This window comes from Colletotrichum acutatum, assembly GCF_030867785.1.
Source record: "Colletotrichum acutatum strain CBS 112980 chromosome Unknown BDZ83scaffold_61, whole genome shotgun sequence".
Classification (NCBI taxonomy): domain Eukaryota; kingdom Fungi; phylum Ascomycota; class Sordariomycetes; order Glomerellales; family Glomerellaceae; genus Colletotrichum; species Colletotrichum acutatum.
Window position 1 is genome coordinate 1 of NW_026849055.1, and position 54,791 is coordinate 54,791.

The 54,791-nt window shown below is 53.8% G+C and overlaps 19 protein-coding genes across 19 annotated transcripts; 8 read left to right on the plus strand and 11 right to left on the minus strand.

Moving 5' to 3' along the window:
* Nucleotides 1-1,391, plus strand: BDZ83DRAFT_580143 (zinc carboxypeptidase; the record flags this gene model as incomplete). The annotated part of the gene is made up of 2 exons (XM_060505316.1): nucleotides 1-301; nucleotides 357-1,391. Coding segments are annotated over 2 exons (1,336 nt in total), but the record flags the coding sequence as incomplete, so codon positions are not given.
* Nucleotides 1,392-1,567: 176 nt separating this feature from the next.
* BDZ83DRAFT_382186 (MAPEG family protein) lies at nucleotides 1,568-2,719 on the minus strand. Its single transcript, XM_060502714.1, has 4 exons — nucleotides 2,502-2,719; nucleotides 2,243-2,400; nucleotides 1,929-2,103; nucleotides 1,568-1,829 (listed from the first exon to the last, which is right to left on the minus strand). Exons 1-4 carry the CDS (start codon nucleotides 2,534-2,536, stop codon nucleotides 1,745-1,747), a joined length of 453 nt encoding a protein of 150 aa, XP_060363753.1. The 5' UTR covers nucleotides 2,537-2,719; the 3' UTR covers nucleotides 1,568-1,744.
* Nucleotides 2,720-3,379: 660 nt separating this feature from the next.
* BDZ83DRAFT_382166 (uncharacterized protein) lies at nucleotides 3,380-5,798 on the minus strand. Its single transcript, XM_060502713.1, has 3 exons — nucleotides 4,698-5,798; nucleotides 4,455-4,634; nucleotides 3,380-4,401 (listed from the first exon to the last, which is right to left on the minus strand). Exons 1-3 carry the CDS (start codon nucleotides 5,560-5,562, stop codon nucleotides 3,644-3,646), a joined length of 1,803 nt encoding a protein of 600 aa, XP_060363754.1. The 5' UTR covers nucleotides 5,563-5,798; the 3' UTR covers nucleotides 3,380-3,643.
* A 177-nt stretch (nucleotides 5,799-5,975) lies between these two features.
* On the minus strand, nucleotides 5,976-7,958 carry BDZ83DRAFT_625317 (TFIIE alpha subunit). Its single transcript, XM_060508491.1, has 4 exons — nucleotides 7,850-7,958; nucleotides 7,469-7,801; nucleotides 7,322-7,417; nucleotides 5,976-7,260 (listed from the first exon to the last, which is right to left on the minus strand). The coding sequence occupies exons 2-4, from the start codon at nucleotides 7,573-7,575 to the stop codon at nucleotides 6,234-6,236; spliced, it is 1,230 nt and encodes a 409-aa protein (XP_060363755.1). The 5' UTR covers nucleotides 7,576-7,801; nucleotides 7,850-7,958; the 3' UTR covers nucleotides 5,976-6,233.
* A 6,563-nt stretch (nucleotides 7,959-14,521) lies between these two features.
* BDZ83DRAFT_580165 (F-box protein) lies at nucleotides 14,522-16,204 on the plus strand (the record flags this gene model as incomplete). The annotated part of the gene is made up of 1 exon (XM_060505318.1): nucleotides 14,522-16,204. The coding sequence occupies one exon, from the start codon at nucleotides 14,522-14,524 to the stop codon at nucleotides 16,202-16,204; it is 1,683 nt and encodes a 560-aa protein (XP_060363756.1).
* Nucleotides 16,205-17,118: 914 nt separating this feature from the next.
* BDZ83DRAFT_580105 (WD domain-containing protein) lies at nucleotides 17,119-19,064 on the minus strand (the record flags this gene model as incomplete). Its single annotated transcript, XM_060505314.1, has 3 exons — nucleotides 17,119-18,485; nucleotides 18,538-18,665; nucleotides 18,724-19,064. The coding sequence occupies 3 exons, from the start codon at nucleotides 19,062-19,064 to the stop codon at nucleotides 17,119-17,121; spliced, it is 1,836 nt and encodes a 611-aa protein (XP_060363757.1).
* Nucleotides 19,065-21,919: 2,855 nt separating this feature from the next.
* BDZ83DRAFT_652785 (uncharacterized protein) lies at nucleotides 21,920-24,503 on the minus strand (the record flags this gene model as incomplete). The annotated part of the gene is made up of 6 exons (XM_060510554.1): nucleotides 21,920-22,042; nucleotides 22,517-22,618; nucleotides 23,225-23,262; nucleotides 23,865-24,034; nucleotides 24,204-24,265; nucleotides 24,396-24,503. The coding sequence occupies 6 exons, from the start codon at nucleotides 24,501-24,503 to the stop codon at nucleotides 21,920-21,922; spliced, it is 603 nt and encodes a 200-aa protein (XP_060363758.1).
* Nucleotides 24,504-25,681: 1,178 nt separating this feature from the next.
* BDZ83DRAFT_753214 (uncharacterized protein) lies at nucleotides 25,682-28,178 on the plus strand (the record flags this gene model as incomplete). The annotated part of the gene is made up of 3 exons (XM_060514325.1): nucleotides 25,682-26,007; nucleotides 26,071-26,846; nucleotides 26,908-28,178. 3 exons carry the CDS (start codon nucleotides 25,682-25,684, stop codon nucleotides 28,176-28,178), a joined length of 2,373 nt encoding a protein of 790 aa, XP_060363759.1.
* Nucleotides 28,179-29,107: 929 nt separating this feature from the next.
* BDZ83DRAFT_753215 (uncharacterized protein) lies at nucleotides 29,108-30,335 on the minus strand (the record flags this gene model as incomplete). Its single annotated transcript, XM_060514326.1, has 2 exons — nucleotides 29,108-29,569; nucleotides 29,664-30,335. The coding sequence occupies 2 exons, from the start codon at nucleotides 30,333-30,335 to the stop codon at nucleotides 29,108-29,110; spliced, it is 1,134 nt and encodes a 377-aa protein (XP_060363760.1).
* Nucleotides 30,336-31,657: 1,322 nt separating this feature from the next.
* BDZ83DRAFT_580086 (acetyltransferase) lies at nucleotides 31,658-32,285 on the plus strand (the record flags this gene model as incomplete). Its single annotated transcript, XM_060505312.1, has 2 exons — nucleotides 31,658-31,826; nucleotides 31,882-32,285. 2 exons carry the CDS (start codon nucleotides 31,658-31,660, stop codon nucleotides 32,283-32,285), a joined length of 573 nt encoding a protein of 190 aa, XP_060363761.1.
* A 74-nt stretch (nucleotides 32,286-32,359) lies between these two features.
* Nucleotides 32,360-33,182, minus strand: BDZ83DRAFT_753217 (short-chain dehydrogenase; the record flags this gene model as incomplete). The annotated part of the gene is made up of 2 exons (XM_060514327.1): nucleotides 32,360-32,670; nucleotides 32,735-33,182. 2 exons carry the CDS (start codon nucleotides 33,180-33,182, stop codon nucleotides 32,360-32,362), a joined length of 759 nt encoding a protein of 252 aa, XP_060363762.1.
* A 1,422-nt stretch (nucleotides 33,183-34,604) lies between these two features.
* BDZ83DRAFT_753218 (uncharacterized protein) lies at nucleotides 34,605-37,297 on the plus strand (the record flags this gene model as incomplete). Its single annotated transcript, XM_060514328.1, has 4 exons — nucleotides 34,605-34,769; nucleotides 34,837-34,928; nucleotides 34,980-36,958; nucleotides 37,035-37,297. 4 exons carry the CDS (start codon nucleotides 34,605-34,607, stop codon nucleotides 37,295-37,297), a joined length of 2,499 nt encoding a protein of 832 aa, XP_060363763.1.
* A 1,770-nt stretch (nucleotides 37,298-39,067) lies between these two features.
* On the plus strand, nucleotides 39,068-39,795 carry BDZ83DRAFT_580189 (uncharacterized protein; the record flags this gene model as incomplete). The annotated part of the gene is made up of 3 exons (XM_060505324.1): nucleotides 39,068-39,119; nucleotides 39,189-39,312; nucleotides 39,396-39,795. The coding sequence occupies 3 exons, from the start codon at nucleotides 39,068-39,070 to the stop codon at nucleotides 39,793-39,795; spliced, it is 576 nt and encodes a 191-aa protein (XP_060363764.1).
* BDZ83DRAFT_382494 (uncharacterized protein) lies at nucleotides 39,639-40,686 on the minus strand. Its single transcript, XM_060502716.1, has one exon. The coding sequence runs from the start codon at nucleotides 40,374-40,376 to the stop codon at nucleotides 39,792-39,794; it is 585 nt and encodes a 194-aa protein (XP_060363765.1). The 5' UTR covers nucleotides 40,377-40,686; the 3' UTR covers nucleotides 39,639-39,791.
* A 1,358-nt stretch (nucleotides 40,687-42,044) lies between these two features.
* Nucleotides 42,045-45,251, minus strand: BDZ83DRAFT_625378 (secretory pathway protein Sec39). The gene is made up of 3 exons (XM_060508492.1): nucleotides 43,541-45,251; nucleotides 43,334-43,490; nucleotides 42,045-43,283 (listed from the first exon to the last, which is right to left on the minus strand). Exons 1-3 carry the CDS (start codon nucleotides 45,018-45,020, stop codon nucleotides 42,131-42,133), a joined length of 2,790 nt encoding a protein of 929 aa, XP_060363766.1. The 5' UTR covers nucleotides 45,021-45,251; the 3' UTR covers nucleotides 42,045-42,130.
* A 311-nt stretch (nucleotides 45,252-45,562) lies between these two features.
* BDZ83DRAFT_753221 (NADH:ubiquinone oxidoreductase 11.5kD subunit) lies at nucleotides 45,563-46,033 on the plus strand (the record flags this gene model as incomplete). The annotated part of the gene is made up of 3 exons (XM_060514329.1): nucleotides 45,563-45,590; nucleotides 45,647-45,786; nucleotides 45,887-46,033. The coding sequence occupies 3 exons, from the start codon at nucleotides 45,563-45,565 to the stop codon at nucleotides 46,031-46,033; spliced, it is 315 nt and encodes a 104-aa protein (XP_060363767.1).
* Nucleotides 46,034-47,122: 1,089 nt separating this feature from the next.
* On the plus strand, nucleotides 47,123-48,473 carry BDZ83DRAFT_720432 (uncharacterized protein; the record flags this gene model as incomplete). Its single annotated transcript, XM_060512271.1, has 5 exons — nucleotides 47,123-47,412; nucleotides 47,471-47,540; nucleotides 47,586-48,086; nucleotides 48,114-48,218; nucleotides 48,246-48,473. 5 exons carry the CDS (start codon nucleotides 47,123-47,125, stop codon nucleotides 48,471-48,473), a joined length of 1,194 nt encoding a protein of 397 aa, XP_060363768.1.
* Nucleotides 48,474-49,344: 871 nt separating this feature from the next.
* BDZ83DRAFT_580226 (NADH-cytochrome b-5 reductase) lies at nucleotides 49,345-50,551 on the minus strand (the record flags this gene model as incomplete). Its single annotated transcript, XM_060505329.1, has 4 exons — nucleotides 49,345-49,690; nucleotides 49,727-50,157; nucleotides 50,324-50,416; nucleotides 50,483-50,551. The coding sequence occupies 4 exons, from the start codon at nucleotides 50,549-50,551 to the stop codon at nucleotides 49,345-49,347; spliced, it is 939 nt and encodes a 312-aa protein (XP_060363769.1).
* Nucleotides 50,552-50,881: 330 nt separating this feature from the next.
* On the minus strand, nucleotides 50,882-54,057 carry BDZ83DRAFT_382655 (adaptin N terminal region-domain-containing protein). The gene is made up of 5 exons (XM_060502717.1): nucleotides 53,764-54,057; nucleotides 53,578-53,701; nucleotides 53,323-53,511; nucleotides 51,163-53,269; nucleotides 50,882-51,101 (listed from the first exon to the last, which is right to left on the minus strand). The coding sequence occupies exons 1-5, from the start codon at nucleotides 54,005-54,007 to the stop codon at nucleotides 51,015-51,017; spliced, it is 2,751 nt and encodes a 916-aa protein (XP_060363770.1). The 5' UTR covers nucleotides 54,008-54,057; the 3' UTR covers nucleotides 50,882-51,014.
* Nucleotides 54,058-54,791: the final 734 nt, after the last annotated feature.

Genomic DNA, 54,791 nt, shown 5'->3' on the forward strand with positions numbered 1-54,791 from the left:
AGAGACTGCCTTTGCCGCCGCCGCCGCCCGAACCTTTCTAGACATTTGGGCCTTCAACCATGAATTTGTCGATGTTCGGATTCGTCAAGACAATGTTCGATCGCTGCTCGGGCTTCTGCCCGACTCTCTGAAATCAGCCTACTCGACGTTGATATCAGATGTAGCAGCCGCTGTCTACGACACATATCCGGCCGTCGATGTCCCAGCCCAGACTTACCGCATCCCCAATGGTCGCGCAAACCTCAAGAACGCGCAAAACGGGAACGAGAACTATTTCTTCCAGGATTACCAGAGGCTTGATGTATGTGACCTCACGCCTGTGCAAGCACCGCGGAGTTCGAGCTAATACGTTCTAGACAATCGTCCAATGGATGCGCTTGACCGAAGCTATGTTCCCAGCCATCACCGAAGTTATAACCATTGGGCAATCCTCTGAACAACGAGATATTCTCGGTCTCAAAGTTGGTATGAAGACCCGAGCGCCGGGCAGCGAAAAGCGGAAGACAGTCGTTGTGGCGGGAGGAATGCATGCAAGAGAGTGGATTTCCACGACAACTACCAACTATGTCGCTTGGTCATTCATTACGGCCTTCGGCAGGGAACCTATGATCACCAAGCTGCTGGAGCACTTCGATTTTGTCTTCATCCCGGCAGTCAACCCCGACGGCATCGAGTACACCTGGACCACAGACCGGCTATGGCGAAAGTCTCGTCAGGAGACGGGCATGTCTTGGTGCCACGGTTTCGACCTCGACCACGCCTTTGGCTATGAATGGGGCGACTACTCCGAAAACGACCCTTGCTCTGAGAGCTATGGCGGCAAACAGCCATGGCAAGCGGCCGAAGCCAGAGCTGTAGCACTCTGGGCGAGGAATGCGTCCTTGGAGGACACCGAATTTATTGGTCTCATTGACCTGCACTCCTATTCTCAACAGGTGCTATTCCCCTTCGCATACTCCTGCGATGTGGACCCGCCCAATGTCGAGAACCTCGAAGAGCTCGCGGCTGGGCTTGCCAAGGCCATTCGTCTGTCTAACGGAGAGCTGTACTCGGTCACATCGGCGTGCGAAGGAGCCGTCGCAGGACGAGGCTCTGCACCAGACGCTAAGCGTCTCGAGACGGGCGGTGGATCGGCCATTGACTGGTTCTACCATGAACTGCACGCGCATTACAGTTACCAGATCAAGCTGAGGGACACCGGCAGCTACGGCTTCCTTCTCCCAAGGGAAAACATCATTCCCGTCGGCGAAGAAATATTCAGCGCGATGAAGTACTTCGGAGACTACCTCCTTGGCAATAACGGAATCGAAAAGTCCGTGGGAGCCTCGACACCAACACCCGACGAACCGGATCGCAGTTTGGAGCTTCGACGACTCAGAAAGCGCAGATAGTTAGGCAGTCAAAGGATGGACTCTGAGTCTTGATTTTCCGGCTTCCTCTGTTGCCTGGCTCTTCTTGGGAAAAGTAAGCCGAGGGGTAGTAAGAGAGCAAGATAAAATTAGTGGCGGGTAACAGCAACCGGGATGTACGACACGGAGTTACGGCGATGGTGGGAATTTGTTCAGGTATAATAGTCACGGTTGTACGCAGCGATTATTAAAGCAATGGGTCGGTTCACTAGGACTTTACTGTGGGACATGATAGTCGTCTATCCCCAACATTCTTTGTATGATTTTACAGCGGCTCGTAAAGCAAGAGATTGGATCGTAATCCACAAACAGCGTACCGAGGTGCGAAGCCCCCTTTACCAATTCATAATCATGGCGAGAGCGGTGTATGTGGACGTGAACTTGAGGGCGGTGTCGAAGAGGAAGGAACCAATGGAGCCACTGTGCATTCGCATAGGAGTTAGTAAGGAGTTTCTGGGATGCGGAGATAAATCTCGAGAGGAAGAGGCAGAGAGAAGAAGTCTTGGGACAAGAACGCACCGAGTCCGGCCCTTGGGGCCAGCGCCGCTTGTGTAGCCAAAGGCGTAGAGGATACGGGACAGGGTCCAGCCGGCGCCCAGGACGGCGCTGGCGACGGGGAAGCGCAGGCCGGAGATGAGGAGGGCGCCGAGGAAGGAGGGCTGGTTCTCGGTGAAGTTTGCGTGGGCGCGTTGTGCTGGGACCATGGTGTGACGTTAGCGATTCCGGCTTTCTTTGTTTTGTTTGGGTCTTGATATCCTGAGCTGTGTGCGCCTCTGCTTTAATAGAAAGGGGGCAGAGGGGCAGAGGGGCAGAAGTGTGAGAGGAAATCGTACCGCAGTTGAACTGGTATGCCTTGGGGTCCTTGTCGGCCTGCTCGTTGGAGGCGTAGGGGGCCGGGTAGACTAGGCCGCTGGCCTTGCGGTACTTGCTCGTCAGGAGGACGTGGGTGGTGTTGATGAAGAAGGTTGAGGCGGCGACGAGGAGGACGTAGCTGTTGGGGAGGGATTTGATTAGCTACTCGAGCTTCAATGGCATATAGTTCTGGCTGTGGAGGGGGGGGGGGGCTAGAGAGGGAGAGCTTGCGATACGTACCCGTACTCGTCAGGGACCTGGAGAGTGAGAGGCATGATGGCGATAGGGATATTGAAGGGAGAGGTGATTAGGATGAGCTTGCTGGATTACTGATCTGGGTGTTCGTGCAATTGATCAAAGTAAGATTTGGCGGGATGCAACTTGGTTGTGTGTATAGAAGTGACAGGCAAACGGCAACGCAATGACCATAGTCTTTATAATTACTGATCTGCGACCTGAAAGCTACGTAATGAACGTGTCCTTGCCTGGGGGGTCGTATCCGTACAGCTCGAGACGCCAGACGTTTTGGTCCGGGCTTTCTTTCTCCATGTCCAGGTCCAAAAGAACTGAGGTGGTCTCCGCACCGCTCTCTGGTCTGGGCTACCTGTTCGTACCCCTAGCTGCCTTGCGGTCTTGGGCAGACTATTGTGCCGTGGCACCGAGCCTGACCTGTTTTCCGTGTAGGCGGATACAAATGCGCGTACGTCGTGGTTGGGCGTAACCCTTGGAAGATGAAAGAATAGGACCACCGGGGCATCTCAGGGGTGGAGGACGGCCACATTTTGAGCCCGATTGCCGATGATGGCTAAGATTGACCAATCACTGTCTGTCCGGCTAGCTGTGAGCGGGGCCGTTTTGACGTCCTGCTGTGCGGACTTTGAGGCGGACTTTGGACTCACCTTAGTAATTGCCTGCTCGAGGAAGCAAGAACATTAGAATCCTCCGCAAAATACAGAATCATTGTATTGCCTTGGAGATTTCGAGGTCAAACGCGTGAAAAGGGAAGTGAGGTTATTCCCACAATGATACTGCCATAGATTGAACCCTGCGCTGTTGTCCAGACGTAAGTTCCGTGTAAGTGATTAAGGTTGGCAGCATTTTGGGACTTTTGCACGTTTGGCAGCTCCTCTGTCCCAATAGGATGTTGACGGGGAGTTAGCACGCCATTTTAGTACCGGCTTCGCCATGTGATCTGCCCCTAGGATCTCTGGGGTCGATGTTATCTATCCGTACCCAGGTCTTTCACCACGAGCTCGCCAAGGACTCGGGAGGCACACAATCTGCAGCCACTTCCGAAGGCACCGGTGACGGTAGATAAGGTTCCAAGGTGTCGGGTTGACCGTTCCTGGGTTCGTTTGATGTTTTTCAGATTCTGTAACGATTCAGCCGGTGCACCTGTCTTCGGGAGGAACCCAGTCGAGGCCCAGGCCCTGGAATACCCTCCTCTCGGCTGTCAACATGTCCGGGGCCCGCCCTAGATCGCTGCTCTCCAGGTCAACCCAGCTGCCGTCGAGCCGGCTCCGAATGCCACTGCTGTCAAACTTGTAGCTCTTCTGTTTCTTGCAATACCGGCGCAGGTCTCGCTGAAAAGTCGTCTCTCCGCTCCAGCCCAGTATAGCGCATCCAGCCGTCTTCCAAGGACTGATGATGATGTCTACCCGCCGATGTGGCTTCTCTTGTGGTCCTTTCTCACCCTTCTCCGGTTCCTGCCAAACCACGAGCGCTTTGTCGAGTGAATCGAAACCGCTTCCCCTGAACTCGTTACCCTTCCAGCTGACAGGCTGCTGGCCCCGCTCGCTATTGTGCTTACTCAACACGAGCGTGTGCGTTATATGCCCAGTCTTTTCCAGGCTCATCACCAGTTTGTCGACAAAGTTCAAAGTCACAGACTCGTCTGGGTGGCTCATCACCACGTCGACGTCCCCACTACCTTGCTTGCCACGCCGGTAGCCGCCGACAATGACAAGCTGAAAATCCAGGTGAATACTGCGGGCGTGAGCCAAGATCGTGTCGGCGATAGACTCGACTTCAGTTCGAGGAATCTTAAGCTTGAACTCGTCATAGTATTTGACGCCAATCTGCTGCACGCGACTGAGGCTTGCCCAACCATGTTCGACAACATCGTCTAAGTCTCGCCATCCTGTAGGTGCCGGTCAGCAGGATGCTCTTTCTCGGGAAGGCAGTTACACATGCCTCTGCCGTAGAAATCACGAGCCGTGGCATCACCGACTCCCCAAATATCGTAGAATGTTTGTATGACCGCAAACTTGGGGTTGGCCTGGGCTTCACTCGCCTCGGGAAGCCTGCCGGTTTCCTTCCACTCGTGCCACAGCTCGGCGATCTTAGCGCCGCAACCAGGTAGCCTCGCAACTTCTACATGTTCGTCAACATATGCTAGGCATTGATCGAAGTTCCTCTCAGCAAACGTCGACTCACCTTGCGGGCTGGCTATCTCGTGAGGATATGCCGATATCGTAGCTATCGAGGTTGAATACGCCCTTACTCCTATTTGGTCGCCTCCTAATCTTCGTATGGTTCTGATCGTCTTGAGCCCATCAACGAATGCAGCATTCGGAGGATCAACTGGCGTAGATCTCTGGCAAGCATATGTTGTTCTGAGATACTGTGGAACAGGCGGCAGCTTCAGTGTTGAGGCGTTTTCCGATGTTGTCTGTCTGACCAATGAAGGCACTGACCGGTGCATCCCGGTAGGAGATTGCGCCTTCTTCTTCTGCGGCAAAAGGCTGCCCTGTGTTTGAGACGCACTGTCGGCGACAGCGCGGGACAATATGTCGCTTCCCCTAATAGTGACAGGCGCGCGATCTTCCTCCTTCTTAATGCCCACGTAGAGAACATAGTCATGAAGCGGAAGAACCCTGCCCTGCGCAAACGAGTCCTGGAGCCACGCCAGCTTCACGACTTTGACAGTGTTCGCATTGCCAGAGGACTTCTCGGGAGCTGGCCATGTTCCGGCGAGCTGTGACGTATCTAATCCGAACCTCTGTCCATCTTCCGTGTATACGGTGGAGTCGCTGTCACTCCCAGAAGATGCCCTTTTGCGCTTCCGAGGCGTGACGAGATGCGCATCTGCGACAGCTGCTACATCTACCGGATCTGTCTGTACTTTCTTCCGCCTGAGTTCGAAAAGAGCTCTTTCTCGTTTGAAGATATTCCCGACAATGATCTCGGCCTCGCGGATGTCGTATGTTAGGCTCGGAATTCTGCCCTCGAGCTCATGTAGTTGATCCGCCTCTAGGTGAGTGGGAAGGAGATAGATCGAGGGAAAGTCGAGAACCGTCATAGCCCCTAGCCAGAGTCGGCGCGTGAGTCGCTGCACAGGACAAGTCTGGTTGTGCGAGGAGGCCGGTCTTTTGAATGGTCATGAGTGATATGAGTGCATTGTAAGTCGTCCAGAGGTTGTCATTCGTGCGATGTTGAAGTTGGTAGCCGAATGTGGATGAGAGTACTCCCCCACTATCCTTGACTGGTTCTTCTGCCGAAACGGCTGGTGGGTTTGCTTTGCACTTGCAATGCGACTGAAGCTTGTCGCGGGGTTGATGTGGAGGGAAGATAAAATACTTTCCGGATGTTGCGCGCTGTCGGCGATTTGTTCAACTCAAGGCGCTGACATCATCGTCCCTGCACCATATGATTTAGTCACCAAATGACTTCTCAGATACATTTCTGGATTGGTCTTTTTGACCCAAGAAAGAACGCCCCGTTCGTGCTACCCGTTCGTGCTACCCGTTCGTGCTCCATTTCCTAGGCACTCTATGTGTTTCCCACTTGTGTATCCTATTCTTACAACAACGGGATGCTTCCATGGGCCTGAAGGATGGGAATTCGGGATGCAAGGGCAGGCAATACCGACCACCTCCGTCAAATCCTCAGCCACTCCTCTCATGATGCGGAGTCTCTTCGAGCCATTTCTTCATCAAGACACTTTGATGCTTTGATGTCTTCCTCGCACCCCTAGACATCCTCAAACTCCATGTCTTCGTCGCTCTCGCCGTCATCCCCGTCCGCTGGCGCTTCCACCTTGACCTTCTTGACTGCTCTTCCTTCTGATTCTGGTGAGGGCTCAGCTTTAATAGCCGGCGCCGGGGTTGCGATGCTCGGTGTGACATCTTCGAAGGCGTCGTCATCCTCATCATCATCGTCATCCTCCTCCTCCTCCTCCATTGCTCGCGCTGCCTCAGCCTCTTGCTCAGCCTTAAGTCGAGCGAAGTAGTCATCCAGCTCTGCATGTTCCGCATTATCTGCTGACTTTGACAAAGCCCCCTTGTCATCCACCTCCTCAACCTTGGTGGCGGGCATTGGGTTGGCCTCGGCAGAAAAGGACTCGCCCGTGACCGTACTGTTAGACATCCACGAAGGAAGTGCATTTTGCTGTGCGACCTTCTCCTTACGGGCCTTCTCCGCTGCCTTCTCAGCCTCTGAAGGCCCGTCCGCTGTCGAGATGCTGACTGACATAGACTTGGGCCCGACATTATCGAGACCCTTAACTGATGTTGGCTGCAGGGATGAAACAGGGATGGTGGTTACGCTCTGGTAACTGGCGTCGCGGACAACTGGCAAGGCTTTACTGATCGCAATATCGAAGGTGTTATCTGGAACAATCATCTCGTCTATGCGCGGTAACAATTCGGTGATGAACTTGAACTGGTTATTTAGTCGTGTCGACTGCTCGTGGCCTGTGGAGTTGCGCTCGAGATCGTGCGTAAGCGGGCCATTGCACCGGTGACAGACAAAGCCTGTAGGGCCAACGTTGTCTAGCACCTCCATTTGCGTCCATTCTGATTTACACCGTCCGCAAAAGTATTCCTTGCGTTCGCTGGCCGGCACCGTGGTGCCTTGGATTTGCTTGTCGACTGTGTACACACGCCATTTGATGGCGTCAATTGTTTGGCGGTAGTCAATGTAGTAGTAGGTTCGGTTGACAGGACGCGGCTTCGCCTCGGGATTCTTGGGATCTTCTCGATATTCCAGTCTCGTGTACCTAAGTAGTCATCGTTGTCAGTCTCTGGCATCGCAGGAGGGAGCTCAGGCGCAAGGCTTACACAGCTAGAAACCGGTCTTCTCTAAGCTTTCCACACGCCTTGTGGAGATCCTTTGTGTTCGTTGCCATCAGATACGCCAAGTCATCGTCTCGGAGACTGTCACAAATTAGCGAATGTCGTGCTGTAAAGCAGGAGCGGCAGACGCACGCAGAGTGAATGATCAAGGCATCGATGATCAAAATGAAGCGCGTTTCGTAGAAGGCGCGCATGACAGACTTGACGAGAGTCTTTGCGAGATCCAAAGGCTGCGCCATGTTGTCGACTGAATAACCAACAACGCTGGGAAATATCGAGTAATGATGCTTGCTTTGAGGTTTGGTGATGCCGAGAGAACGTTTGCTTGGCGAGCTCAGGAAGTGAAGTCCATGGCAGGGTGGGCTTTCAGCAGCAGCGGCTTGCACTTGCGCATGCGCTTGCGATCAGCAGGAGGGGACCTGTCTTTACTGCGGTTCGATCGGAGGCAGAACTTTCGAAGTGGTCAGCCTAAGGACATTGTCTTGCGAAAAGCAGAGGTGGGGTTGCGCCGTCTTTCACAACTGCGTAGTCGAATTGCACTTTGTCTTTGGAGAAATGATCTAGGCAGCACGCAGATGCTCTGGGGCAGGCTTAGCCGCAGGTTGCAAAGCAAGGTAGCTCTTGCCTACCTACGGTACCTAGCTTCTTTTAGTGTATTCGTAAGGTAAGTACCTTACCCCGTACCTTGCAGGTCTTGCAGGCATCCACTTTGAGCACAGCGCACTTTCGCGGTACAGTACCGCGGTGCCTCACAGAGTTATCTACGAAGTAGGTACAAAACACGCCACAGCATTACAAACGTAATGTCTCAAGTCTGAAGTAGGACCTTCATAGATTTGAACCAAATAGCGATTCGCTCTCATATGGTCAACGTGCCGTACCAGTTGTTGATAAGGATGCCGTCTGTCTGTCATTCACTCAGAAAGGCAGGCAATGCGGAAGGGATCACTTAGAACACGGCAATGCGGACCATTTGATTTCCAGCCAAATCAGCAGGAAGAATAGACGCTAGAATAAGAGAAACCATGCATTGACATGAAGTTCAACGTTCCACCGGCCGTGTGACAGTCCAAACTCCATTTACGGCCCTGCCGGTTCTCAGCGTGGCCGCGAAGCTACCTTTGAACCGCCTGAGCAAACTGGGATTTGGGATGTGAAGCAGCTCCGGAGAGCTGACTTACACTCTCCTACCCCAAATCAAAATTACTGAAAAGCCCCAAGAACACAGAGCTGGTATCGTAACTCGTCCCTCTACTTCCCGCACCGGGGCCCCCGGAGAACCCACATTGCATCACCGAAATGTACCAGGTTCTTCCTCTCCTTTGTATATGCCTCAAAACCCCTACCGTCTCCAGCCTTATGTATACTTTCGAAGCTGTTGCCTGGTCAGTGATGTTCATAATTGCTTGTGGGGGAGAACTTACATCAAGAGTCAGCGCTCTAGAACTATTGACTTCTTGATCGCGATAAACGCCGACCAAGCTCTCACTGTCTTGGAACAAACCGGTCTTGAGACTGATGACAATGAACTGCATGCCGGGTCCAGCATGCTCACGTATGTACTTCTTGATCTTGTCGACATTGGCGTTGTCTAGCGCAGCGTCGACCTCATCCAATACGAAGAACGGACTTGGCTGGTAGCTGTGAATCGCAAATAGCAGAGCGAGAGCAGCCATTGTCTTTTCTCCTCCGGAGAGATGTTCCATGTCTCTGAATCGCTTCAGCGGTGGCATGGCGTGATACTTGATACCCGAAAGGTAGGGCGTGTCTGTATCTTCTTCAATATCGAGGTACGCTTGGCCACCAAGAGGGTATGCCTCTGATCGAGTCAGATCCTTGTACACGTGCGAGATCTGTTCTTGGATGTGCGTAAAAGCCTTGTTGAATAGCTCATAGCGCTGAGCCTTGACGTGGTTGAACGCATCGCGGGCCGCCTTAAGAGCCGCTCTGGAGTCTTCGAATTCCTTCTCCGTGTTCTTCAGCCTCGACTCAACGCTCTCGAGTCTCTCAATCGCCCTCATGTTGGGGTTGAGCTTCTCGAGTTCTGAGGCCAGAGATGCAATCTTATCCTGCAGCTTCTCCTCGACACTAGCGTCGTCAGACTGCATTGAGTGTCAGCAAATTCTCACATGGCTTCGTTATCAAATGTTTACTTACCGTCTTCATCTCCTCGTCTAGAGCGTCGTAGTCAATCTCGATGCCGTGGTTCTCGAGAGCAGCCGTCATCATGTCTTCATCGTCCACCTCCTCATCGACGTCCATGGCATCGGCATCTTGCCGCAACATATTGTCTTCATTTGGCAAGTTGTCAAGCGAGCCCTCGAGTAAAGGTACCTGGATCTGGTCAAGTTTGCACCGCCTGAGCAAAGCGAACTTGCCCGCGCTGTTCTTCTGCACCACAGTCTCGAGAGCATTGATTTCCTTTTGCCTGGCGTCGATTTCCTTGCTTCGCTTGTGTACTTCAGCCTTGGCTTGGGAGACCTTTTGGCTCTTCTCCTCCAACTTGCCGCGGTACTCCTCGAGTGTCTCGCTAAGCGCATCGAGCTCGTCGGAAATTTCGTGACTGGAATCCTCAATGTCCGACTTCTCCCGCTGATAAGTCTGCAGGTCGCGCTCAGCCCCTTTAAGAGTTTCTTGCAGCTTCTTCAGACGTTTCTCCAGGTTGCTGTGCATGTCACGTGCCAAGGTGAGTTGACTTTGGAATCTAGACTTTTGCACCTCGAACTTGGTCCGCTCTTCGTCGGCTTCCCGTTGCATATCGCGGTGTTCTGTCTCGTAAGCCCGGATGTCGCTGAAACCGAGCCTCCTGCAGAAGTTTACGAAAACCTCATCCTCCACTTGTGCAATGGCGTCCGAGAATTCCTTGACGGTCCGTTTCGTTGCTTCGAGTTCCGTCTTCTTCTCCTCGTACTTGGGATCGAGCTCGTCAAGCTGCCTCTCTTCGTTGTCCCTTTCTCTCTTCTTTGAGTTGTAGTTCTTTTCCAAGTGCGCCAGCTCAGCCTTGGCAGCCGCCAGACGGGGTTCCAGGCCATGGATCTCAATCTGAAGAGACTCCTCGGCAGCGCTGCGCCGGCCAGACTTTGGAAGCTTCTCGATTTCCTCCTTGTATTTGGCTGCCATCTTCTTCAGAGGCTCCAAGTCGGTGTTCTCGAAACGCCTCTTTCCACCCTTGTCCTGAGGACCACGGCCACCAGTCATCATACCCGTCTTGTGGATGACCAAGCCGTCCAGAGTGACCGTTTTGACAGGGATACGCTTCTCGTACGAGATGATCTTTGCGATCTTCTCGTTATCACACACTACAGAGCTACCACAGGCGTAGGCCATGGCGCGTTCGTAGGCGGCATCAAAGTCGATGGTGTCAATAGTCAACCGGGCTCCCGAGATGCCCTTAATAGCCGAGTTCACCGCGTTGACCTTGATATTGTCGAGAGGAATGAAGGTCATAGGCGGGAAGCGTTGGTCTTTGAGGTACTGGACACACTCGTGGCCAGTCTTCTCCGTGTCGACAATGACTGAATCGAAATCGCGGCCCAGTGCAATACCGACAGCCTCGTCGAATTTCTTCTGTTTGGGTTTGCAGAGATCACCGATCCTTCCCTTGACACCAGGATAGAGTCGCTTCAGGTTGTTGACCATTTCTTTCATCCTGGCTTCCCTGTCATTTTGTCTGCGTCCATCATCAGCCTCACGAAGTTGCTTGGCCACAGTCTCAAGCTTTTCTTCCAATTCTGTGCGTCTTTGGCTGGTTCTAACACGCTCGGACTGAATTTGATGGTATTGCTTCTTTTTCGTGTCGATTTCCTGGGACAATGCCTTGATGTTGCCCTCAGTTGATGACTTGCGCTCACCGAGAGTCTCTAATTCACCCTCGTATTTCTCCAGAGCGGCCGAAAGGGTGTCAACCTTGCCCTTGAGGGTATTGACGGTGACCTCATCAGTCTTTTGTTGGCGGATCAGATTATCGAGCTTGCCTTGGTTGCCAGCGACCTTTTGTACAACCTGTGAGCGAAGTAAGTTGTACTCTTTGCGGTCGTCGTCACTGAGCTCCTTGCCCAGCTTCTTCATTCGTTCTTTGAGTTGCTTCTCGAAGTGTTGCTGGGCTTTCTCGGTTGTCTTCAGTCGGGCCTCGTCTTCCTTGATGACCTCGGCCTGCTTGTCACGCTCTTTGCGCACTGGCTCCATTCGCGAGCGACCCTGTTCAATGTTGCGGGTCTTTTCCTCAATCTTTGCGTCGATGGGGATGAGCCTGTGCTCCAATTCGTCGAACTCGCGCTTCTTAGCGTTAATGGCCTTTTCCACTCCGTTGACATCCTTTGCCGCCGCTTGCTGCTCTTTCTGGGCAACTTCGAGTTTCCGTCTGAAGGATTCGACGTTGCGCTGGAACTCCTGCAAGTTCTGTTGGTGATCGTGAATTTGCTCAGTAGATTCATCCATGCCACGTTGAAAATGATAGAGCTTCCACAGAGCATGTTTGACGATGGCTTCGTCTCTCTCGTCCGTCTTCTTCTGGAAGTTGTCTGCCTCCTTCTTCTGTTCCTGATATTGCTTGATCTCGGAGTTGATGCCGCGTCTCCGGTGAAGCTGAAAGCTTTGGTTCTCGGCAGCTTGCTCAGCTTCGGTCTGCAATCGTTCGTATTCGGCCTTATACTCGAGACTTCCGGAGATTTGTTCGATCAGTCTCGTGAGGTCTTGCGGTGACTGCGCGGCAATGGCTTCAACATCTCCTTGGAAGACGAGGAAATTTCTAGCCTTAATCAGGATGTTCTCGGATTCGAGCGCTTCGTTGTACTGCTGGGCTGTGACGACGCGATCGTTGATGCGGTACTCGCTAGATCCCTGGTTCGTGATGGAGCGCTTCCACTTTTGCTCGTCACCAGCATCGTCTTCGTATACAGCCATGACCCATGCAGTCTTCGGGTCGGTCCTCGAGGCTTTTTGCGACAACTCGTCTCCGTCGCCGTTCGAGTGACCATTGCTGCCATTCGCTTCAGCAGAGCCATCGTCGTTGATTTTCGAGGTTTTCAGCACGCGACCACGGTAGACCAGGTCCTTCAGGTGGGCTGATCGAAGATGCGACGACTTGATACCAAGCACGAAGGATATCGCGTCCATGCTGTCGGAAGATGCACATTAATTGCAAGTCAAGGCAGCATAGGCAACTAGGCGAACTTACGAGTTTGACTTGCCGGATCCATTGGGTCCAATGATGGAAGTGAAGTAGGAGTCACCAAACAAGAGGATATGATGGCCCTTGTAGGACTTGAAGTCTATGGGGTGACATGGTCAGCGCGAGAGTGGCATGGAAATGATGCTGGACGTGGACATACTGAAAAGCTCTAGGCGGATGAGCTTTCCCATCTTGTGGACGGGTTGTCGCTAGGCACGCGACGATGATTGATACTGGTTGTAAGGTTGTAGTGGGCTTGGGTCGCGGCTGGTCGCAAACGCGATGAGGCGCGCAAGACGAGGGGAAAAATGATCGAGGCAGATGCCCAAGGCCTGGAAAGCGGTACTAGATTGGCTGGGCTGTAGGCAGAGACTACGTTATGCAGCAGTAGTCTAGTCGAGTGTTGAGGGCCTCGAGCTGGCCTGGCGCATCGCGAAGAAGCACTCGGAAGGGATGGTATCTTGTCTGTCGACAGCGAGGTCGCGGTGGTTGAGTCTACTTGGGTTTCCCCACGCGCGTATGAGTGCTGCTGCTGCACCTTGACGCGACTGGCAAATAATTACGGGCCACACACTGAGGCTGCTGACCCGATACGCGCTGGTAGGAGCGCAAGCCACTCTGGGCGGTAGGTACATAACAAGTAGTGGCTCGACCTCTCACGTGACCCACTTGAGACTGTATCTGGGTTCTAAGCTATCCGTGGGTACCTTTCTTTACTTCGTGCCTACCTAGTCACCCAATGTGCTAGTATACCTACCTATGGTAGGCGGGTACGCACCAAGTATTTGTATCTAGGTAGCAGTACCCTGGAGACGTCAGCTGCAGCCAAACCCCCACCGGGACTCTTCTGGTTCCAACCAACCAGAGAAGCAGCCAGCAACACCTGCACATTTTACGGGCAGTCACTGAAGTACGGAGCATGGAGTCGAGATTTTAGAGGACTACCTACGTGCCTACCTACCATCAGCAAAAGCTCGGTACTTTACCTTGAAGTCGCGTCCACTTGTCTGTCTTTCCCGTCCCCACTTGTCCTCAAATCCAAGTGCCGTTGTGCTCAGTGCATCCTGGCCTGGTCAGAGACACATATGCAGTACGAATACACTACATACCCATTGATTTCCATCCCTTCAGCAGGATAACTTGACCCCTCGAATCTTGGCTACCTACCGCCACGAAAGCAATAGGAACGCTAAACTAAACATGACAGTCAGGGTCAGATCCTGCTTCAACGCGTGAAATCGCCTGGTGCGAGACCGTCCCGTTCTTGACGCTGGAGTGCGCGATGCGGATCACCCGATAAGCTTTAGATGGCGGAGCTCTTATGCCCTGTGACGTATCACGGAGCGACCCCTGTTGGAAATGTTGGTCCAGCTCCCCGTCGCCAGGCAAGAAATACATCTGCAGCTGCAGCCAGTCAAAGTCTTGCGACATCAACAGTGGCGGTCAATCAGTCAACACGTGTAATTCATCGCCAGCATCCTCAACGTGTTCCAGACCTACCTTAATCTTTTCCACCCTCCTCAACCCTCCTACGCCTTGTCATTTGTGTCCACCCCGCCCTCCCGTATCCGAGTCACGCTGTCAAACTACCGCACAGCTTGTCACCATCGTCAACCTAGCACCTACTAGTCGAAGCCAGCGCTACCTTATCCCGTGCCCTTGCTGCTTGTCCAAACCTTTCTTCTACAAGACATCTTCCATCAGCACCAAACCTGTTCCTGTATCTGCCTCGGCCAAGCTGTGTCTATCAGGTTCATTGTCGAAGCACCTGCTCCAAGCCTCGAGGATCTTGGAATTCATGGCTTGACCCTGGTGAACTCCTCAAATACGTGAGCTCCCCCTTGTTTCCTGTAGTTCTCTCATTCCAATTCTACAAGCGCGCACTTCTCCATCATGGGCCGGCAAATTCACCCGCAAAGACTGACATGTGGCTCAACGTTATCGTAGACCACCGACAGAAATCTAACACAACCAAACGGAGACTTCATCCGGACCGTCTCAGATACCTGCCGAAGATGGAAGAATCAAAGCCAGTAGATTTACCTGGCGCCAAAGGCGATGATATCCAAACGGATAGCGAGGCTGCTTTCACGCCCGACCACACCGAGACACAATCCGCCCTGAGCGGCTCTCCTCCCGACCACGACGGTCTTCATACCCCGACCCTCGGTCCTGTGAACTCGGGTAGCCCCAAGCTTTCGAGACACGGGTCTTTCTCCGGCAGCAGTTCCTACCAAGAGGACTGGGACGTTTTCCCGCCCCTCGACCGCATCTCCGTACTCGATCTTCTCGACAACTTTGCTCTCCCACAGCAGCTGGAGAAGCTGCAAAAGGGGTTCTCTGCCCAGACGCAAAAGGTCCGCAAGTCCAGGGATGCATTCAAGAACAAGAGCCAGCACGCGCGTGAGCGCATGGTTGACGAGTGGCGGCGACGCGTTCCTACCGCCGACGAGCAGCTGGAAAGATACAGGAAGCGGATGCGCACCAGCGTCGACAAGCTGGGAAAGCAATGGAATGACACTAGGGTGGTTACGATGCGCGAGAAGGTCTCATTCATCTTTGGCGTCATGAACATCTTCGTCAGCGGTCTGCTCATGGGCGGATGGCCCGAGTACTTTCACTTGTGGTACACTATCCAAGTGCTGTACTTCATGCCCATTCGATACTTCACCTACCATCGCCGAGGATACCACTACTTCCTGGCCGATCTCTGCTATTTCGTCAACCTGCTACTCGTTCTCAGCATCTGGATCTTCCCTGGCTCGAGACGACTTTTCCTAGCCACCTACTGTCTCGCATTCGGCAATAACGCTGTAGCGATCATCATGTGGAGGAACTCGCTCGTCTTCCACAGTTTCGACAAGGTTACTTCGTTATTCATCCATATTATGCCTTGCGCTACGCTCCACTGCATAGTCCATCTGTGGCCGGCAGATCTTCAGGCCAGTCGTCTAGCTGCCATCTGGGCTCTGAAGCACTCCCCTGCTGGCTCGAGCGGAGGCTACGGGAATATCGTCTCTATGCTTGCCTGGAGCTCCGTTCCATACGCTATCTGGCAGCTTTCCTACTACTTCTTCATTACTGTTCGTCGGCGTGACAAGATTGCTGCCGGTCGACCGACATCCTTCACTTGGCTGCGCAAGTCATACTCCAAGACCTGGATCGGCAAGGTCGTTCTCTCTTTGCCCGATGCTCTGCAAGAATCGGCCTTCATGCTGATTCAGTACTCGTACGCGGTACTCACCATGCTTCCCTGCCCCCTGTGGTTTATGAGCAGGTATGCCTCGGCGGCATTCCTCTCCATTGTCTTCACCTGGAGCGTATACAACGGAGCAACATACTACATCGACGTCTTTGGCACACGCTTCCAAAAGGAGCTCGAAGCACTGAGGGCCGAGGTCAAGCAGTGGCAGAACACACCCGAAATGGGCGGCCAGTCGCCCCTGATGACGCCGAACCCCGAAGGATCCGCGCCGAGTGAGCTGCACCTCGCAAACAGCCAAGACGGGGCAAGTGGTAATCTCAACTCTGCCTACAAGCACGAGAACACGGTGATGGAAGAGAGCATAAAGGCTGGTGTGCAATCCGATCAGATTCCGCTGCTGAGCGAAGAGCTCTCGGCCCAGGGGGTAGCCAGTGGAATTGATGGGGGTGCTAGAGATGTGGCAAAGGAGAGAAAGGCAGCGGGGGCATCTTGAGTTGTCACGTTAAGGAGGAAGGCTCCCTGAGAGCTGGGAGCTATTGACCTGTTATGACCCCTTGAATTTTGGTTCTAAGCGCGAAACGATCATCATGTCACTGCGAGGAGTATGTGGTCTGCCTGTTTTGTCCCATCAAATCGATATCCATTGAATACTCGTGAACTCTTGCTCGTCAATTACTTGTCGTCGTGCTACTTGGTTTGGCCCCGAACAGCGAGGCCAAGTTATGGTCTCCCTTTGGCCCTCTGGGTAGACAGATCTCCCTCCAGTACTCCTAGCGGGATTGTGATATGACAGTCTCATGGACCTTGCACCTCGGAACCTATCACCGATATGTCGAGAACATGATGTGAGCATGAATGGTCTTGTCATTTACGCTTGGCCGAGGAGGGGTTGCCCATATCACCCAACCCCTCAGCCAATACTGTTTGATAGATGCTATTTGAGCGCTTGGGCCTATGGATGGATAAAGATGAGTTCGGCATCTCCCTTTCGTTGAGCAAGCCCCCAACCTTCCACGTGTCCCATGTTCTCAAGCCGTTTGAGCTGAGCTGTGTTGTTTGTTTGGCCGTTTCCTCTCATAAACCATCCGCTGTAAAGCCAGATAATAAGAAGGCTTTGTTAAATCACATTCCCCCCAAAAACATAAAAACCCGAGAAACAACAATGTCCTGTAAGCCCCCACCCCCAATCTGAATGACGCCCATTCCATGCACATGATGCAACCGGTAGCTGGGTATTTACGTTTCCTCTTGCCCATCAACATTTCCCAAGAAACAGAATTCGAGTGCTCGCTCCATATTCCCGCCTGCCACCAGTCCTGTCCGAAGCCGTTATTAACCTCCCCTCGAGCCAAATGAAAAGGGAGATGATGGTATAATGTCGTATGCAGAGCCTACTGCTCCAATCTTCTACCGGATGACGCCCCAGTCAGAGAGTCGCCCTCCGTCGCTATCCTCTCTAGCTCCAGGTCGTCGTCCAAATGCGTTCCAGAATCGTAGTGTCTCATCTCCTGCACCGGTCACAACGGTTCTGCCGTCCGGGCTCATAGCCAGGTAAAGCACACGATACGTGTGTCCAGTGAGACTGACCACCTGCGTCATGGAAGGGTATTTCCAGACGACAATCTGGTTTTGACTATAACCGTGTGTCGAGACAATCTCATTGGAGTTTTTGGACCAGGCAATATTGCAGACCTGGCTGCCAGTGTCGATCTCGTTGATGACAGATCCGCGGACTGTATCGTGGAAAATGATGCGTCGATCAGCCGTACCACCACCTGAAGCCAACAGTCCCCGTTGATGGGGTGACCAGGCAATGGCCTTGACAGCCGCCGTGTGGTCCGAAAACTTCCACAACGGTGTCTCGGAAAGCTTGTCCCACACCATGAGCTTGTTGTCGTTGCCACCGCTGGCAAGCTGGCCATCTTCGCAGTTCCACTTAAGACCGCAAACCTCCTGCTTATGGCCGACGAGCTTTCGAAGCCACTGGTCGGGGGCCCGGACGTCGCGGTGGTAGATCAGACGATCACGAGAACCAGATGTTAGGATGTGAGTGTTCCAAGCCAGGGAGCCCACTCGTGCCGTATGGCCTGTCATCGTTCGCAGTCGCCTTGTCTTTTCAGCGTCCCAGATTTGGACGAGGCCCTTGCCGGTCCCGATAGCAATGTGAGTTCCTTTCTGAATCCATGACACGCTCGTTACCGTATCGTCCTCGAGCGTACACAGCTTGTTGACGCGACTTGTCTGAGCATTCCACATGTAAACACTGGACCCGAGCCCAACTCCTAGCACATTGGCACTGCCCCAATCTACCAAGTTGAGATAGAAATCATCTGCCAAATCAGGCGCGTCGAGAACTTTGTAAGGCACTTTGCTGACCGCCCTCGGTTGCCTCCGCGGGCTAAGCAGCATCTGTTGACTGTTGAAGCGAACTGGCGAAAGGCTGTAGATCTCGGAACGAGTGTCGAGATTGGGACCATGCCGGCTTTGCGGTGTCCTTGACGGCGTTAGATGGCCCGCATTGCTTAGGTTCCGCGGCGACATGTAGGAGAACAGATTCTTGTGGGGAGTGGATGGCGTGAGAGAGGATGGAAGAGAGTTGGTGGAGGCGTTGTTTGGCGGCGTCCGAGACCTCGTTGAATCTCGAATATTGGCTGAGTGCGATGCAGTGGATAAAGTATGCTCAGGAGACATAGTTGGCGGTGTTGCCTGTGGTATTGAGCCTTCGAAGAGCTCTGCGCGGAGCAGCGTCGAAAATGTCCGGTTTGCTTCCTCAGCTAAGAACGGTCAGATTTGTCTTCTGCGTGTGAAGAGGCGTAAATGGCTTACTCTTTTGAAAGTGTAGTTCTCCATGAGGAGTACGCTTCTTTTGTTTGGACGGTGTCGCTGGAGAGCCGTCTTCGTGTAGCAAGTTGAAGCTGGCTTGGAGGTCCTGGCCAGTTCGTGTCGGAATAAATCTGGCAGAAGAGACTTAGTAAATAGTCCTTGGCAATAGTCACGGCGATGTGCATCTACCTGTCGCCATTGATTCTCTGGCGCTTCCGGTGTGGGCTAGCACCAGGTGTGCTTTCCCTCTGTGACCGGTGGTGCATCTCACGTAGCAAAGCACTGTCGACGGCGTCGGGGTCGAAAGCACTGGACCGAGCTGATTCACTAGGTCTTCTGCTGTGTTGAGTCTTGCGCTGGTTTGTATTTTCCAAATATTGACGGTTCTCGAGGAGACCTCTGTCGGAAGGAGGGGGGGGTGTTGCGAAGCGAGTGGGTGTCGCGGTTGCGGAATTGCTTGCATCAGCTACTGGTCTTTTGATGGAACCAGAAGCGCCGAGAGCAGCTGAAGAATCGGTCGGAAGAGGCATCTTGACTTTCTTGCGACATACAACGGAGACAGTCCGTGAGGGTTGCGCGAAGAGGCTGAAGTCTAGCGAAGGCGGCTGGGACGAGCGTCGTCGGGGGATGTGGCGGGGAATGATAGAGCACACCGGGCAAGCACCGACACCAGTGCGGGCCTCAGAGAGCGGTGGTGTTGTCGTCGCAGTCGCGACGAAAGCTATTGAAATGATGCGCTCGCAGTATTCGGAGAATGATGTCGTTGCTCGAATTGTCGGCGAGTCGTTTTGATCGGTCGGCGCGGCATACGAATCACCACCTTATCCCTGACGGCGGTGTTCAAATCGTTGTCGTTCGCATGCTTTTCCCTCAGGCGGTCGCAAGATCTTGGGCGCCGGCGGCAAGATGCTGGGATTAATGGCGCAAAACGGGTCGAAAAAATAATTAGTCGAGAGAGAAGAACGAGAAGACAGCAAGATGGGCGTCGACGGGTGATGAAAGGCTGTCGAACGTTGGATTGAGTGCAGATTCGAGATGTCTGAGGCCACGGGGTGCAGGCTGGAGTCGCAAGAAGCGGCAAGAGCCAGCGGCGGGAGGAAGGTACGGTGATGAGTGGTTGGGCGGGTAGGAAGGTGCAAGGCAATGGAGGTACCAGGTGAGGTAGGTAGGTGCGGCAAGGTCAGTATGTACTCCGTACCTCAAGGCGACTAGCACCGCGGTGGTGAAGTGCAGCGGTTCTAATCGTGACGGGAAGGGGTTCAGCGGCCAGTAAGGTGCAACCCGTCCAATACTGGTTATGGTCTATCACCCAACCTCACTCAGGCAAGCATGCCAGGGCAGAACGGGTTGTTGTCGGGGCGGGGGGAGGGGACTCTCACTCAGAGGATGAAAACCACGAAACTCAAGGGCGTCGAGGAGGTTGAACTGGGGGAGTCGCGGCAAAGGGAGAGACGCTTATCTTGTTAGGGCTTTAGCGTCGACGGCAGAGCAACAAGAACAACAGCGGTGGTCCCTTCGGCCGCTGTCTGGGTAAGGTACGCGGGCACGCAGCATGCAGCACGCACTTCCATCTAGGCACCTTACGTGCTTACCTGAGTTGGGTCCTGTTTGGTGGTTTCCAGAGGTACCTTGGAGGTGCACTTTGGCCCTTGGACGCGACTGGCGAGGGAAGAGAAAGGGCGTCTGGCGTGACTGGCGTCAGTAGGTCCCGCACGGCAGGGTGGGGAGGGAGGGGGACAATAACATTGACCGACATCCCAAGGGGGAATCGGGACGGGGAGACAAGACTGGGGGTGGGATGGCGAACAACAACAACAACAAACAGCCCGTCCCCGTCGCTTGCCGTTCAAGGGTCAGCGCGATCCAATGTTAGAACTTAGCACAGAGTTGATGTTTCTTTCCTCACCTCTTCTTACAACGCCCGAGCAAGCAACATGAGGCAGAACAAACAATCAAAAGTAGCATACAGAGTACCTAGGCTTTAGTTATTGACTTTTGCTTCCAGTATTCGTCCAGGAAACCATATCAATAGTTGCTCAACCCTGGCTTGCTTGCTCATTATAGTTCTATTACGTGCAGATCCCACAACAACACTTCGCCATCACAATATTATGTTATTTCGACTCGTGCGCCTTTCTGGCCTCTCACTTATATAAGGCACCTCACTATAAGTTAAGGAATACCTTAGGTAGGGACTTGCTGAAAGAAAGCTACAGTAAGATTGACCATAGTGTCAAGATTGTCAATTACCTTATGAGAGATGGAAGCAATTGCTTCTTGGAATTGTGCACGCAATCTACGCTTGCGAGTTCCCTAGGATGAAGATCATCATTCCACGTGCTTCTTCGAGATGCAGACCACGCTGAGCTATCGAGACTTAGGTAGACTTCAATAAGAGTGTTTATTGAGATTGGGAAACGCCCTCACACCCACCCACACTCAGAGACAGAAGAAGCTATGCAAGGCACAGATGGGACGGTACGGGACGAGACAAGACCAAAATGGGATGGCAGCCGCGATGAAACGCCCCTTGTTGTCCATGTGGAAGTAAGTTGGCGTCAGGTTTGGGTTGTTTGTGTGTATGGACAAAACCATGTCTTCACGCTTTCCCCTCTTCCATCGCGCTTCCATACTACACGGGAAGAGCATTGTCGCGTCGCCAGTCTTGTCCAAAAATAAAGGCCGCGTTGCATTCCAGCTAGGACGATTCCCGCCTCCCTTGCGCAAAGAGGGGGCTGGGAGAATTGTTTTTGTTTGTGTGTTTTTTTTCCTTTCTGGTCAACCTAGGTTTCAATGGTCCAAATTCGGGCCATTGAGCACCTGCCGCACCTAGCCTTCTAGCACCTTCGGGAACTCGCAGCCAGTTGACACGTGCTGGGCGCTTTGTTTTGGCCCCTTGGGTGGAGACCTCCAGCGGTACACCAGGACAAAGCTAAGAAGGCCAGCCTCCGCGGTATCACAGAAGCCAACCGATGGAATTTCGTAAACAATAGTACTGACCGTTAACTATCCATTCACCAAAAGACAACAACAGTATTATCATCGACCGTGTTTTACTGATAGGATGAGAGACTGAGCGTAGATGAGATCCAGGAGACTCACCCTCGATGCTGATTGATTTTTAGTTGCGGACATGACGCTCAAATGCTCAAGCTAAGGGCCCTTACCTTACGTCATTCAATGCTCATACAGGACGATGATAAACAATAGCGGGTAGCAGTAGCCACGCGATGCAACGCGTTTCTTCGCGTAAAGCACTCTCGCGCTCCCAAAAAGGGGTCGCACAACGTGTTACTGGACAGTTTGGATATGATGATGCGCACTGCCACGTTTCACTGTATAGTGCCAGTCTATATTAGATAAGCAGGCATGTGCTGCTAAGGACTCATCTCCAATGCTTATGTAAGGTCTCAGCTGCACTGAGCTTTCGTCCGGATAGACTGGCAGCGACGCTCTCCAAATCCCACCCAAATGCAAGAACCTTGAGATGATCTACGGATACGGATGCCTAGCAATTCATGTCATCTACGGATAATCCCTTCCAGCCATGCAGCCTTCCTTCATGCACAACACTCAATAACCCAGCACCAAAATTTTCGCTACTTGACGATCCATACGCCGTAGCACACACGGCGCACCTTCGCCCCCCACGCCCCTGCAGAAGAGCTGATCAGGAGATGGCCTGGCATTAGGTATCCTCAGACTGATACACAGGATACATAGCCTTTTCGGGACAGAAAGAAGCTCTTCGAGTGCCTCCCGCCAATCTTCCCAATTTGACATGCGGCTTTTGACTCGTTGGCCACATGCAATGATCCAAGTCCAACAAGCAGATCCCTCTCAATCCCCAGTTTCCATGCGGGTACCTGGCATATTTGCTCGACCGAACTCTCGGAACCCCATCAGCCGTTCACAGCTCGTATGAAGCTAATTTGCTATTTGTAAGGCAGGTCCCCGGTGGAAATCAGCTCTCCCCGCTTACACGAGCTGTCAGGGTCAAACGCGAGACGGCAAGTACAGAGTACAGACTACTGATACAGATAGAGTTTGCTCGAGGCTCTTGGATCAACGGCTTTCGCCTTGTCTACAAAGCCATTCCCGGTACAATTACAGAAGGGGTCCAAAGAACGTGGGAAACTAAACAACCTCCGGTTCCCGTCTTTTTCGCATCCTTGTCCGAGAAACCAACAGCGCTTTGGCCATTACACCTGGTAGCCCTTGAGCCCCTTCGTCAGGAGGCAATGCTATGTATTGCTGGCTGTATCCGTCAACAACCAGAGAGGACGTGTGATCTTCGCCCATTATACGCTAGAACAGATTCAGCTCGCATTTTGGGAGTGGACTTGCCTTGACAGACAGCGTCATCCCTGATTGCCATGATGACCAGGTACACCCGCCACTCAACACTAATCCGCACCGCAATACTTCGTACCGTCCACATACCGGTACTCCGCCTTCCAAGGTTCGCAAGGCCACGAGCCGGCAATGCTTCGTTCCGGACGCATTTTGGTGGGACGTCGACGGTGGCATACTGGCACTACTGAGAAAACGCTTCCCGTCACAGTTTTGATCTCCTCCAGACTCCATCACTCATGCAGCCCAGTCTCCGAAGCTCCGGTAGCTGATTTGCTCTTCCCTCATGCCGTCGGCAACGTGAGCTTTGTTCCGCTCTGCCGCGTGGGTGTCTTACTTCGGGACCTTGGCGATCCATCTCGCCGCGTGCTCTTTCTATGTAATACAATTGAACCATCCGCAGATCATCGACGAGATATGACCTGTTATGTTGGAAACCAGTTGCTCGATGCGAGAAGTGATAGCCCTACGAATACCGAGGAGTCAACCCTCATGATACCGAAACCCCACGTGCGCCAGTAGCTCAGTGGCGGGACCTCAAACAGCATTGATTGACAAAGACGCGGGCAAACTCCCGGTATAACATCAGGGAGACAATCCATCTGTTCGCGATTAACGAGAGATCGCGATACCGGCAACACAGATTCACGACTCAGGTAACGCATTCCGGTTGTTCTCGACCGTTTGTAATTACTTTGTGGTAGCGAATTAATCGTATGGGAGATTCGAAATCATCTCCAGTCCATCTTCGAAAATGATATAGTCCGACCGCCGATTCAGGCTTCAGATCGCAGCTCCGAGGATCGAGGGGATCGAAGAAAGCACGGGCATCGAAGAAATGCAGCCTGGCTCCTTTCCCACGGTAAGCTCTACCATGCTCCAAGGTATCGGTCCCAAACATTGGAGCGAGCGATATGACGCGAAAGTTGATTAGGAGATAGTCCCATATACTAGCTCGACTGTCAAATGGCACTCACCAGGCCGTGAGCGCCGCCCTTTTGCCCGATTAGGATACTGGTCGAGGTCCGGGTCCTGGGCCGCAGTGGGGCCGGGGCCGAATTGGTCCAAGTCTCGAAGCGTGGGATTCATGGGGGTCCTGGACTCCTGGAGGTCCCTCGACACATCCTTGCTGGGGCCCGCCTCGAGACTGGAGAAAGCCAAGAGAGTCCGAGTCTGCAACTTCTTCGCTCCCACGGTTCGCTGAAGAAATCTCGATTCTCAACCCCCAGCACCCCCGTCTTTGCCAATTGAGGTAGCACAGACAGTGTTGCTTTCTTCCATCTTCACGCCCAATCCTACACTATCTAGCTACGTACTGTGGAAATGTGGTCAACAAGACTGCCATGGTCAACCTGCAGGACACACGACGCCCTGAATTCTACAGAAGACCCCAGGCAACTCTCTTGCCGAAGTTTCGTCTTGCCCTTTCCTCGACCATTGCTGTTGCGGTGAACATGGTGAAATCCCACCACTGGAAGGCCACCTCTTGCAGCAAGAGGTACAAGTACCTTAGCATCTTTCACGGCCACTGCCTGAGTCAAGATGCCAGCAGAAGAGGCAAGCGTAGCAGGGGAGTAAACGGACACGGAAACAGAGAATGGTGTGTACTGGTACATTGTCGAAAGGAGATAACCATATTGCATATGCACTCTGGTCACTCTACTACCTCCCGAAACTAACCTAATGCTAGGAAGCTGGTTGTGCTTCCCCGTCAAAGCCCGTCTATGATCTATCTCCTGGCTTGACATCGCCGTCTATCAATCTCTTACTCAGCATGGCTAATGGCAGGCCTGACGTCTTCATTGGTAACACTGCAGAGCGCGCGAATCATTTTGCAAGTGCCGATTTGGGTCGGAACATTCATGTCGCCCCCCTTTAGCCTTCTCTTGACATATCAGGATGGCCCTGGCATCACCGAACCGTTGACAAGAAAACTATGGATGACGACGGCTTGGTTCACCCGAACCAAAAAGCCCCCAAAGACCGTGCAGTGTCCGTGGCTCAGATGAGCAATGGGACTAACCCCAACCCGTCGGCGAATGTCTAGGTTCTGCCAGAAAACCAAACAAAGACTGCCCGGCGTCCAGGTTCTGGCCTCTTCAGCCTTCAGAAATCTCTTTTGCAAGGTCAGGAGCTATACTCAGCTCTGCTAGTGGGCGATCATTCTCCGCTCGGCTGTCGAATGGCATTCCCCCATAACCACACATCGTGGGAACCTCTTTCTCACGCAGACTACTGCAACGCAACGCTGTGGGTTTTCAACCATTCTTGTTTGATTGCCGCCAATGTTGGCGCCTTGCTGGGGACCCAGCCTTGAAAGAGAGCAGGGGACGGGTTCACGGGTACCTGACGAAGAGTACGTTGGTTCTATCACATATGTGGGCAAATGTGCCTGACATGCCCGCTTGCGCTTCTTCCGCCTCGCCCGTCAATAGTTTAGTATCGGCGTCCGTCGATCTATGGTCTCGCACACCCTCCTAGCTTGCTATCTGCTTCGTCTCTGCCGAGCCCCTCTCCTTTGATCACCTCCCCGCTGTTCTATACGGCGCCGTCCTGCTCGCTGGCTGGATGACGTTGCGGGATTGCCCATGGCTGGAGCGCCCCACGGCTATCTTCCTTTGACATTTGATGCTCATCCTCTTTTCCCACGATCAGCCTTCGTCCAAAGCCCAATATAAACCCTTCTCCGTTTCCCCCAACGCCCGTGGCAATGCCCCAATCAACAGATACATCTCCGGCTCGTGATCATTCTGGACCACGTTCTGTATTAGCACTATTCCGGCGAAAGAAGCACATGGCTCAGGTCGCTGCCGCCCACAACACAAATCACCGCCGACACAGGCACGGTGAACTCACGCAACCTCAAATGAACGGCTACAGCTCTCTCAGTGTCACGTCTCTGCACAGTCAGAAGCAGCAACAAGTAGACTTTGACGAAGGCGGCGCCGATATTCCCGACATTCCACTGAAGCGTCCAGTCACCAAGATGCATCAGGACCGCCCCTTGAACCCGTCAAGGTTCCAAGAGGCTTGGGAGGACGATGAGGATAGGAACTGGACCGCACATCATGGACACGGGCCCATCAATCCCAATACCATAGCTCCTCGGCCAGATAGAAGGTAAGAGGAGAGATGTATCTCTCGTATATGTCGAGGGCAATGCCGGCTAACACCTCACCAAAGTGCTGTTCGTTCTCCTGATATTCCCCCAAGAGAAAGAGGCAGAGTCAAGTCTCCCGAGCCTCTCCACGTTCAGCAGCGACAGATGTCCTCCAGCCCACCAAGAAGCCCGAGAACGCGGTCCTCAAGGTCCAGGGCCAACTCCACATCGTCCTCATATCAAACGAACAACACATCACTCCCAGCTCTCCAGACCAAAGGCGCCGGTGATGACGAGATTCTCGAGCCCTTGGCAGAAGAGGAAGTTGAGCCCGGCTCCTTCGATCTTGTAGTCCCATCTCATGGCGACAACGGACAGTATTCGCTGGAAACTCGCTCCGAGCTCCTCTTCTCGAAAGACCATCTGCAGGCCATTTTTGATGATCACTTACTGCTCCAACGGTTTACCGATTTCCTTCACCATGCCCGACCCGACTCGCTCCCCCTATTGACTTACTTCTTGGACTGCTTGAAAGCACTCCGGGCCATTGCATATGCGAACGCGATCGCAGGCGGCCTCGACACTCTGCCCGGGCACGAGTTCACAATGGCCAACACCGACAGTACGATCAACAGCTCCTTGAGAAAGAAGGCCGAAGCTGCTTTCGACGTGCTCGTTCAGCAAGATCTTCCCGCCTACATCACCCATACCTGGATTCAGACCGTCAGCGTGTCTATCAAGAGGCGTATCACAGGTACCCTTCCGGTTCAGCTCAGGGAAATGTCCGAGGGTTTGGCAGAAGTGTTTTGCTTGACGGATCCTTCGAGAAACGACAACCCCATCGTCTTTGCTTCCGAGGGTATGCATACACTTCCTTCTCATATTACCCGTCTTACTTAGCAGCTGACCATTGCCTACAGAATTCCACCGCACGACTCAATACGGCATGAACTATGTCATTGGCCGCAACTGCCGTTTCCTTCAAGGTCCAAAGACCAACCCCTTCAGTGTACAACGTATCCGTGACAAGATCCTGGCTGGAAAAGAGCACTACGAAACCTTCCTCAACTACCGCAGAGATGGCTCCCCATTCATGAACCTCCTCATGGTGGCGCCGCTTTACGATAGTCGCGGCACAGTCCGCTATTTCATCGGCGCTCAAGTCGACGTCTCCGGTCTCGCCAAAGAAAGCTCGGGTCTGGATGCCCTGCAGAACCTAGTCGTCGAGAAGGAGGCCGTCGGCACCATCAACGGCCAAAACCAGCAGCAGCAGCGACACGACAACGAGGAAGAAAAGGACGAGTTCGAGGAGCTAAGCGAAATGTTCAACATGAACGAACTCGAAACCGTACGCAGACGCGGCGGAAACATGCACCGCGTCCCACAAGACGAAGGCCAGGCTGCATCCTCGATAAACTGGCAAAAGCCACGCATCCTAATTCAGGACGAGTCCTCCTCCGTCCACCAGTCCAACCCAGCCGTGCCTTTGACGAGCGGCAAGCTCTCCGGCGTCTACGAGCACTACCTACTCGTCCGGCCCTACCCCAGCCTCCGCATCCTCTTCGCCTCCCCCTCCCTCCGCCTCCCGGGCATCCTCCAGTCCAACTTCATGGACAGGATAGGCGGCTCCAACCGCGTCCGCGACGGCCTCTCCCAAGCCTTCGCCGACGGCCACGGCGTCACCGCCAAAGTCCGCTGGCTGACCAAGTCTAACAGCGAAGGCCGCGTCCGCTGGATCCACTGCACGCCCCTGCTGGGCAGCAACTGCGCCGTAGGCGTCTGGATGGTCGTCCTCGTCGACGACGAGTCCGAGGCCGGCATGAAGCGGGGCAACCAGGCGCCGCCCGTAGACGGCCGGCTCCGAAGGGCCCCCGGCATCGCGCAGCAGTTCCAGCAGCAGCAGCAAGCTGGGTCGCAACACCGCCCCTCTGTTGACGACAAAATGTCCCTCTCGAGCTTCGCCGCCATGAACCGCGCCCGCGACGAGGTCCAGGTCGATGCCCCCGCCGACTTTGACGTCGACGTTCCCTCCGAGCGCCCTGGCAGCCGCGCCAGCCGCGCGAGCAAGTCGAGTCGACTCAGTCGGGGTCCCGTCAGTGCGCAGCGTCGGCCTCTGATCCCGGGCGGTTTCGATGACACCGACGGAGGGCCATCCCGGCCTGCGTATACCGTAAGGCTGGAGGAGGATTAGTCAGACATGAGTCTGGTGCACATTCTCTCTGTCTCTGTGTTTCCTTGCAAAATTCCTTGCTTTCCCCAAGATGGGCGGTGTTCCGGAGGCGCCGTTGGTGCTGATCTATTTGATACCATTACAATTCTGTGCATTATTTTTTAGCCTTTGTTATATCGGAATCTTTCTCTACAGCGCTGATATAAGTCTCCTATATACCTGATGGAATCGGAGGAAAATAATAACAAACTAATCTCACATCACACAGGGGCTGCCGCCGACCTGCATACATGACTCACATTGTGTGTGCGAAAGCTGTAGAGCAAAACTTATCGTTATTGCCAATTTACAGCTGGCCACATGAAAATAAGAATTACTCATATTCGCCGTGTTAACATTCCCAAGCTGGACATTGCGCCGCCCGTGATGAACTGCTTGCCCGCCCTGGCCCTGCGGAGTCATACGATGCGACTCAGCTTCCGGTAGGAGTCTCCGAAGTTATGGCAGTATCGCGTAACTCGACTTCCAACCGGTTTGACTTTGAATCTTTTGCATCCTGTCATCTGGTCCTTGACTTTGCGCCGCAAAAGAATTGAGCCGAAAAAGAGTAGAGTTTGTGTAGCTTCAAAATCAGAACTCTACTGCCAGCTTTAATATTTCTTCCCTTCGGAGAGGTAACGAGACCTGCTTAGGCATGGCTCTTCATGTTTCATCGACTCGTAAAATTCATGTAGTCTAACAAGTTTGCGAGCGCTGGGAATTCCGCCGAAGATCCCGGATCTACCCAAAAGCACGCCCTTGATCTCTATCGCCCGCCAGACCCAGACCTCAATATCCAGTATTAGCCAGCCTCCGGGAACGTGAGTAATCCGCCTCTCGAACCCGCCTTGGCAAACCCCCTAGTCGCTCCTATCAGATCTTTCATCCCGTAAAGTACGTATAAAACGTGTCTAGGCCTGTGCAGCGCCGGCTTGCTCCAGTAGGCGGGCCCGCCAGCTGTTGCATACTTCCTCAAACCCTCCGACAACATCTCCGCATACGCCCGCGCACTCGCGGTTGGCCAACCTCTCGCTCCAGTTACCTCGGTTGATCCACCTCTCACCCTCTTCCCGGAGCTCTTCTTCCCTCTTGATCTCGGCTACCAGCTCTTTGGCGCTCTTCAACCGACGCGTGGCCGTTGTGGTTGTTTGCCTGGACATGTGGAGTGTGTCTGAGAGGTAGTTGAGGCTCTGGACGAGGTCCGACGTGAGGGTGTGGAGGGCTGTGAGGGAGTCGTAGGCTTTCGTTGTCGGTCGCGGCATCGACTCGGACAGCTCGATTAAAAGGGGAAGCAGCTCATCGATGGTCTCCGAGTCCGGCGGTGGAACGAGTGGAGAGAGGAGCGGGAAGGTCAAGTTGTGTAGTTGGCGAGTCTGGTGAGTCAAGTGGGTAGTGAGGGCGGAATGAGCGGTGATGAGTCTACTTTGGTTAGCCAATGACCACAGATGCGGGTGAACCGTCTCGAACTTGCCTTGTCGCACTGCCCTCAACGCCGGCTTGCGAGCCCAAGTCCCTCAAGCCTTCTGTTACCCGGCTGAAAACACCATCCGTAGGTCCTCCATTACTCTCAGTACCCCTCCTCGCCAAAGACTCGACAGCATCCATCTTAGCAACGAGGCTGGGCAGCATACCGGGAGAGTCAAGATCAGACTCGGATCCATATTCGCTCCCGTCGTATTCACTCCCGCTCCGTCGATGGCCACGTTGAGCGGCTGGTGGTGGCCCAAGGTTGAAGTTCTTCCCCTTGCCGCCGGCTTCGCCGAGACTCGTAACATCGACCCCGCTGTCCCGTATTCCTTCAAAGGTGGCTTCTTCAACGTTGATATTTGGCGTCCCGCTTCCGTTGTTTTCGGCGTTGTTTGTCTCTTCTTCGTAGTATTCTCCTTCGTCTCCAGAGTCGGAGAAGGCGTCGGCCAGTTCATCGGCAAGATTGCCTAGGCCGTTGCCTCCGTCCATGCCTCCGCTCGCATATGAGATATCCAGGGCGTCTTGGTTGTTGAAGCTGCTGCGCAAGGGCGTTGCGGGATCGGCGGAGGACCTGGATGTTCGTCTATTTTGAGGGGAGGAGTTGACACTGTTGTACTGGTACGAGCCGTCAACGCCCGAATGGTTGCGCGAGTGTCCCGGAGTTTGTGGCATCTTGACGGTGTGACGAGGGAATGAATGTTGCGATCGGTCGGTCGGCGAGAGCAACGGCGGACGTGTTCGGTCAAGCCGTCCAAGCAGCGCTTTATGATGAGAAAATGCCGGGTCGATGACGCTCCGTAACGTATGTGTGCTGGCAGTCCAAACAGTCAAGTATGAACGCAATGTTGTTGCTTGTCTGTCCCGGGGTTGCTGGTGCAGTGATAAACAACAGGGGTTGTCGCATCAAATACACGGCAAGGAAGATCCAGGTGGAGATGGGTGCGGGAAGCGTGTAAAGATGGTCCAGCACCGGGAAAACAGCAGTCGTGCAAAAATTGGGCTTTCTTGACAGCAGTCTAGGCGGAGCAGAAATCAGTATTGGCGGCCCATCCCATGCATGGAAGTCAGGGAATGTTGTGTATTGGTCTGGTGGCCGTGGGCGAGGTTGAGATTATCACTGGTTTTATTAATTTCAGAGGCGGGCTGATATCGGTTCGGCGCCAGCGATCCAATTAATGCAATCCGGCGGGCTCTGCTTTGTTGTTTGATTTATCGGAAGAGAGATGGATGGAGACTATGTTGTAATGGGAGAGAGAGCCCTTGCGCCTGTGCGTCACTCACTGGACCTTTGGGTTTTGGCGGTGGACATGGGCTCAAAGAAATCTCCGGGAGAAAATATTGTCGAAGAAATGAAGATCATACTCGTCTTCCTGTGGCGCTTCGAGGCTCCTAAGGCAATACTGCCGACGGACCCCTGGTACTGTGTCTCAGAAACTCTGACCGCTGACACTGAATCTGAATCTATCTGGAAGGGGGAGGGTGTCACTCCTGCTAATACTGCCAGTGGCAGACGTGTGGTGGTCCCTGCATCTGGCTGATGTATCTTTCACGTGCTGCAACTGGGAAAAGATACTTGACAGAGATGCACGCGCTGGAGCCTCAGGTCGGCACAAGAAAATAAAAAAAAAAACACGCTCCCGTCTTTCGTGCTTCTCCTCCATTAGCCAGAGGTGGAATGTGGTGGAGTCTGGGCCGTTATCGTCCCTTATCTGGTGCCACCGAACACAACCTAGAAGCCGCAAGACAGCTCCGAAAAGCTCCTTCTTAGTACTACAGCAGCTATTGATGAGGCAGTAACACCGATTCCGACTCGACCTCCTGTCCTGAAGCTTTATTTGAGTACTTATTCTCCCGAACCGTCTTACACTCCTTACTGTTTGCTACAGCTCCTTTACAATTGCCATCTCCCGACGTCGTCGACCCCTCCCTTGCCGCCTGGAACCCCCCCTCCGTACCTCAATTGATCGCCGGCCGCGCCATTCACTCCGGCAGCCATGGCAACCTTTCGCCGCTTCCGTCCTGACGATGTCAACAAGTTCTCTAAATGCAACCTTGACCCTTTAACCGAGACGTATGAGCTGGCATTTTACCTCCAGTACCATGCCAAATGGCCAGCCATGTTCCAGGTCTGCGAGGACATGAACGGCAATATCATCGGTTACAGTATGTTTGTGATCACAGCTACGCTTTGCTCGACTTGTCTGACTTGATACTTTAGTCATGGGCAAGCTGGAGTCATCGCCCGACGTCTACAAATACTCTGAACACTACCTTCCCTGGCATGCCCACATCACCGCTCTGACCGTTGCGCCAGAGGCGCGAAGACTGGGTATCGGCAAGATTCTCTCCGAACAGCTGGAAGCCGCAGCCGACGCCAACGAAGCCTGGTTCGTTGACCTGTTTGTTCGCACAAGCAATCACAAGGCAATCACATTCTACAAGAGCATGGGTTATAGCGTCTTCCGCGTGGTCAAAGATTACTATGGCGACCATGCTACAGACCCTACCCGCGACGGCGAGGACGCTTATGACATGAGGAAGCCAATGAAGAGGGACGTCAAGCTCGAGCATATTAGGGACGACGGGGAGAAGCACGAGGTTGACCCATCTGATGTCTGGTGAAAAGCACAAAGCATCAATTCTAGCAAAACCTCCGACTATTATTGTCTCGCAAGCCTCACCGAGCCGTCAGTAGATCACAACCAGGCTCCATCGACTTGATAGACGCTCCCGCTCACGAAGGAGCTCTCTGGGCCGAGCAGGAAAGCGATGACATTCCCGCACTCATCAGCAGTGCCCTGACGTTGAAAAGACGTTGGCTCGTCAAAGGCGGCGTCGGCGGCGCGATCATGAAATTTCCAAGCCTTCTCCATCAATGGTGTGTAGATGGCGCCGGGAGCAACAGCGTTGACTCGAATCTCGCGGGCGCCGTTCTCGTTGGCTGCCGCTCGAGTGAGCCCTATCACACCGTGCTTACTAGCATCATATGCGCCGTGCTTGGCAAAACCTATCAAGAGCTAGTCAGATGATGGAAGCTTCACACTTGTGAGCAATAGGAAGATGCGGCGTACCCTTGATGCCATGAATCGAGGCCACGTTGACAATGGAACCGCCGTCCGCTATGTTTCTGAGTTCCGCCCTGAGACAGTACATGCAGCCTGTCAAGTTGACAGCAATGATCTTGTGCCACTCGTCATCTTCAAGGTCCGCGACGGCTCGAATGCCATGGTGTTTGCCAATGACGCCGGCTACGTTTGCGGCGCCGTCCAATCGCCCGAATTGCTTTACTATGCCATCTATCCAGGTTTCGACCTCACTCTTCACGGACACATCGACTCTTGTTACCGAGAAGGGTGTCTTTTGCTCCGTGAAGTACGCCTCGGCTTGCTCAAGGGCTTCGGGGTCGATGTCTGCAAGGCACACAGTGGCACCCCGCTTCGCAATGATCTTAGCCGTTGCAAGGCCAATACCGCTGGCCCCTCCAGTGAAGGCGTACACTTTTCCGTCGAGCGATGCCATTTTTTTTTTCAGCAGTACCGTATCGTATATGAGAACTATTGCAGGCGAAGACTATCTGCGGAGTTTGAGAAAATTCACGAGCACACGTCGAGAAATAAGCTCTCAAGTGTAGAGCAGCGCAAGGTGTCCCGCGTTTCCGACGCAGATCCGCGTCCAATCATGTCTTGTCAACCAAGCTAGATCGTCTATGTTCGCATAAAGTTGACCCGGCCCGACGCAGGTGAGAGTTTTGGGCAACACCCCATAACAAGATGAATGACGGCCAGCAGTGGAAGGCCGAGCCTATGAGATGCCCAACGACTAATACCACATCGGGCTAAGAGGAGAATAATCATGAGAGGCGAGCTATTACAATGTAATCACACTTGCTCTCTCGATTTCATGCGGATGCCATCCCCGTGCTTGGTAGCGTAGTGTATACACGTGGTGGCGGTAGAGGGAGGAGGGGGGGGTTGTCGTTTAATGTCATCAACTTTGTTTGCTCAGAAGCTTCCATCCAAACTTCGCCTGACGTCGGAAAACGTGCAAACATAAGATGGTGTTGGAGATTATCTTAACATATACTTCGAGAAGGTTTACGAAAACCAGGTGACAGAGCTGGGAAGGAAGGTGCTACACTACACATGACTACCTGCCTGCACCGAGTGGTGGTAGTTGGTTGATGAATGGGCACAGGTGGTGTACCTATGGATACTCCGTACCTTCTTCAAACCTTCGAAGTTGAGAGCTCTTAACCCCGCACAAAGCAACCCCGCCGTCTCCGCAAAACAGGGGCTCGTGGCGCGGCACTTGACGTTTGATTGGAGCCGGTCGAGTCGCAAACGCAGCGCTCATTGGTTGTCCCCAACTCTGAGCGGATTACGATGGGGCCCGAATAACCTGTGTGCGATGCGCCGATGCAGCCTTGCAAGCACCTGACCCGCTCTCCTGACGTACATTCGGCCCTCTCCTGGAACCGCACTGCTGATCGGGTGCTTTACGTGTGACCCCCAGCGTCACCTTCAGCTACGACCCCAGATTTCTCCAACTGTTCCCGTGTCGGCTTGGAGTTCCTAGACGTAACCCAAGTCCCGGTACCTCTCGTGGTCGGCTGTGAGCCACACAGCTGTCAGCCGGTGCTTGGAGCTACTTGTAAAACAAAGCCGAGGAAGAAGACGATGTCGTTTCTTGCTTGAGTCGTTCTCTTCCTAACCTCTCCTTAACCTGACCTGTTCCCCCTGTGTATCAAAAACCGACGCCATTCTCACTCTTTGCGAAGTTCCCAGCCTGCGTCGCTAGGAGGCGCAACCTTTCCTGCAACCTTTCCTGCATACTTCACTTTGGCACTCCTGTTGCCTTCCTTAATTGCGGCCTCTTCTAGTGCTTGATCCCGCCAAGAATCCGTCTGTTCTCGGAGCTGGTTCTCGGGAAGCTCACTCCATCATGCGTTTATCCTCGCTTCTGGTCGTTGCCGCGACGGCCGGCGCTTCCACATTGACTCCTCCTGTCCTTCCTCTAATTGTCCGCAACCCGTACCTGAGCACCTGGCTCGGCAATGCTCGCGATGCGCCGTGGGAACATTGGCCCTACTTCTGGACCGGCTCCAGCGTAAGCTCTCCTGACTTGCCGTCCTCTCCAGGCGCGCGGTCCAGCTAACCAGACATGATCCCATCAGGTCGGATTCTCGGTGATGGCCTCAGTGCCCGACTCAAGCACCGTTTACCCTTTGCTGGGACGGCCCCAGGATTCCTTGCCCCCATCTTCCAAGTGGGTTTGGCCGCTTCCCATCTCTGTGATTGTAGATTGACATGCCATTAGATACTACAATGTGTCTGTCCCGTCCTACTTGGGCGCAACCTTTGACGCCTCGACGACGAACTTGACCTACTCGATCCCCCCTCCTCCCGGATCTTCCGCGCCAGTCAAGGTTGTGCTCTCCTTCCTCTCGCCCATTACGCCCACCTCGACCTTCCGACAATCGATCCCTGCTGCGTATCTGACTGTCCACGCCGAAGGGTCTTTCGACATCAACATCTACACCGATGTCAATGGCGAATGGGTCAGCGGCAACAGGGACAACAGCATAGTCTGGGAGCTGAGCAAGGCGAAGGCCTCACACAAGCAGAGCGCCGCTGCTCTCAAGACCTGGCAAGTCGGCAGACAGTACCCGCAACTGCTCACCGAGTTCGCCGACCACGCGGAATGGGGTACTCTGCACTTCACCGGCCCGGCCGACGTCTACCACCAGGCCGGTACGTCCGCGAAGCTCCGCCAGCAGTTTGCGACCAAGGGCTCCCTGACCAACGAAGTCGATACATCGTACAGGAAGATCATGGACGAGGAGCCGGTCTTTGCCTTCTCCAAGACCTTCAACCTGAGCAGCAAGACAGGCAGCGAGTCGACCTCTGAGGATAGCGTACTATTCACATTTGCTCTTGTCCAGGACCCCGTCGTCCAGTTCGCCGCTGCAAGAGGACTGACGCAGATGCGCCCGCTGTGGTCCTTTTACTTTGCCACCCCGGCCGAGCTGATTCAATACCACTACGATGATTTCTCGGCGGCTAGCCTGCTGGCAGGGAACTACTCGAATCAGCTCGCCATCGATGCGTTCGCTTCCGGGTCATCAGATTATCAGAACATTGCCGCCCTGTCAGCTCGTCAGGTCCTCGGCGCAACGCAGTTCTCTGGAACCCCCGATGACCCTATCCTCTTCCTCAAGGAGATCTCCTCTAATGGAAACTTCCAGACCGTTGATGTGATCTTCCCCGCGTTCCCATTCTTCCTGTACACGAACCCTCGTTGGCTGGCATACCTGTTGGAGCCTCTGCTGGAGCATCAGCTCAGCGGACAATATCCGAATGATTATAGTATGCATGATTTGGGTGCCCATTTCCCGAATGCGACTGGACACCCCGACGGAAACGATGAATACATGCCTGTCGAGGAGTGTGGGAACATGCTCATCATGGCACTGGCACTTGTAAACGCCTTCAAGTACGACACGCAGCCAGCGTTCCTCCAAACTGTGGATGGACACGCGCACTCCCATGTATCTTTCGAGGCAGAGACCAGCAGTGCTCGGCCATGGGCGCTTTCCATGGACTCCTTCGGCATAGACCATCGTTCTGAGGTTGCTGCTATGAGGGGCTCAAAGGAGGCCGAGAAATGGGCATCCAGATCCTACGAGCTGTGGACAAAGTGGACAGGATATCTCGTTCGCGAATCACTGATTCCGGCCAACCAACTCTGCACGGATGACTTTGCTGGATGGCTTTCGAACCAGACGAACTTGGCTCTCAAGGGTATCATTGGTATCAAGGCGATGGCCGAGATCTCTAACCTTCTTGGCAAGACGGACGATTCAAAGTACTACTCGGACATTGCGGCCGACTACATTGACCAGTGGCAAGGCTTTGGGATCTCCAGGGACGGCACCCATGCCAAGCTGGCGTATACCTGGTACGGTTCCTGGACGACAATCTACAACCTATTTGCAGACTCGCTGCTCTGCTTCCACTTGCCTGAGGAGAAGAAGTCGACCCTCGGCGGACGAGTCACGCAGTGGTTCCAGAAGGCCATTGGCGTCGAGAAGCAATCGACGTTTGTCCCGGACAAGGTGTACAGCATGCAGAGCAACTGGTACCATGCTGTATTGCAACACTACGGGCTCCCGCTCGACAGTCGCCACCTCTACACCAAGAGTGACTGGCAGTTCTTTGCCGCTGCGGTGTCGAGCAAGAAGACTCGGATGGAGATTCTCCAGAGCGTTGCAACATGGGTCAACGAGACCACAACTGGTAAGTCGGGGGCTGAACCCGCCACTTTTTCATACCCTGGGCGGTACATTTTTTACTGACTCTGATGTGACAACAGACCGACCATTCACCGATCTCTACGAAACGGAAGGCACTGGTGGCTGGCCCGGCCCTCACTTCATGGCTAGGCCGGTCGTGGGAGGTCACTTCGCTTTTTTAGCACTGGAGAGAGCTTGCGGGGGCAAGGCCGTCGAGGGGTTGAGCTTCTTGGACGAGCCTGCGTCGTTTGCGGAGGTGAATGTCGGGAAGGCGCTGGAGGCTGAGATGGTGAGCGGAGGTGTGCTGGGCGCAGAGCAACAGGTGATCATGGAGGATCTGTAAGGCGTGGGCTTTCTGGCATGAATGTTATGGATGCCATTTGCCACATGTTAACTTTGCAGCTATCAAGACTGTTCAGTAAGGTGATCATCGTCGTAGTATGCTGATTAGGACTGAGCGCATCTACCCAAAGCCCGAGTATTCGAAATCTTGAAACATGCTCCATCATCGCAGCCTAGATGATAACATTTGCGAATAGACGACGGGCGCTGCATTGCGCCGGTCAGGGAATTGGCTTGTCGTTGTTATTTGATTCAGGATGTTCGAGGGTCTCTAAACCTTCCTTCCCATGGTGTGGCAATGGCAACTGCCCCTTTGTCGACGAAGGATATTGTTCATTGGCGCGTATCCCTGTTTTTAAGACTTTTGACACTGCGTACTCCAATTAGGCGGCAGACCTGCAGTGTAGCGAGGCAGTTTGGTAGAGAGCCCGGGAGACGAGTGTTAACTTCCTCGGCCAAATATAGCTTCTCGATGGGTGGATGAATGAACATACCAGACAATGGGCCCGGAAAATCTGAATGTGATAAAGTAACATGCATGTCAATATCCAATTCAAGAAATGCCCATTGTGCATGGGTTCGGTATTGTCATCGCTCGCGCAGGAAGTCTCATTGGATTGAGGAAAAAAAAAAGGTCCTCGCATTGGCCAACTGGCGACAGGGAGATGTAACAGTACCTTAACCCACGTACTGCAGTCAACTGGCTGTGTCTTTTCCCTTGCTGCTTGTGCTCACCCACGGTCCAGCAAGTGCCTGTCACCGAACACCCACAATTCCTGCCTCAGCACAGGCACTGGCAGGTAGTCAATCTATCAATCAATCAATCAACTCACGGAATCGATTCGCGGATGGTAAAGGTGCGTGCCTTGTAGGTATCCCACCACCCGTCACCACCCACCATCCTGGTGCCCAGCAGTAGGCATTGGGTGTTGTTTCCTTCTGGCCCATTCCTTCGTTCGCCCTGCGTTTTCACCAACACCAAAGACAGGGCCGAACCTTTGAGAGTACCGTTCATAGGTTGCATAAAGTAGGTAGCCTGCTGCAAAAGCTGCATTTTGTCCGCCTTGCTGATGTTCCAGTCTTGAATTCGCCCAGAAAGCTGACCATTCAGGTGCTGCATCAACCCTGCGCCTTCCCCTTCCGTCACAAGCTAGGTAAGGTAGGTACATTCACCGGACCTGGGGTGTACCTGCCGCTGCTGCTGTGAATAGTGGTATTGCGGTCTCAAAGTAGGTACCGTTAGGTAAGACAGGCGATGCTTAGTGCCTTGACTACCTAGCTGCAAAGACAGGCAAGGCAGGCGCGCCCATACACCCGACACACGCACACCACACACCACACACACCTCACCCATTGACCCCGTGGACTGTCTTTCTCTCCCTCTCTACCTCTCTCTGCACCTCGACCACAAACGTCCCTTCCTTCACCTCACTTTCTTCACCTTTCCCTCCCTCCCACAATCGGCATCTCAAAGCCTCGTCGCTTCCTCAATTGATGCCCTTCGTCGTCTAATTGATACATCGACGATTGTAACAAAAAAGAATTTCTATCTTCCTCCAGTCTCTTTTTTTCTTCCACGTACGAGTCCCTTTCCTTATTTCCCCAAGGTTCCCCTTCTCGTTGGGTCCGATCCGCTTCGCATCCTCCCTTCTGACCAATCGCCGCAACAGAAGAGTCTGCGTCACCGGCTTTCGCGTCGTTGGCCAATTCTACCCACAACCAACCTCAAACACTGTCAACGAACAACAACTCGTTCGTTCACTAGATCATTATGGCTTCCACCGCTATGGATTACGAGGCCGCCAACGGCGACCGCTACGATGGTTCGTTTTTTCTCGATACAGACCGCCCCCCCAAGCACAACGAGGCGCTGACAGACAAACGCGACACAGACGAGGCTCCTCGTTACGAGCGCGACAACCGCAGCGCCTCCCCTCGCCCTGCGCGTGATGACGGAGACTCTGGACGTCGTCGCTCTGCTTCGCCCTCTGGCAACGGTGATCGCGACCGCGACCGGTAAGCAAACACAAAATTTTGTTGATTTCCCTTTTAGCTAGACAATGTTGGATTGGCTGACACGTACTGTTTTTCTTCCACAGTGGCGCCAAGGACGAGACTGGCTCCCGAGGTGGCGACCGTGACGATGACGGCGCTATCAACCCTGGCTCCAACCTCTTCGTCACTGGCATTCACCCCCGCTTGACCGAACAGGAGGTCACTCGCATGTTCGAGAAGTACGGTGATGTCGAGAAGTGCCAGATCATGCGCGACCCCCACACCAAGGAGTCCCGTGGCTTTGGCTTCGTCAAGATGGTCACTTCTGACCAGGCCGACGCCGCCAAGGAGGGCCTGCAGGGAGAGCAGATTGAGGGACGAACCCTGAGCATCGAGAAGGCTCGTCGTGCTCGCCCTCGCACTCCCACTCCTGGCAAATACTTCGGCCCCCCCAAGCGTGGTAAGCATTTATTCTGTCAACAAACTTTCAGGAGAATTCACTAATGCGATGTTCGACAGAGGGTGGTGGTGGCGGAGGTGGCCGTGGAGGCCGTTTCAACGACCGCTACGACGACCGTCGCCGTGGAGGTTACGGCGGTGGCGGCTATGGAGGTGGTGGCTACGGAGGTGGCCGCGATGACCCCTACCGCTACCGCGGATACGAGCGCCGTGGAGGCTACGAAGACCGCGGCGGTGGCGGTGGCTACGACCGTGGCTACCGTGAGGATCGTGGCTACGACCGTAGCTACCGTGAGGATCGGGGCGGCGCTGGTGGCTCCGGCGGCTACGAGAGACGCGAGCGTGGTGGTGATGACTCTTACAGCAGCAGTGGTCGTGTCGACCGCTACGGCGGCGGCGGTGGCGGACGTGAGGACCGTGGCGACCGCTATGCTCGCGGTGGCGATGACCGCCGCGGCGGTGGTGCTGCCGGCTACGAGAGACGCGAGCGCGGTGGTGATGACACCTACAGCAGCAGCCGTGACCGTCCTCCCCGCGATGCTCCTGCCGGAGGTGCGGCTTACGCCGACGCCCCCGCCCGCTCCGAGGGTCGTGAGGCCTATGGAGGTTGGAAATCCTAACCCCATTGATTTCGCTGTGGTCTCGATGCTAACGTGTCTAGGCTCTCGCTAATTTCCTTACGCTCTCTTACGGAGTCGTCAATACGCCCGGTTCGATGGCGACTGACGGATCATCCCTTTCCTCTTTCCTAGTTCGATCGATTACGGCGGATATCCCAAAATTTGCGTCTCATGAAGTTCTTGTGCACTACAACTAGTATGGGATGGATCACAAAATGGGAATTTTTCGGCCTGCGTGGTTCACGGCTTCTTAACCTCGGTTTCTCGGTAACAATGGCTGTAGTCGAGTACCAGCTGCCTTTTGTTGGGGTGCTGTTTCTCAACCCGGTCTCTGCAGTCGACGAATGTTTGGCGGTCTCTATGGTAGCTATGGCAAACAATCAACACGGCAAAAAACGGCAGGCATCGACAGGCTTTGGCCAGAGTGACAGTCACTTCCCCCTCGTGGATCAGCACTTTCGTTACACCACATCGTGGGCCTGCGGCGGTCCACGGTTGTTTCTACGCACCACTTTCCACCTTGTACCATTATCTATCGCGTCCCACATCGGGGTCGAGTCGAGTTTGAGACGGCTTCGCAAATCCGACATGGCTCTTTCGAAGCAATTTTCAGCATGATAAGATGTTGACCAGCAATGCAACATGAATGACAACCGCGTCCCTTAATACAACTAAAACGTAACTGTGCCGCCTGAACGCCACTATACAAATTCAACCCTCACATCGTAAATGAAACGCCTCTTTTCCCGCCATCCACACCCTCTATTGTTCATTTCATCGTCATGCCAGCACAAATCAGTGGCACGGGATTCAACGAAGTCGTGGCCCTTGCTTCGCCGCGTCATTCTGATCACCCACCTCCAGCGCTTCTTGGCCGTGTTTAGAGCGTCACAGGATCTACGTGATACACAAAGCACAAAATTTGTTTCAAAGGTATCTCCCCCCAAATGCACTGAACCAAACTGACCCTTTAGCAAAGACATCGCTTTTATAGTGAATGGTCTTTCCGCTTGGAATGTGGATGCCTGACATAGCCTTGGCGTCCATCTCCGACCTTTGCTTCGCCACTCACTCTACTTCCTTTTTCTTCGCCAGCTTTTCCGACTTTACGCGGGCGAGCCTAAGTTCCAACGCTCAGTGCAGCCGACCTGTCAGGCCTACCCCATCTAGTTGTCTGCTGTTCTGCTGTCTCAGTCACGGCGCGGGATTTGCCTTTCGCGTGTTGGTTTGAAAATATTTCCTACCGTTCCCACACGGCTTCTTGCAGTGCTTTCCCTACTACGGCAAAGAAGTCGCTCAAAGGCATCGTAGCTCAACTCTTGGTGAGGCCTGCTGTATTTGACAGCCTATGGCCAACAGAGACCAGAGGCATGTGCCATTTGCGTCAAAATAGCGTTCAATGTCGGACGAAAGAGGCACAAGCATAGTTTGCTCGGACCAGGCCAATCGTTTGCAGCTCATCATCTCTTCATCAATCTGTCACGGCCTCATAGGTTGGCCAACCTTCCATGCTCTACCCTTTTTCCCTTTGGGCCCTTTGGGAAGAAATATTACTCCACAATTTGTACCCAAATGATAATTAACAGCACGAACCACAAATGCAGTATCATAGCTTAGTACACAATATTCACACGAAATCATTGAGAAGATCATGACAGTCCATCGCATTGCATCATTTGTCTGAAAATTTGGGAATCATTCATCATTTAGTCGTGACTACTTCTGCCAGTATATATGATCCTCAACTTGGGAACTTGACCTCAGTCGTTTCTTGGTGCCTGTGACTGATTAGGTGCAGGCGCAGGCGCACCAATAAGCCAACCAACGCCCGACGTCAATGTGCCCATCGCCGCCTCGCGTAACTGATCGCGCTTCCTCGCCCTGGGGTGGTCATCATGCCCATCCCATTCGCCGTCAGGCGCCGTGCCTGATGGACCCGGCGCAGGAGCCGCAGCGGCGGCAGCAGCGGCGCCACCACCGGCAGACTGCTGTAGCGTCGAGAGCGCCGTAAAGTTGCGCGTCGCCGCGCGAGCTGTTGCGCGCGAGAGATCGAACAGCGACATGGGGGCGTCATCTCCGGCCTTGCTCGCAAACGCGGCCGAGGAGCGGGCCTGCCGTTCGCCTGACGACCGGTGAGATCGCACCGCCGCGGGGGCTGCGTCAAAGCCGCCAGGCATACTAGAGTGCTCGGCAGCGCCCAGGTCCTCTTCGCGCGCAGCGTCCTCTTTGATAGCCGAGTCGAGCTGCTCCTCGCAGCGGCGGAATGTTTTGAGAATTTCCTGTAGCTGCGAGGGAGGCGCGATCCTCAGGGCCGTCGCGAGGCAGTCGATGCGCTGTTCTAGGTGCCTGATGTCGGGATTCCCGCTGGCGTTGCCCAGGTGTGTCGGGCGTACTGTTCGGGCACTCCTGATGTACTGCCCGGCCTGCAGAGCAGCCCTCCAGGACCAATCATCGTCGATCTTTACCTTGGAGCCTGTTGATGCATCCACCCCGCCACTGAGCCGGTTGACGATGTATGAGTATGCCGTCTCAAAGTCATCTTCTTTCAAGGCTGCTTCGATACACATGGCTGTGATGCGTTGTGTCGCAGCACCAATTTGCTGCCCATTCTCTTCGGCTTGAGCTGTAGCTGCGGCGACCTTGTTGTTGCGGTCCACGAGTCCGGCGCGAACCATGTTGGTGCCTACGTCCAAGAGGTCGTGGATGCGAGTGTAGCTCTTCGAGTTCTGCTCTAGAACCTTGCCGATGATGGATACAGGATCTGAGTGGACACGCAAGACGATGGGACTGAATGGTTCGCCTTGCCTCAGGACCAGCCGGTATTCGCTGAGGGCATGTGTTGCTTTCAGCAAAGAGTCGATACGGCGCCGCTCAGGGAGGGACTTATGTATTATCTGAGGGAAGGCATTGATACTGGGGAATCATTAGCGAGAGTCCGTCGTAATATGGGTTTTCCTACGTACATCTCGTCACACTTCTTGAGCCCGCCCCTCGCGCGACTCGGGTTTGACGCATTGTCGTACGCATTGAGCGCAGCAGCGACGATGGTCTCCTGCACTATTTGTGGCGACAGCGGCTTGTCGGTGGCGTCCTCGTATAAGGATCTTGCGAGCGGATACCCTGGCCATGGTTAGCAAAGCAGAGTGATGGGTTGTGTATGGTACACATACGGGCACTGGACAGGAGTGCCCTCAAAATCTCGGTCTCGATGACTTCCGGCTTGACTTTAGCGAATATTCCCACCACCTTGCCCTCTGGCGTGGGTGCAATGCCCCAGTTTCGGAGCCACAGAACTTCCTTCCGTGCCTTGACCCAATACGTTTCGTCGTTCTTGGGAGCCTTCTCGGCTAATGTATGTATCAGCTGAATCACCTCGGCCTTCTGGTCTCGTTCATCTTGAATGAACGCCAAGTCTCCGGCTCTCTTGATAGTGCAGGGTAGTCCAGATTGCGTCAGTATGAATGCGCTGAGGATCAGGCCATGGAGAAGGTGTGTAGACTTTCTCGACGGCTTGGTGAGAGGGTTCGAATCCTTGAGCAGATCGTCTCGCATAAAGGCAGTGTTCTTGTGGTTCAAGATCCCATCGCCTTCCAGATACGCAACAGCAGATAATGTATCTGCGCCCTCACGAAGTGACATCATATCATCATGGCCCAGCAGGTCCATGACCTTCCTCAACATTTGGTGGGCTCCTTCGAGCGCTTCTATGCTGGCCTCCGGTACCAGGTAAGCGCACGCCATGATTGCTCGTGCATAGCGGCGATCGAGATGCTGTTGTTGCTGCTCGCTGAGCCATACAACATCGTGCTCTCCCAGATCTACGTCTACAGCACCTCCCCATTGCTCAACGGCAGCAACAGCCACTCTCCAGGAGCTCGAGCTCTTGGAAAGAAGCCATTCAAGGAAACGTTCCCATCCCGCACTGTAGACTCCCTCGTCAGTCGATTCCGTCTCGTCTAAGCGTTTCCACCGGGCGTCGTCATGCAACCAAGGCACAAGCATGCCTCTGAGATCTCTCCCGATCAAAGTATAATCCTCCGGCTGCGCGCCCGTCTGAGACAAAAGAGCATCAACGGCGGCACCATCTGGGAGACTCTGGAACTCGGCCAACGTGTAGGGCACGCTTTCCGTCGGGTAGTATTCGTAATTCCTCCTTAGCAGTGGCAACAAGGTTGAGACCATCCAGACCCGGATACCTGGAGCATATTGTATAAAAGGGCCGAGTAATTCGGGAAGCTGGTTGAGCAGGCCAGCCTCTTCGTCGACACGGTGGGCTCGGTGGAGAAGGAATAAAGCCAATGGATCGTCGTCGGTTTCAACAGTAATATCCTTCCTGGCTAGCGGCAGCAAGTGGAGTTTGCGAACCTTTTTCGCAGCATCTTCGTCCGACAAGTTCTCGACGATGGAGTAGTCGATGTTCTCAGCTTCGCGGTCGATGAATTCGCCAGTCGAAAGCTCCTCTAAAAAGGAAAGATAATTGCTAGAACTGACTGTCTCGGGAAGATAGGTCAAGAGAACGCGCAGGACGAGATCCTTGCGCAGGACGGTGGCATGTCGAGAGGCGAGAAAGGCCAGGCTTTCAATATCGGCGTGAATGGCTAAGTGGACAGCCAAAAGCACAAGCTTCGGCGGGGACAGGACGAGGCTCATTCTGCGAGGATTTGAGGCATGTCCAGTCTATAGTGTCGTCGGGAACTTTCACTGTGAGCTGACCACGAAGCGCTGGACTCAGTTGGTCAGAGAAGCTATCGCGAACCGATGTCGGTAAATCGGGGCGTTGAACAAGTCGACAGGTGCAAGCGCAAGTGCAAGTGGGCACAGGCACGGGCATCAAGGTCCAACTCCCCGAAGCGTGTTCAGTCGGGGACTTGGGGTGCATACACTTAGCTTTCGTCATAAGGTAAAGGTACCTTACCTCAGGTGCTGAGTGGAGTTAGTGCCAGGTGCTCCGATTGGCAAGCGGGTCGATTCAGAGAGGAATAGACGCGCGCTAGCCCCGAGAACTCGCGGTCCCGGCGGAAGTGCTATTGGAATCAGGTACCTCCTGATAGGACAATATTTGCCAGACAGCCGCGGACTCTTCCATTGGCACAACCACCTTCCAGACTTTCGACTTCGCGATTGCGTCTCCACGACAGTACCCGACGACTTGAAGCTTCAACAACCCACCAATCGGCGCTTGTATATCCACAATGGCCTCTGGATACGGACTTCACGGAGGTAATTACCCATTCCCGTTGCCATTGATGCCATACTGATCCTGTGACGCTGGCTAGGCCCATCGCGGTGCTTCCCCTACTGGCAGGAGCTTCTCGGCTGCTACGTCGTCAACACCAACGGCGAGGACCACTCGGAGAAGAAGAAGTGCGGATTGGCTCTGGAGGACTACTACGAGTGCTTGCACCACAAGAAGGAGGTCTGTCAGGCCCCTCGGCCCCTCAATCCCTTGAACCCTCAACCCCGGCAATCCCACCAGTGGAGGATCGATCACTAACCAGTGGCACAAACACATGCAGGCTGCGAGAACGAGGGCGCTCCAGGCTGCCTACCGAAAGGCCGAGTCGGCCAGTGCACGAGACAACGCACCGAGCGCGGGGCAAATACGCAACCTGGGACTACTCGGCAAGGAAGAGGACACGAAGGTTGTAACGGGGTCGAGTTGAGCGAGATAAAGCTGAAGCCGGGCTCGAGAGGGGCGAAACAATATGTACATGGCGCGAACCGAACAGGTAGCTTCTGAAAGCACCAAATGATCAACACCAGTTTTCTTTTCAGTGCATGGAGACGGATTACTTGCGTGCTGTACGGTGATCTAGGGGGTACCAGCTCCAACTGAGACGAGGCACATCTTCTGCATCAGAAGATTGAGATGCGTTAAGGAGTCACCCAGCATATGGATGGTTGTGGTGGCGGTGTTGATGTACTGTTACTAATCTCAAGTCAGTGGGGCTTCCCATACGCCATCTGAGAAGACTGTGGAGGTAAACGAAGGGGAAGCAAGTGCCAACGTCCCTAAGGCCAGGTACCTTAGTGAGCTGAGCCTCATTGGCGAAATTCGAGAGTAATGGCGGCAGGAGCAAGGTAGTCATGTATACGTGCCAAGGGAAGGTGCAGTCTGCAATTCACCAGAAGCCGCACCTGCCCCAAAGAAAGACCGAAGCAGACGACGGTTGACACTCAGTACAGAATTTCGATACGCTTCACTCCTACCTCGCCGTCCATTATATTCCCAAAACACCAACCAGGTTAGATTCCTGCTTTCTCCACATCCCCTCGACTATCCTCACAGCTGCCAGTCATCACCGTTCCCTTCCTTCACTTGAAGTGTTTTTGTGCAAGCCTCACGGGTTCCATGGGAGACCTCGTCGAACTCGTTCGCCCGGGAATCACCAGTCGCCAGCCACACAGACACAATGCCTAGCTTCAGGGGCATCGACGTCTCAATCGTGCCCGGTCCCAACATTGAGGGGTTGCCCGAGCTCCCTCACCCCGAGTCCTCCTCTGTCCGACTTCGGGGTCCTCATACAGCAAGCCCGATGTCGTCCACAGCTTCCAGCTTCACTTCGACGCCGGAGAAGTGTAGACCGACAACATCCGTCTACATTCCCTCGTCCCCAGGTTTGTCACTGGCCTTGCTTGCTTCCTCTGCACATTACAGAATTGATGTAGGCAACACAGGATCTCAATTCCACTTGAGATACTCAATCAATAAGCCTCCTACGGATAGCAAATTCCTGTACTTCAGAATGACCATGAATGGCCGTCAGGTAGTCTCTTGGGGTACCAAGTCGCAAGCCACCCAGAGCCAGATCGTCAGTCATGCTCTGTACGAGCCCGACACCAAGTGGCATTATCGAGAGTGTGGCGTCACTTATAAGCGTGAAGGCGTTGAGAAACGTTTCTTTCACTTCATACCGCGCTCGGAAACCTCCGCTGCCATGGATGGCGGCCTTATCGACCTTCAAATTTTCCGATCCTACGCGCGAAGGAGTAGGGCGCCTCAACTTGAACACTTTCGCGGTCAAGATCAGTATGGCATCACGTAAGAACTCTTCTCATCCTCCACCTAAACACTTTGACTAAGTTTATCCATGACATAGATCACCAACCGGCGGCCTCGTGGAGTCACCTCAAGATCTCACATTCTACGACTGGGTTCTCGTCGACCCTGTTGACTCTCCGTTCGCCACATTCCGCTTCTTCTATCGCACTTAGGAAAACTTGAAGGCGCTAAATCTGGTCTCAGAGGCGCATTATGAGGAACTGATGGCCTCAAATGCACAGAGTGGACAGCTGCCCAACAGACCAAAGACACCAAATCACAACGAGACTGAAAACTTTACTCGAACCCGTCCGAGACCACTTGGCCTCGAATCTCTTGATGGGCTAGTCTTTCAGGACAGTAACACAAATCGGAACAGTATGAGAGAGAGGCAGAACTCGGCTGCCGAGATAGACATCTACCTTGAAACACCACCCAAGCTCGCTCCTCCGGCCCTGAATCCAACTAGGATGCCCCAACCCAGCAAGCTGGCACGAGAGAATCGAAAGGTGTCAGACCCTTTTCGACCTCTGCTAATGCTTCCTGATTTCGAGCCTTCCATCTGCAGGCAGTCATTAGAATCAACGAGGGCACCTTCAGTCACGCCATCGCTCTTACCGTACATTGACGAGTCAAGTGGTGGTGACGAGTTCGAACTTGGGGTTGCCAGACAGGTAATGCTGCCTTCTCTATCTCAAGAGCTCCCTAAGACGAATGCTCGCCGTCCTCTCCCATCTCCTCCCCGAGCACTTCCAGCGTCTTCATCCGACTACGACATGACGCCTCCTTCTACGGGTGGCTCGGAGGTACTCAATAGGGTTGGGAGGCAAGAGTATATTGCCGCAGCGCGTTCGAACGTCATGAGGCTGAGAGGTTCATCAATCGGTAGTCTGAACTTCTCGGGGCATTCTGGACGCGATCCCCGGGGCGTCGGTTCTGACCCTGGCATGACGTCAACCGTCGTTAACTCTGACAACATGAGCCTCTCGGAAGGTGAATGGCTCAAGCGGACTCCATCGCCTTTGCGTCGCAGACATGGCAGATTGAATCTCAACAAGTAGAGTGTCTGAGAGAGGGACGAAGGCCAATGAGGCTCCCGGGCTCAAGAAGATGGTTTCGGGTTATCTGAAGGACTTTTTTGATCGTATGAGCGAGTTTGCTGGAAGAAACGGAGCACTTCAGTGATTATTTCACTGATCATGTACAGAAGTACTGGAAGCTACTGGTCAAACAAAACAGGAGACTCGCGTAAATAGTTTCAGCAGATGAAAATGCAAAGCTTTGCTGAACGAGGAGAGAAAATTGGAAATGATCAATCATCAGTATACTCGAGAAGGCAAGTTACTACTCAGAGGCAAGCTCTGAGGATCGCTGTAATAGTGATGTTGCCTATGTTTATAGAGTTCAGCGGCTTCATCACGCTGTCTAAAGGATGGTTATAAATATATACATATATTGCACAGTCTTGCCCTAGCTACAGTCCATCTGCCTCAAAGTACACCTTCCGAAATACGTAGCCACCAACGCATAAGTGTGTAGATAGGGTTAATTGGGTTGTATATCCGTAGAATCTTGCTCCTGGGTTTGGTAGATCTTGGCGAGACTGGCCGAGTTGGAGGCTCTTGCGACGACATTACTGGTTCAAGTTAACGAATTTGGCTCTAAGCCCCCTACAAGAATTACAAGCTCGTTCAGAAACTGCAGACAACCGTTAGCGTCACTTCTCCCTCTGTTTATGTATGACTCCAGGATCCTCAATGATCAGCTTATTTGCACTGGTGATTTCTTGCTCATTCACAACATTCGTGCTAGAGTTTCCGATTTTACACACCACAAGTAGAGCCTGAACACTCCTCAGAGCTATGTCTGATCATTCAGGCCCGAGGAGCGAATCGATCTCGTAAGGTGTAGACAACCCCCGAGGGCTCTACATCACCACCACTTCTCGCACAGAACCCGCTCAGGCCTTAGATTTAATCCGCTCTTCGACGTGAGACTCTCGACCAACTCATCAGTCATGGACGGGATCCCGCAGACATACACGAGCACATCACCGCGTTCCGCTTCGGGCCCCAGGGCTTCCGCCACGTCCTCCAGGCCCATACGGCGCCTTTTGAACGGGACGTCCATCTCGTTACAATGTAGAACTGACTCATCGGACGCGGTGCCGGGACCGAGGCCGGTTAGGAACAACCTCATCTGACCGCGGACCTTTTCCCGGCCGAAAATAGCAGCCAGCCGCTCCATGAAGAGGATCTCTTCGGAATCGAGGAGGCTTCTCTCGCCCTCGCCCTCTTCTAGCGGCGACGATGACGACGGCGCCTTTGTCGAGTACATGAACTGCACGTCGTACGGGCAGCTGCTCTCCCCTTCAACCCCTTCAGCCAGGTGGCTCACGATGCTCATCAGTGGATTTACGCCGACGCCGCCCGCGATGAAGGCGATTCGCCGCAGGGAGGCCAAGTCGGTGATCCCGGGGGCCGGCCAGACAAAAGACCCGCCGATGCGGACCTGGATCTCTGGTTTCCTCTCTCCTCGGGAGGGGCCCTCGTTCTCATTCTCGTCGTCGTCGACGGGTTGGCCCCAGAGCCAAGCGGCGGCCGGATTCGTCGGCGACTTTTGTACCGCAAGCTCGAGGTACGCAGATCTCGGCCGGACGGCCTTGGACGGCGGGCTGGTGAGGGTGAAGCCGCCTGCCTTGGGCACGCCGGGGACGTAGGTGTCGAGCCATTGGCCTGGGAGGAACTATTTTCCCGTAACGAGTGAGTCATATCTGATCAAGAAGCTGGCAATGTGAGGCCAGGTCACCCGGGAGCCATGGCCAGAGGAGGGGAAAGTTTCGCGGCATGTAAGTCGCGTTTGTAAACCTCATCCACAACAAACGGCAAGCAAATGTGGATGCCGAACGTACCTCAATCCTCGACCCCTCTTTTACCCCAAGCCGAAAGAGACGGATGTTTTCGTTTACGGCATTGACTCTGACAAGTGTGACGCTGTGCAATGTCTGTCTTTTTTCATGAGTACATATGTATTGCTACAATATAACAGCTTGGGGTGGGCGGCTTCCTACAGAATCCCGGGGTTGAGCCGCCGTGCGCTCGATATGTGACGTTGACGTTTCACCCGGCTCCTTGCCCATATTTTGGAAATTAGAGGTGTAAGCGCGAATTTGAGGAGGGCGGACGAGTAAACGACTGAATCTGATGGCGAGGGAGCTTGTACGCGGTTGATACATCTGTTTTTTTGGATTGCTGTTGGCTCCGCTATCAGAGGTAGGTTGACGGATTGGATGCTTGCACCGAGGTCGGAGAGCTCGGTGAAGTGTGCACATGTCATTGTCCCGCACTTGGCCAAGAACTACAACGCAACGACAACCACGCATAGGTAGAAATTACTACGTCGACACCAGAGCTACATGGGTCATCACGGATTGAATCCTGCAAGAACCAAATGGTTTCAACGACGGTGTGCTTTTAATTGCGCCCAATCTTTCATCCTCGCAGATCTTTCTATTTTTCAAATACGCTTGCCTTGTTATCGTAAGTGTACAAGCCCAAGCAATGTTCAAGTCCACGCCACCGCCCGAAGAGACATGTGCCAAATCAGGACGGCTCGGTCCAGTTCACCTGGTCCATCACTTCTCCGGCAGACGAATGCCCGTACCCGATCCTCAGACGTAATCGTAGTGGCTGCGAGAAAGTTAGCAATGTGACGAAAAAGTACAAGATCAAAGAAGGGGGAGAAACGTACTCCCTTGGCTCCAGACACAATCATTCTCTGGGTGGCTTCAGCACCAGGGCCGACATCCGTGCTCGAAATGGCCATGAGCTGCAGCTTCTGCGTCTTGGGAACAGCTGCTTGCAATCCCACGTTCGACAAAGGACCAGGGCCTGAGTTTCTGAAGCGACCGATAACCTGGACAAGGCCCTCTGCATTGCGCTGGATCTGGAAGCTGACGTTGAGACCGTTGTTGTCGTAGACAGGAAGGCCTGCGGGTGCCTGCGGTGCGGCCTGCGCCTGGGGCGGAGGGGTTGACACGGCGGACATGGACGACATCAGGTCCATGTTCGAGCCACCCATGACTGGTGCAGGGGAGCCCACTGGCTGGGCAGGACCTTGGGAGAAGAGGTCCATAATAGAGGCTGCCTGGGATTGTTGCGGGCCAGGCGAGGTCGATGTAGGGGGCGATGAGGTACCTCCCAGAATGTCGGCGAGAAGGTCAGTGTTGGAGGCGCCACCGGCGGCAGGTGTTGTTGTCGGAGGGGTGTCCATAAGATCGAATAGGAGATCCTGTTCGGTCGGCTTGACGACCCTCGATTTCCTGTTGGCGGCCTTGGCCTTCTTTGTGGTGGTTGCCGCGCCCAGTACGCGAGATTCCTCCTTGATTTGAGGAGGCGGCATCTTCTCAAGGACACCAGAGCGAATCTGGTCGTACGAGAACAGGTTGGTGTACTCAACAGCTCTTTGTTGAACCTCGACATCCAGACTTGTCTGGTGGACTTCAAGCAACCGGCGAATGCGATCGAGTTGCGCGGGATCCGACAATCTCGTCGTTAGCTTCACGAGAGCCGTAACGATGTACTCGGTTGAAACTTGGGTCGCATGGTTGCTGTTGAGGATGGTTGTGAACAAGTCGATGAGTTCGTGCTGCTTAACCTCCCGAACCAATTCTTCCTCTTCATATTGCCCACCTCTCAACAAGGCGTCACCGTACTCGCCGATACACCACGCTCCGGCTTGTGTCAGACTCTCCTGCGTAATATCCTTCTTCAAGTTAATGTAAAGCTTCTGAACGGCATAGGTCTGCAGTTCAGGGGTAGTAGCCACCAGTCGGATAAATGATGACATGATGGGCTCCTTAACATAATTGCCGGCGAGCGTCAACACTCGCAACATTGTGTCGACGTGCCAACGCTTGTTCGGTGCAAATTTGTCGGCAGCAATGCCTATTTGACTGGTCATAGTGGGCTTGAACTCATTGTCGGCGACCTCCAAGAATGCAAGCAATTCCCGAATGAGAACCCGCACGTTGCTCTCGTTGATAAGTGTAAAACTGAGTTCGAGCGCTCGTCTCCTGATGCTGATATCCGGGTCTCTTAAGCACTCCAAAATGGTGTTGCGGTGTCTCTGGACAGCGTTTGGCTCGATGGCGACCACCTTAATAAGAGTGTTGAGCGCAACATAGCGGATGTTGTTGTCGCGGTTGGACAGGAACTTGCCCAGAATGTTAACACCGAGTACGCGAAGACCAGAATCCGCCTCAATATCGAGGATCGTGAGGACGGCCTCATACAAGATTGAGTTTCCGACGTTCTTGGAAGAGTCTGTGTTCGTCGCAACCTGTGCTAGAATATCGTTGATCTGCTCACTGACATGTGCGTCGCCCGTAGCCAAGGCCCTCAGGAAGCGGAGGATCTTGACTTGCACGAACGGATCGCTGATACCTGTGACGTCATGCTCGGGGGCATACCCAGAGGTTGCGAGAGCCTTCAGTGTCTTGACCAGGTTCGGTACAAAGATCTTGAACTTCTCGACAATGTCCTCATCGCCGTCCGCATCTTCCTCTTCGTCGGCCTCACAGAAGCTGGTCGCCAGGGTCAGGCCGCACAGCTGGACGCCGTGGTTTCGGTCGGCCAATAGGTTGCTGACCTTGTCGACAAAGTGCTCTTTCAAGTCTGGGACCTTGCGACATATTCGCATGGCACAGAGGGCCGCCTTCCTTCGAATATACGGGTTCGATGTGTTGACGCAGGCCTCGACTTGCTGGAACAGGTCTCGCGACATCTCAATGGAGGCGATATTACCCAGGGTACAAAGGGCCAGACCGACGACATACTGGTTCGAGTGGGCGAGATCGCTATTCCATATCAGCTATGGTGTCAATGGCCAAAGTGCGATGTCGGTCCTTACTTCTGCAGCGAGTTTGTCACGAGCGTCAAGACCTCCTGGTTTTCGTCAAGCAGCAAACTAGTAGCGAGGTGGCCGAGTCGCTTGTCGGCAAATCGTGGAGAGGCCAGCAGCTTCAGACATTCAATCTGACCAAAATGTGTTCTCTCGCCGAGGGTGAAGAGGTATAGGAGCTTGGCGACATTGTTCCGCCTAGTGATTAAACGTCAGCCCCGACCCGTAGTGGGATTCTTCTTGGGGTCACAATCCATTGCGCACCTCACGCTGTGGTCGCCGCTCTCTTCTCTGAAGCTTGCTCGGATGGAGGCGCTCTCTTTCTGAATAACGGCTCGTTCGTCGGCGATGGTCTTGGCGGCGCGAACGTTGCGGATGAATTGCTTCACTGGAGTGTCACCTAGGTCAGCTCCAGGCCACGGTCACAGGTACAGAGGGGCTTCATCATACAAGAACTCATGTTGGGCAACCGGGGGGATGGGCCCGCGGAGGGCCTTGAACAGGCAGCTGGGACCTGGAGGAGAGGATTGCACGGAGGGGGTTGCAAGCTCGTCGAGAGCTCTCGAAAGGGCGAGTCGCGATTGTCGAGGAGGTCTTTGGAGGGTCGTGTTCCGGTAGACTTGCTAAGGACCGACGAATAGACCAGATAGACGGGGCCAAGGATGTCAGGCCCGGCGGGTTGAGCGACATGCATCCGTGGCCTGGCATTGGAGGTGCACCGTGCAGCGCCGTCACAGGTGTGGGGCCGCCGTGTGGACTTGGCCCTACATTTCAGGCGCAAACTAATTATCTGGTACTTCCCTTCAAAGGCCATCGACCTTTAATAGGGGGCTTTAGGGGTCCTTCAGCGAGTCGTGTAGTACAGCCTGTGCATAATGTAGTAAGGTATGGAAGGAAGGTAGCTGGCATCCATGTCCTAATGGAAGGTATTTGGTTTTACGCCTAGGCTTACTTCACCACCTAGATAACGCCTCACGTTCTTGACTCTTGTAGGACCTGAAGAGCTCCCGACCGGGTCTTTCTCATGCTGCATCCAATTCACATTTTGCTTGGCCGAAAAGCGTAGGACTGACTTGAAATCCGAATGTCGGTTTTCTCGAAGCAGGGACTTCCATTGACAAGGCACCGTGCAGCTTGTTGTCAACCTCACGTGCATGATACCGACATAATCCAGACCAACCAAGCAGCCTGATAGTTACGAGAACCGGTTGCAGTCCTAGGGTTGCTTCAATAACTGGTACACATACTTGAACTATTTAGAGGGGCGGATCGGGGCGGTGCCTGCAGCCCTGCCAAGCTAGATTGCTCTGGCGGCCTAGCTCTCTGGGCCAGATTATTCCAGGCCATGGATTAATGTGAATGTGATCAGCCATCCATCTCCATGACTCCGGACTTTAACGAACAAGCGGACACAGTTCCACTGTTGCACGCAGCCATTGTCAGCTTGGGTGCATCAGTCTAAGTTGTCAACTCAGTGA

Bases quoted from the DNA above. Each gene is read 5' to 3' on its own strand.
- BDZ83DRAFT_382186 (XM_060502714.1), bottom strand. From the start codon at position 2,536: ATGCCTCTCACTCTCCAGGTCCCTGACGAGTACGG. The intron at 2,401-2,501 runs GTACGTATCGCA...CCTCCCCAACAG, and splicing joins CAGGTCCCTGACGAGTACGG to CTACGTCCTCCTCGTCGCCG. The intron at 2,104-2,242 runs GTACGATTTCCT...CCATGGTCCCAG, and splicing joins GGCATACCAGTTCAACTGCG to CACAACGCGCCCACGCAAAC.
- BDZ83DRAFT_382166 (XM_060502713.1), bottom strand. From the start codon at position 5,562: ATGACGGTTCTCGACTTTCCCTCGATCTATCTCCTTCCCACTCACCTA. The intron at 4,635-4,697 runs GTGAGTCGACGT...ACGAACATGTAG, and splicing joins CGAGATAGCCAGCCCGCAAG to AAGTTGCGAGGCTACCTGGT. The intron at 4,402-4,454 runs GCATGTGTAACT...CGGCACCTACAG, and splicing joins TCGTGATTTCTACGGCAGAG to GATGGCGAGACTTAGACGAT.
- BDZ83DRAFT_625317 (XM_060508491.1), bottom strand. From the start codon at position 7,575: ATGGCGCAGCCTTTGGATCTCGCAAAGACTCTCGTCAAGTCTGTCATG. The intron at 7,418-7,468 runs GTGCGTCTGCCG...AATTTGTGACAG, and splicing joins GCCTTGATCATTCACTCTGC to TCTCCGAGACGATGACTTGG. The intron at 7,261-7,321 runs GTAAGCCTTGCG...ATGACTACTTAG, and splicing joins GAAGACCGGTTTCTAGCTGT to GTACACGAGACTGGAATATC.
- BDZ83DRAFT_382494 (XM_060502716.1), bottom strand. From the start codon at position 40,376: ATGGGGTTAGGATTTCCAACCTCCATAGGCCTCACGACCCTCGGAGCG.
- BDZ83DRAFT_625378 (XM_060508492.1), bottom strand. From the start codon at position 45,020: ATGAGCCTCGTCCTGTCCCCGCCGAAGCTTGTGCTTTTGGCTGTCCAC. The intron at 43,491-43,540 runs GTATGTGTACCA...AACCATGGCCAG, and splicing joins GGCACTCCTGTCCAGTGCCC to GGTATCCGCTCGCAAGATCC. The intron at 43,284-43,333 runs GTACGTAGGAAA...ATGATTCCCCAG, and splicing joins CTCAAGAAGTGTGACGAGAT to TATCAATGCCTTCCCTCAGA.
- BDZ83DRAFT_382655 (XM_060502717.1), bottom strand. From the start codon at position 54,007: ATGCATGTCGCTCAACCCGCCGGGCCTGACATCCTTGGCCCCGTCTAT. The intron at 53,270-53,322 runs GTAAGGACCGAC...GATATGGAATAG, and splicing joins GTGACAAACTCGCTGCAGAA to CGATCTCGCCCACTCGAACC. The intron at 51,102-51,162 runs GTACGTTTCTCC...ACTTTCTCGCAG, and splicing joins TTGTGTCTGGAGCCAAGGGA to CCACTACGATTACGTCTGAG.